We start from the raw sequence: 72,089 nt of genomic DNA on the forward strand, positions 1-72,089 counted from the left end.
TCGGCGGCTTGAATATAAAATGGTAACTTTGGCTGCCATTACAAGTTGCCAGTTTCTTCACCACGAAGCCCTCGCCGTCTTGCAGCTGGAACCCTTGGATGTCCACCGTCACGAACCGCATGTCTACCCTTGACCCTTGACTCGTATTTATTACGATAACTTTAGGAAAATTGTAGGTTCATCTAGAACAATCTATGACGAATACGGCTTGACTTTGAACGTTTCGTAGTTGAGCAGGGCGCGTCTCTCCTCATATCCCTTATAACTAGGATAGAAATCGGTGTAATTGTGATGCGTTTGCACAAAATCGTTTTTGTCAAAGTCCAAGCGCGAGCGTTCATGAGGGTAATATTCTCCGCTTAGCGTTAGTCGTATGTCCGTAATATCTGGGATGACACTAATCTTAACTAATTTTTAATTTAATAATAATGATATTTTATTTATTCTTCACATTTATGGTCCTCTGCCGCTGTCGTCGTCGTTGTCGTCGGTTCCGCATCAAAACAATTAATTTTTGCATAATACTTATTTTGAATTAATAGTAAATTGACACGTTTTTCGCGTTTTTCCTCAGTTAAACGGCCTGGTAACACCGAATAAAAACTTTAACTGTTTTGAATTAACTCTAAAACGTACACAATTACGGAAACTACGTTGGATTTTTCAAATATATGAATTTGGTTTAGATACATCGGTGTTGGACAATTTTCAGTTCTTAAGAAGTTCTCATAATAAATGTATGAAGCGGGTAAGTGTTGTTGGCGACGTTCTTCTGCAGTAAAAGAAGTATAGGCCACTGATCAATCAAAATCCAGAATCGCGTTCTTGAAATTCAGATAATTTATTTAAAATTTGACCTTGAACTTTTTCAACGAACCATTCGTTTAAATTCGTTTCGAGTCGATAACGCATTTGGTAGAAACATATTTCACTTCGGTCTCGTCTTCCCCTCAAAAACTTGGCATTTACTTTTAGCATTGGTGACGCTTGTTTTAAAATTTTTGATTTTTTTTTTGAAATATGACAAGACAGTCGCTTAAAAATTGTTGTTCGTCTTTATGTTTCAAACTGATTATTACACCCATTAAAACTTCTTACATCTCAATCTCAGGGTCGTGAAAAAGAAACGCATTAATGAATTAAATTCGTAATTTAATAGTGAGGTAAGACAATGCCTAGGCTAGCTCATTAACAATCAAGAAAAATTAATGAAGTAGAAAAAAATACTAAATCAAAGCCAATTTGGAAGGCGGTGAAGGGCACCTCGGTCAGTCCCGGAAGGTGGTAGGTAGGCGCCACGTGATTCAAAAAAGGTAAACTTATCAACCCGAGGTTCCAACCCGTAAAGGAAATAAACAAGTGAATCACGAACAATAATTTATTTCCTCCAACCTGGTGGTAGGTGTGAGTGTCAAATCTCACCTTCAAGTTTTGGCGGTGCAAAAGAATATAAGACACTATAATTTAAGACTATAAGTTCCGCAAACCGTTCTTGAAGAGAACAGGCCACTTAAACTACCCAAACTTCAAGCTGTCCCGAACGTTACACAGCTGTCTGTCACTATCCCGGGAACCAAGCCAAGATGGAATGGTGGCTCAGTGGAACAGCCGCAGGGGGACAGTCCCATATAACCCAGCAAAGTCCGTCCGGAAAGCCGGCTGCTCGATAGGGGAAACTCCACAACTAAACATGTACCCAAGAGACAGCATACACTGCAAGACACCAAGTCTGGTCTGGTATTCCGGTGAAAGAAGAAACCACGTGGAAGGTTTGCGGGAAACGGAGCAACAATACGTACAATACTCGATTCGGGGGTTTTCTGGAAATGTGGGGCAATAACAATTCTTTTCAAAATCCCTCGTTGAAGAAGATTCCCATTCCAAACTCCAAATAGATCCAAAAGTATGGGAAATCATAAATTAGTGACCAATTTACATATCCCCCTCTTATTGGGGTAGCACTACCGGCTCAAAAAGAAATCGGTCACACAAAAGAAAACCTGCCACAACCCCAAGCTTCAAAAGCTAGCGTACAAAATGCCGGACGATTCAGACAACCAGTTTTATTAAAAGGCTAAACGGGCACAAAAAAATTAGAGGGAAAACGCCACTCTTGCCAACCTAGTCGACGGTACGCCGCCCGTAGAACGAACAACCGAACTATATCTGTGGGGATGGCCGTGCCGTGCCAAAGAATCGAGGTTGCGTCAACGAGATCGAACTACCCGAACGCTATCTATGGTGGCGACCGTAGGCCAGTCGTAGAAAATCGAGGAAGAATAGGTTAAGAAACAAAACAATGTTTACTAGGCTCGCCAAGGAATACCGAAGCAATGAAAAGCAAATGTGGTCCCTAGTTTCATAGGGTGACAGATGGTAATGGTTATGACTCCTTCTAATGCGCAACTAATACTCTGTTTTTTGCATTAGTATCTCTCAGTAAACCTGTGTCATTTAAGAGAAAACCAAGCGAACAAGGGGCCACGCACACAACCATTGCAGCATAAAATATTTATGGTTCGGCAACACAATCGGCCGGGGAGTACAAGTCCAAAACTAAAGAAACCGAGTCTACAAAAGAACGTGTGTTCAAATCGCAAAATCGATATGAACCTAATAAACAAGAATTTTAATTGTTAAGAAGCACTCGCCAAACAGCAAAAGGTGAAGGAAATGGACAGTACAATTAATTCTACAAGGTACTAATAAAATAAACCCGTTACTTCGCAAATGTGCCAGCACTGGTACTTTAAAAATGCTAAATTTTACCATTGAAATATGAAACCGTCACACTCCCCCTCAGAGGTGAACACCGATCGACACATGGACTTCCACCAGAACAGCAAAATAGTGTACAACTTGCCGAAACGCCCGAAAAAAAACTTAAATATTAGTGAAAGAGCAGCAACATCACCCGAAAACTCGAAGCCCGAAGAAAAAAAAACAAGAACTTACAACTAGTGAAACAGCAGTATCGCGCGCACTCTTGTTGCGCTCGACACTACCTAGTGGAGCCTGCGCATCCACTGATACCAATTGAATAATTTTGACAGGTTAATCCCTAACCTATTACTGTCGCACATCAGACACTACCACACCTAAGGCGGGCCACTTGAATACCAGTAGCTGAGACCTCCCATAATTTGATTGGCTCGCCGAAGCTACCATTCGGGCCAATCTCGAGCCCCCCAATATTAAGCTCCACGCCAAAGACATCCATCGCACTCACCAACACATACCTGCGAGACGCAGCAGTGAAACCGCACGACACCCATTGGGCCAGAGAGCCGTATAAAAAAACCGAAAACAAAATTAAAAAAAAAGATTAGCTATACCCAAGTGATCCCCAACAACAGCGCAACGACGAATCCACCGGAAGCAGAAGGGAAAACCTCCAGACTAGAGTGGTAACACTAGGCCGTCGGTAATCTATATACCGCGATGTTAAGTCGACCTAGTAGGCCAAAATTGCATAGGTTACTACAGCGGTAAACAAGTCTCGTGTATTAGCCCTCACAACAGCCCACAGGATTGCACCTCCACCACCAAGCGAAACCGACGCACGCGGCCGCGCAAGATCAACCTGGCATAAACAAGACCAAAGACACTAATCGGGAAAGAAAAGGTGAGGGCTCGCAGGAGCCCTACCTTGTTGGTTATAACTCTCCAACACTTTCAATATGAATTAGTATATAAAAAAAGCTTACCAAATCTGTCAAAAGAATAACAGACTGGTGAGGCATCGATGTACAGCCTTCAAACAGCAACTGAAAAGTTTAGACACAGAAAATTCATAAACTTTAGTGCTTATTAATAAGTAAGTAACCCACCTCTAACCCACAAAAACAACTGTCTGAAGAATAGATTGTAAATCCAAACCAGTTGTTCACCAAAACTAAATCAATCGTCATCAGAAGCAAAATAAGTAGGTTTTAAATCTTTAATATGCCAAACACCCGACGACCTACCCTGACTATTCGTCAACTCATACGTCCAACCTCCTATTCTACGCTTAACCGTGAAGGGGCCTATAAATTTTGGACAAAGTTTGGCATTGAGGTTTTTCGAGGCGTCGGAGAGAATTTTATTTTTCCTCCAAACCTGATCTCCGACCTGATAGTGAACTGGTCTCCTACGCGTGCTTTCATCTCGGTCTGTACTTCAACTCGATCATCATTACCATTGTTAAGCATATAACGATACTCGGTACCATCTCCGACATACTCTCGTCCAAAATTGACAAAGTATGGGGTATAACCTGTGGTTTCACTTCGAGAGGTTCTTATAGCGCATCCAATTGCAGCAAGATTTTTGTCCCATTCTTTGTGATTCTCTCCCAAATAGATGGAAACCATGGTTTCCACAATCTTGTTGTACCGCTCAACAGGGTCCGCCTGCGCGTGGTAATATGCGGTATACGAGATTTTCACATGATATCTGGAACACAAGGCTTTAATTTCCTTGCTTCTCATTTGTTTGCCATTGTCGCAAATGAGGAACTGAGGCACTCCATACACCAGAAATATTTTCTCTTCCACGAAACGACAGAGGGCGCTTGAAGTAGCGCTCCGTAATGGACACAGAGCAACGAACTTGCCCAACTAATCGCATACTGAAAGGAGGTAGGAGTAACCCTTCTTGCTTTTAGGATATGGTCCCATAAAGTCAAGGCTTATCATTTGCCATGGCCGGTTTATCTCAGGTCGTGTACCCATATGACCTGCTGAGGCCTTTTGCTCCGGCTTGTGTTGGGCACAAATGCGACAACTACGAACATACTTCCTTACATCTGCTCTCATCTTCGGCCAAAAATATTTATTATGAATTTTCCAATAAGTCTAATAAGTTCCAACATGACCGGAAACGGGCTCGTCATGATACTTCCTAAGGATTTTATTTCGGTGATCCTTGGGTACTACAATCTTCCAATAGTCAGACTGCGCAGTAAGTTCTGGAATCGGACACTTTACATATTTATATACAATATTATTCTCCACACGCCATTGAGGAAATTGCTCCGGTCGACTCTCAATATTACTTATCATCTTCCTATACCACGCATCAGTACTACTGCCAAAATCAAGGACTTGCTCAGGGCTCGTACTAACAACTTCCACGTTGATCGGGACACTTCTCGAAAGAAAATCCGGAACGACATTATCTTTCCCTTTTCGGTGTACGATGTCAAAATCATAGGGTTGCAAACGAAGAGCCCATCTGGCCAATCTTCCGGTTGGGTCTTTCAGATTATTAAGCCAAGTGAGTGAAGCATGGTCCGTGACAATAGTTAAATGGCTCCCTTCAAGATAATTGCGCAGTTTTTCGACAGCCCAAATGACACCTAAACACTCACGCTCAGTAGTGGAATAATTACGCTCCTGTTTTGTCAACGAACGTGACAAGAAGCAGATTACCTTTTCTCCGTCGCCCGATTCTTGGGTCAGAACAGCGCCAAGTCCATAAGCAGAAGCGTCGGTCTGAAGGACAAAGGGTTTCGATAAATCTGGACACGTTGATATAGGAGCTGAGGCAAGTGCATTTTTAATATGATTAAAGGCAGCCTCGCAATTGCTACCCCAGACGAAAGAGGCATTCTTGTGGGTCAATTTGGTTAACGGCGCGGTCAGGGTGGAAAAATCTGGCACAAATCTTCGGTACCAACCAGCCATACCTAGAAATCTCCTAATCTCTGTAATATTCTTGGGCGGAGGAACCGTCATTATGGCTTCAACTTTTCTGACATCTACATGAAGACCTTTAGAGTCAACTACAAATCCTAAATAATTAAGGAAGGGCATACAAAACTTACACTTCCCAGGGCTTAATGTTAAACCTGCTTTCATTAGGCGATCAAATACCTTACCCAAAATGATTAAATGCGTTTCAAAGTCGGGAGAAATTATTATAATATCATCCAGATACACCAAAACATACTGTTCTAAATCTGAGCCGAGGACGGCATCGATAAGTCTCTGCCAAGTTGCCGGTGCGTTAGTAAGCCCGAACTGCATTCGCTTGAACTGAAAAAGTCCCCGTTGTGGTACTGTAAATGCGGTATACTCTCGACACTCCTTCTTCACTCCCACTTGCCAAAATGCCGACTTAATGTCCATGGAACTTAAATAGCTGGCTCCACGCAGCCTGTCCAAAATTGATGAAACGTATGGTAAAGGGTATGCGTCTTTCTTAGTAACCTTATTAAGTGCCATGTAGTCTACACAAAATCGATAGGCGTTTTCCTCTTTGGGCACAAGAAGTACTGGTGAAGACCAAGCGCTCTTAGAAGGCTCAATGACGTCCATTTCAAGCATTTTCTTAACTTCTTCATCAAGGATCTTCTGCTTGAAGGGTGAACCGGGATAATATCGCTGTTTAATGGGCTTAACGTTCTCCTCTAAGACAATCTCATGAGTCGCCACTGTAGTATACCCCAAACCTTTGCTCATTCTATCAAATTTTTCATCCACTAAAGAGTTCAATCTTCCTCGTTGGTCCTCAGTCAAAGTGCTCTCGTCCGCAAAGTCAAGCTCTGAAGCAGCCGACAGGATGTTTAACGAAACGTCAGCAAGTTCAACTCAGCAAAAACCGACGCAGGAGGAACCCAGAAGTTTTGTAAAAAGTAAATACTAATATTTAAATATTATTTTTTTAAATTTGTTTTCTATGTTCTTGACGGTTGACTTATTTGCAGATCAATAAATTATGGTACCAAATTAAGAAAAACTGTTAATTTAAAAATTATGTAATGTAATTTTCAATTATTTTCTTTTACGAGGCCAACTGAGGCAATATTACTGTGTTGTGTGTGCTTAATGTTGGTATAAAATGGGCCGATGTTAGTTATTTGAAATAATTAGAAGTTACTATTTTAGTTTAATTTAAAAAAAAAATTATAAAGAACACAGACAACTGCGATGAGAACGGCATTCGTTACTCGTCATAATTAACATTTTCTTCAGAAGGCTATTTACAAATCTTCTAGATCCCTTCTGCATCTTTTGTTTATAAATAAAGCTAGCTTACGTTTCGCCAATCATCCTGATGGCTTCCTCAGAGCTTAAGTGAACCTTGCTCACATTCTATTCTGAACCCACTGATATACTGTTTGAGAGAGGCGGAGCTAAAAGAGTGACATGAACATTGTCTCGGATTTCCATATTGTTGAAAGACAGAGTCGCGGTTAAGATTGTTTGGTTGTTTAGAGGTTTCTATTAATTTTCTGATATTTCCCTGGTAGAAGAATCGATTACATTGATTAATTTTTAATTTGATCGAATGAGATTTCGGTTTTATTATTGTTCTCGGCAACTGCTTATGACTTTATTTGTCATAGTCGTATATTCTTTGTTCTGTTTCTCTGGTTAGTTTTGACATAGCTCTTTCAGATATATTGGAATTCGGGAATCTGGAATCAAACATATTCAACCAAATTGAAAAATGCTTGTCTGGAACATATTTTTCTTGTAACGGTCAAATTTATGAACAGGACCAGCTGTGAGATCTCCAGAATGGTTGGCGAAACGCCAGAAAGTTCGATTTATCAACCACCGACACAGGTAGAATGCAGAATATTTGTAAATAGTCTTAGATTATTCTGTGAAAGTTTCCTTTAAAAAAAAAATCTTCAGAAATCTTTGCTAAACAAGTTTGATAAACGCCATATTAGTTTATTTGGCACGAATGGAGCGAGTGATTAATAAATGAGTGACTGAAGAAGTTTATAAGGTGTTGCATACTATATGCGTGTACCTTGACCATCAGAATTGACAAACCAAAGCACTGGCTAATATATCACCGGAAATATCCGCAGTGGCTCGCAGCCCTACGTAACGTCTTTAAGCCACTCTGTATAATGCGTATTTTAGAGCAGGAATTTAAAAGGGGGATTTTTTTAAATCAATTTGGGAAAAAAATTTAGATGGTATCCAAGGAACTAAAGAGACACTTTTTATCCCGAGGCAAAACTTTATAGAGAATATGTCGAAAATCACCTAAAAAGATACTTTAGTTCAGAGGTTCATTGTTAGGATTTAAGTTTAGGTACATTAAAAAAAGTAATATATGAAAATATTGTTCGGTGGCAGTGGTGATACATTATTGTACTTTACTTTTCATCCCTCTCATTCCTTGTTTAACTTCATTTTTATTTATATCTTAGGGCACAATGAAGAAAAATAACTATTAAAAAGAACACTTTTATCGAATAACTTTTATCAAAGTTCATTTCAAAATAATAATTTTTACTAAAATATGGAAATGTTACTTTTCACATTTATTTTAGTTTGATTAAAAGCAAAAGTCAAGAACTTAAATCGTTCAATAAAATAGTTCTTATATGTTGCGCACTTTAATAGGCGACCTATTAATTAATATTAATAAAATATTATTAGACGATAAAATCACAATATTTTATTAACCAATTATTTAGATAAGTATTTAGCAAATGATATTTTAATTTGCAAATTCCAACAACTTCTTTTCCTATTGCATTAAACAACCATTTATGTTCAATATTTCTATAATATAAATATTTATATTCGATATTTTTAATATTTCGAACACCGTTCTAAATAGTATTTAGCAGAAATTATCGAAAGAAAGTAATAAATCTAAAAATGTACCCAAAAATTAAAAAAGATTCAGAAGTTATTGCATAGTATTCGCATATAAAAAACCAAAACTTGTTGGTGCCACCTTGTTTAATTGAAACATTTTAATAATGTTGCTTCATGAAGCTGAAGATTATATAATGCAATAATAATTAAATAATCGAAAAATAGCAATTTGTGCAACTAAATAAAGAATATAATTTTTTTTAAGTGATCGAGGATGGCTCGGTTGGTAAGTCGTTAGACCTGAAAACTCGACTTGCAGTAGAGGTTGTTGGTTCGATTCCCACCTGGAGTCTTGGGTGTTCTTATTGCGTTTGTTGTCCGACTTTAACGACTGACTTCAATCTGGTCAGGCTTCTAAGTAAAGACAGACGCGAGTTCATTGAATTAAGGTAATAAAAAATTGCAACGGGCGGACAAGTAGTTGAAAAAAGAATAACTTTATGCAATGAGGGGATTTTCTCAGAACGAAGAGAGCAAGCGAAACAAAAGAAATTCGCGACGTGTCACAGAATATTGTTTTAAATTCTAATATCATATAAAGCGTACGGCATTGGCAACAGAATATAAATATGATTTTTGTAAATTTTGAATTCTTTACCACACATTTCGAAAATAAACTTTTATTAATTATTTAATTTTTTAATAGAAAAAAAAGTCTTGTGTATTTGTGTTACGTTTACGTTAATTCCAACTTAGCCTACTTCCGAATTTGTGGAAAAAAAAAATCTCTATTTCCACCGTCTCCACATGCTCGAACTATGGAGCGCCAATCGAGTTCATTCAATATGAAAAACAAAACAACTAGGCGATGCAGAGCCGTTACCCCACAATTTCGCGCCAGTCTGCAAAAGTTAATAGTGACAGTGTTGCCACGTAACAAAGGCGCAGAGGACGCCTGGAAATCGACAAGCTGAAAGTAGAATATATCTTGTAAAATATACAGAGACTGCGTCTCTCGCCTCTACCGGGTATACAGTTGAACTAACAATATACAAGAAAATTCAGTTTACTATGATCGTAGCGTCTTTGTGAAAATTTTAATTTAGGCTACTTAGATCTTGTATATACCGTTTCTATAGCGCTGAATCCGGGCCTCCATATATGGATATATATATGTATATATATATATATATATATATATATATATATATATATATATATATATATATATATATATACATATATATATATATATATATATATATATATATATATATATATATATATATATATATATATATATATATATATATATATATATATATATATATATATATATATATATATATACGTGATGCAGAGTGGTGTCCTCCCATGTAAAATCCTCGGTTAAAGTGGCATCCGGGACAAAGTGAACTCCGATATACGGATGCCAACTTGAATTTTTAAAATAATGTCGGCATTACACTTATTTGAGCACCACCTATTCAAAAACACTTAAAACTCGCGGACGTCAATTTTCACGTTAGCTGGATAAAATTATACGAGGTGGTTCAACGAGATTCCGCTTGTGTCTCTAGCATCGATTTCTGTGCCTGTATATTGGTTATATATTTAGCGGTGGCACTGACTTCCCCAATTTATGTGTATATAGTGATATTGGCAACGGTTACTTTGACTTCCATAATTTACCGTGTATATTGGAAATATGTCGTCGAATTATATTGGCTTCCCCATGCGATATAGTTTTATTTTTAGTGGCCACATTGCTATCCCTTAAACCTAACCTTTCTGAATATTTTCATTACCTATAAAAATTTGTGTCGGCGTAACTTAACAATGAATCGTAGAAGTAAACGTATCTTGGATCTAGCTCGAGACAAGAGCCTAGCAGGTAGGAATTTTGACAATTATTGTATTAGCTTTATATTTTCTCAGGTATGTATAATAAGCAACACAATATCGTCTATTTTATTGTAGTATAGTATAGCGGGTACCATGAAATTGAATTTTTAAACAAGTTTTAGCTTCCAAAGGATTTGTTCGGAAAATTGATGAAATTTCTTTAAAATTCGATTGCCTAAATAAATTATAGAAGGTCAGCTTTTTTATTTACACTTTTTTTTTGACAATATGTCAAAATTATTATACAATTTGTTTTACACTTAGTTACAAAGTTTCGCCGTATCAAGCATTACGAGAATTAATTCGCAGGTTAAGATTCTTTCAAGATATTTAAAATAACTGAGATTCAACAACGAAATTACGGAAACACATCACAAACAATACAAAAGTCAAATCATTCATGTTAATATATTTTCAACATATTAAGCGATTCCGTTACTTTTTTTAATGTTAACCAGTTATTTGTGTCCATTTATGTTTGAAAATTGCATTGCTAAATTTCAGAGGCAAGATCTCACCGAAAAATATGATGGAAAGTTTATATAATCAAAGGGCCGAAAATGCATGTTTTGTGAGATAAACGTAAACTTTTCAAAAACCGGTTGCAATTGCAATTTGCAGTATAACCGTGTCATCAAGTATTTTCCTAGTTTACTGAAGTTAGATGATACATCACATTCAATTTTTGGTTTAAGAAATAAAGGCTGAAAACAGTGCTCGTTTTTCTTATTTAAGTTAAGTAAGTTTTCAAATTTTGAGAAAATTGAAACTGAACTTCGAATATAAACAATATTGAATTTTTTTCGGCATGTTCATGTCCTTGTCCAGATGTGGTAAACAAGATTTTAAACGGACAAAAACTTTCGTCTTTGAAGAAAAGGACATTTTTTATTAAAATTTTTGATTGAACAAAAAATATTATTTTGCATGTAGAGTGTCCAAACCGTTAACAATTTTTTACAAGAGTAAAGCAAACTTATTCTAAAGTTTTTAGCAAAGTGCTACTCAGATTATAAGTTCTAAATGAGATATTTTTAACCAAACAAGCAAAAAAATATTATCATCCAAACTTAATGAAAACAATTAGATCCAATTTTGAATCATCATTTTGCTAAAAACTTTTAAATAAGATTACTTTACTCTTGTAAAAAAAATGAATTGTAAGAAAATGAATTAAATGAATGACATTTTCTCGAAAAAGTGCATTTTTGGTATCTGGCTTAAATCACAGACAATTTTTGTAAAGTTTTTGTTATAATGTATGGAACTATCCGCGAAAAATGAAAACTACGTAACCTCTTTACATTGTTAAATTATTGTTTTGTAGATATGACTCCTTCAAGCTCGGATAATAGCCAAATAATTTCCGATTCGGAATATAAATTACCAGAAGAATCCGAAGCAGAAAGTTCGTGGGAATGTGGATACAGAGAAAGTGATTTTTTTTTGGATAGCCCTATTGAACTGCGTCAAGAATTGCCCGACAGTACATATACTACGATGCAAACAATACAACCAGGTTTACCTCCCGAAGAAAATAATAGCGTTGACCACAATTACTGTGTCAGTCTCAGACAAAATGACAATCTGGATTCCGAAGTTAAAACACCTGGAAAAACTCGACGTGTTAGGAGAAAACATCAATGCCTATATTGTAATCAAGATGTCGGAAATTTCTTAAGGCACATGGAGCGTAATCACTGGGACGAATTACAAGTACAGGAAATTTTGTCGCTAGAGAAGAAATCTAAGAAACGGATTAAGTTGATTGACAGACTTCGTAGGGAAGGTGACTTTTCTACATCAAATATTGTACCTGTAATGGCAAACAAAAAAAAGCTAGTTGAAGACTATATTGTTTGCAAATTTTGTCAAGGCTATTATGCCAAGAATAGCCTTCGTCGCCACGCAAAAAAATGTTTCTTTAATCCCGATCCGAGTCAACGCTTTCAAGCACAGATTGCAGGCCAAACAGTAATGGTTGGGAATTTTGGACCGAATGATCCTTTAAAAATTAGCGGTCTTATAAACATGTTACGAGCAGATGAAACTTCGTTGGTTGCTAAGAATGATCAACTTATTTGTGAAGTTGGTAGGCGCTATATAAGAAGTCACAAAGAAAAACATCTCTTGGTAGTAGCGAAACGGAATATGAGACGATTAGCTCGTTTACTCATCAGCGTCAGAACACTCAAAAATAATAAAACACTTGGTTTAACTGAGATTCTCTTACCTAAAATGTTTAAAATACTGGTTTTAGCTACAAGAAACATAGCAGAGTATGACGTTGAAAATCGAAGTTTTAAGTCCCCTTCTTTGGCACTTCAGATGGGAACACTGATTAAACATGCAGTAAATACAGCGTGTTCTATTGAAATTCAAAAGGAAAATCCTCGTAAAAATTATATAGAAAATTTCAAGGAATTAATAAAACTTATTGATAATGACTGGGCAATTGAGGTTTCGAGCGAAGCAGGACAGAATTTGGCTTACAAAAAATTTAACAAACCAACATTAATACCTGTGGCGGAAGATATCAAGGTTAATTTAAGTTTATCACTTTTTGAAACTTGTGTAAATATTGGGAAAAAAGTAGCTTCTTGCATAATCGTCGAAAAAATTTGTTTTATAATACAAGTTTTATCACAAACCAAAACATAATTTTTTCTCATAGATGCGCGTTTTAGCACTCAAGTTGACATCTCCAATAAAAGATTTAGTTTTAATCTTCTCCTGAAGATGGACAAAATTGTGTTTCGGTTATATTAAGTTTATTTGTTTTACAGTTTTTATATTTATGTAAAAATAAAATTTAAAAAAAAAGTAGAGGTATCGCTGTGAAAACAATATCTCACCAAATACATACTATGAAATAATCTTTAATGACTTAAATGAAAGTTTAGATTATCAATAAAAAAAAGTGATTTTGTAATAGAGATAGTTAGATATATAATCAAAATTTCATCATTGTTTTATGTAGTTTTCTTTGTTTCAGAAACTGGACTAATATCTTAAAAATCTTATTTCACAAGCCAAACTTGTCTTGGCAGAAAATGATCACAATGAAAAAGCTTATCGAGATTTACTGGAAGGGATATTTTGCATATTTTTAACAAAAGGCGGGTAGGGGAACTCCAAAGGATGACCCTGTTAGCCTTTTTAGAAAACCAAGATTCAGTCCCATCGTCCGAATTTGAAAAAGTGCTGACAATGACTGGGCAATTGAGGTTTCGAGCGAGGCAGGACAGAATTTGGCTTACAAAAAATTTAACAAACCAACATTAATACCTGTGGCGGAAGATATCAAGGTTAATTTAAGTTTATCACTTTTTGAAACTTGTGTAAATATTGGGAAAAAAGTAGCTTCTTGCATAATCGTCGAAAAAATTTGTTTTATAATACAAGTTTTATCACAAACCAAAACATAATTTTTTCTCATAGATGCGCGTTTTAGCACTCAAGTTGACATCTCCAATAAAAGATTTAGTTTTAATCTTCTCCTGAAGATGGACAAAATTGTGTTTCGGTTATATTAAGTTTATTTGTTTTACAGTTTTTATATTTATGTAAAAATAAAATTTAAAAAAAAAGTAGAGGTATCGCTGTGAAAACAATATCTCACCAAATACATACTATGAAATAATCTTTAATGACTTAAATGAAAGTTTAGATTATCAATAAAAAAAAGTGATTTTGTAATAGAGATAGTTAGATATATAATCAAAATTTCATCATTGTTTTATGTAGTTTTCTTTGTTTCAGGAACTGGACCAATATCTTAAAAATCTTATTTCACAAGCCAAACTTGTCTTGGCAGAAAATGATCACAATGAAAAAGCTTATCGAGATTTACTGGAAGGGATATTTTGCATATTTTTAACAAAAGGCGGGTAGGGGAACTCCAAAGGATGACCCTGTTAGCCTTTTTAGAAAACCAAGATTCAGTCCCATCGTCCGAATTTGAAAAAGTGCTGACAATGACTGGGCAATTGAGGTTTCGAGCGAGGCAGGACAGAATTTGGCTTACAAAAAATTTAACAAACCAACATTAATACCTGTGGCGGAAGATATCAAGGTTAATTTAAGTTTATCACTTTTTGAAACTTGTGTAAATATTGGGAAAAAAGTAGCTTCTTGCATAATCGTCGAAAAAATTTGTTTTATAATACAAGTTTTATCACAAACCAAAACATAATTTTTTCTCATAGATGCGCGTTTTAGCACTCAAGTTGACATCTCCAATAAAAGATTTAGTTTTAATCTTCTCCTGAAGATGGACAAAATTGTGTTTCGGTTATATTAAGTTTATTTGTTTTACAGTTTTTATATTTATGTAAAAATAAAATTTAAAAAAAAAGTAGAGGTATCGCTGTGAAAACAATATCTCACCAAATACATACTATGAAATAATCTTTAATGACTTAAATGAAAGTTTAGATTATCAATAAAAAAAAGTGATTTTGTAATAGAGATAGTTAGATATATAATCAAAATTTCATCATTGTTTTATGTAGTTTTCTTTGTTTCAGGAACTGGACCAATATCTTAAAAATCTTATTTCACAAGCCAAACTTGTCTTGGCAGAAAATGATCACAATGAAAAAGCTTATCGAGATTTACTGGAAGGGATATTTTGCATATTTTTAACAAAAGGCGGGTAGGGGAACTCCAAAGGATGACCCTGCTAGCCTTTTTAGAAAACCAAGATTCAGTCCCATCGTCCGAATTTGAAAAAGTGCTGACAAATTCCGAGAAAATTTTATTTAAATCACTCAAACGCATAGTCATTAGAGGAAAAAGGGATAGAGGGGTTCCTGTACTTTTTGAAAAAATCGCGATGGATTCTACACTTTCTTTGGTAAATCTGAGAAAAAATTTTGATCTTGAAAATAATCAGTATCTTTTTGGTTTACCGGGAACATTAAATCCAATTGGAGGATATACGGTCATGAGAAAACATTCATTACTGGCGCTTGGTGGAAACAAGGCAGCAGCATCATTGTTGACTTCCACTAGGTTAAGAAAGCAGTTGGCAACTATCACTCAGATTTTTAAAATGGACAAAAATGAATTGGAGTAGCTTGCTTCATTTATGGGTCATAATGAAAAAACCCATTCAGAATTTTATCGTTTGCCAGACGACGTTTACCAAACCGCTAAAGTAAGCAAGTTATTATTACTTTCACAAAACAGTGCGTTATTTGAAAAGAACAAAGGGAAACCTCTGAGTGAAATAGAATTAAATGATGAGATCATAGACGAAAGTGATGACAATTATTTAGAAGATATTTACGAAAATGTGTTAGAAAATCAAAACCCGAATCAATTGAAAAATCAGGATCAGGTTCCTGCCTTTGGTGTAGCAGACATTCCTAGAGAAAAAAAACGGAAACGTAAGCTGGTACCATGGACAAACGACCAAAAAAAAATTACGGAGTGTTTTTTCAAAAAACACATTAAAAATAAAATTCCTCCAAAAAAGCAGGAGGTAATGAGATTAATCGAGAGTGATCCTCGGATTTTTACAAACAAAACATGGCCAGTAATAAAAGTTTACATATGCAATAAATTTAATAAAAAATAACGGGGCTGAAGATGTGTTATTTACAAATTTAGAAATGTTTTTTAGTTTGTCAATGATAACGAATGTTACATGAAAACTATTTTTGTTTCCAAATTTTTGCTACGAAAAAGGTTTATTTTTTATTTTATTAATGCAATCTATTTTATTTTAATTCATTTGATCATTGCGTATAGAATATGGTAAATAAAGACTATATATTTAATTTTGCATTTCTCTTATCCCTTCTTTGCAATCCCTTGGACAGAACGAAATTCACATCCGAAATCCAGAATCGAGTGAGGCTCGAGTAATACAATTTCTATCCAAAGTGAGAACAAAAAATGTATATTAATTAAGCCCAATCTGCAACCCCTTGGATACAGCAAGATTCTCAATTGAAATCTTAAATAAGGAGCAGAGGAATACCTTATTTTAAAGCTTTTGAAAAACGCTTCAAGTTCTTGGTTTGCTAGAAAACAGAAACACTTTTTTTGAATGTTGAAATAAATAAAAAAAATTAATGAAATGAAAATTAAATCTTTCAAAAGTTTGCATTCATTTACATCAAACCGAGAAGAATATTATAAAATCTAGATTTTCTAGTATTCCTCAAAAACATTTTTCAAAAGCTTTAAATGAGCATCACTCGAATCCCTTTGCTAGTTGAAATTTTAATGGTCAATGTTCAATGTCTAGTTAATATACTTTTATGCTTTCACTTCTCCTGATAGAAATCGTTTCCAGCGATTTTCGATTTTTTTTTCGTCCCTAAACAAAGCTGTTTTAGGTTTTTAAATTGTCATCTCTATATGCAATTATAACTCAAAAGCAAAATAAAATACTTTAAAATGGACATAAACTGTTCCGAAAAATATATAAACATTAGTAAACTAAAAATGAACCTTTTCTAAATTTGTAAATAAAATATCTTCTTCGGATCAGCATATTTTTTTAAATTTATTGCATACGTAATTTTTTATTACTGACAATGTTTGGTTTATAAAAATCCCAGGACAGTGTGGTAGCCCGAGAGAATACTTCGGTTAGTGGCGTTTATTTGTAAACTTACTTAGACCTCGTATTCCGAATTCAAACAATCCTGGGGTAATCGATCAAAGGAAATAAGCTAAGAGTTGGCTAAGGCGTTGTGGGTTAATCCGCTAGAAAATGCCCATGCTTTAATTGTAGCTTACTTAAACATACCATTTCACCAGAAATGGCCCAAGGCGTTTAACACATGGTATTTACCAGAGAAAAAGCAACCAATTTTCTCTGTATACACAATCATTCTAAGCTTCTAGAACATTTATTTAGGTAGTAAAGTGCTGACCGTTTTGAGAATTGAATTTTTGTTTAAATATGAGGTTTTGCTAGTAAATCCATCAAGGAAATGCTAGCATTTAGTAGTCTTGGACAGTCAAGGCGACATGAGCAACACCAATGTTGTCTGATTACTATTTTTCCGATTTAACCAAAAAAAAAACCTCCATGCAGGTTTTGCTTTGAAGATTTAAGCTGGACCTGGCAGCAAGTAATAAACCAGTTTGGTAAAGTCTTAATGTATGGCTTGTTTTTTTAGCTAGCATCAAAGAATTGGGTCTTGTATCTTGCAGATGAAGTCAAAGCAGCCAACTGTTCCAACGGAAATTTGAAGTAATTGAAAACAGGATGATATCTATTAGTTATTTATACCACACTTATGGAAACCGGGTAATTTTGAAGAAAAAATGAGTTTCTGGAAAAATAAAACTTTCTGGTAATTTTAGCAGCAAGAAACTGTTGTTTAAGCTCTATGAATAGAGAACTTCCAGTTGCTGTTTTTCTGAAGTTTCTAATTAGTTACAAGGATGACATATTTTGGGTGTTATGTCAAATAATGGCACCACTATTTGATGCTGCTAATAGGGAATTTTAAAGTAAAACCAAAACTAACCATGGCTTTGTGTTTAAGATCAGGACTTTGGCAAAGCATACCGCTTGTTTATCTGGCTGAGCTTTGGCTACTTGAAAATTGATAGAGCGCTTGAAAGATGAGGTGAAAGAGTATTGGTGTGTCAGCATGGAGAAGTTCTTTGTAGTTCCTACCAAGTTCGCCATGAAGAAATTGCAAGGTTATTTGAACAGATGGGTCATTTTTAAGTAAGTTTCTGTTAGTTTTTATCAGGCAAATGAAAATTTTTGTACCACCAGAAAGAGCTTCGAAATTTGTATGTCATTCTGACATTTTGGAAAAAGAAAATCAAGAGAAATTAAGATAAAATAAAATTTTGTTTTTGATATTTTAAAATATCACAAAACTGCAAAAATGAATACATTTTTTGACAAACTTTTGTAGACTAATGAATAGACGAACTAACCGACACCAAATTTTTTGTAAGAAAAATTTCAATAACATTTAAGCATAATACAAATTTTTAATTACTTTATATAAGTTTTACTTTTGGCATATTATGGTTATTTTTTACAGTTGCGTTCATACCATTCAGGTTGTCTTAAAAGTTTTATTTTTTACTTTATTACACGTTTGGATTCGGCCATTAAAATAAGTGTAAGGTTTTTCAAATAAATTGGGTTTTGTCAAAACAGAATCTAATTTAAATTTTTTAATTACATAAGGATTTAATATATGTTAGTGCAATTTATAGTAGTGTAACAATACGTCCTATTTTATATTTCAATTATAAAAAACTTGCTATCTCATAAAAGGGGGCCAAAAATATTTTTATCGCTTGATTAATTTAAATTAAACGCCATATTGTTTAACTTACTTTTCGCGTTTTCCCAGAATATGCGGAATTTTGATTTTCATTATTTAAATAAATGTTTTATAGTTGACTATGGTATTTAGAAATGAAAGATAATTTATTGAACTTTTGTATTTTTCAACAAGTATTTAATTAATTTTCAATTAACTTACAGCTACCCTATTATCCATTAATCACATTTAAATCCACAAAAAAACATAAAATATGCAATACAATACACAAGTAGATCAAGGTGTAATGGTTTAAAAATCATTATAATTTATCTTACTTTTACTTTTAATTTTGTTAATTAAGAAATTTCTATTTCTAATTTGAAAGTCTCTAAATCTATTTCTTTAATATTATTTGGAAGATTATTGAAGAATTTTAGAGTAAAATAGTTAATGCTAGACCTAGAGTTCTCAAATCTGAAAACTTCAGGGTTTATATCTTCATTAAAATGGGTAATATAATAGTGAAAGTCATTCTATTGTATAATTACCTAAGTGTTCTTTTATATTTTTTAGTAATTAAGCCATCCAATCTGCATCAGCAAGGTATTTTTTATTTTCAATTTATTAAAATGTTCTTTGCATCAACTTTACATGGTAACTCCTCTATTCTTCTTATTGCTCATCTTTGTGGTGCAAAGATTACATTTGCATCTGGAGATATCAATCAACACATTTTTTTACTCTGAGAATTGTTATGCTAAAGGTTTTCTTAACTAAATTTTTACAGCAGAATAGCGTTAAAAAGATACAACACTAAAAGAAGTATCTTAAAACCATTTATTCGCACATCATTTCTAATAAAAACCATTAAATGACATTCCATTTATTGACACATGAAAATTAAAATATATATATTAACAGAATAAAGTAACTAACTCAAACAAACTGTCTTTCTATATTTTCCAAAATTTCTGGAGTAGGCAGTACTTCAACAATGCAGTTTTTTGAATGCATGATACATTAGTTCAACTTCAAATGGTAGCATTCTTTTTTCCATAATATAATTTGCTCAAGACATAATCACCAACAGAAATGTTTTTGCTATCTCAAAGAATATTTCATTATTTGATTTCAGAGATAATATCTACATCATCCGAATTGTCATCACTGTCTGTCCAGCTTTCTTCATATTCTGAACTCTCTGAGGAAAGTTTTGTTTCTGGAGCTTGTTCCCCGAATTTTCAATTATTCTTCTACATTGTCATTCAGTATCACGTTTCAAGTTACAGACTGTACAATTTGATCATCAGTCAGTGTTTCTCTTGTTACGATATCACTATCAATGCTAACATAGTCGCTAAAACTAAACTCACTAAATCTGGTTTTAACGTGTGGGTGTATTTGTTGTTTTTTCAACCACTGGTTGAGAGGAAGGTCTTTGTCTGAGTCATGCTTCAAGCAATTGCATATGAATGTAATTTACGGCGTTCAAGAGGTCTATAATCTAACATATTACACATTGGTCCATTGACTGAAGTTTCGAATTTGTTTTAGGTGGTTTAAACACAAATTCCATTTGTTCTAATTTCACATAGAGGTAATTCTTAAGAAGCAGTAAATTGTTCTTTGCTTTCATTTCTTCATCCTATTCATGTAACTCATCTGTAAGCAAGCTTAACTGTTTGCCCACACCAACAATTTCCTTTTTTCTGATCCAGGCATGTTTGCCGCCACCAGAACTGTAATCTTTTCTTTAGCTCCAGCACAATGTTCAGTGTTCAGAACAAGTTTCAGTGTTATATTGGTATCATTTTATAAAATAGGCCTGTTTCATCCGCATTAAAAATGTTTGTCGTAAATTTCTGATACACGTTCTATCCAACTCCTAGAATAGTTGAACTATGCTTTTCCAATCTTGGTTCACAATTCACTTGTATTTTCTTGTAAAACACTAGCCCGTATAGGAATGTTTCCTTCCTTTTTTGGGAGTAAACCAACTTAAGAAGTCCTTTTTCAACTTCTCGGCGCTTAGATTTTCCTGATTTCTCACATTTAAGGCTAATAAAACCTTTTACAAGCTTTAAATCCTCACTTTCCCACTTTGAATTTTTTTAATAATGTCATATTTCTACTTAAGTGTAAAAACTTTTGAGATATTGTTTCTCCATTTTATTCCGTGATTTACCGTTTACCGAATGCCAATAAAAACTCCGATTTTACGAGCATTACTTCTTACACTACGCACCGACACAGTAAAAGTACATCGAATAAAAGTTCATTTTAACTGGAAGTTCATACTTTTGTTTAGGTCTGAAAGAAAATACATAAGCTATTTACCTAACAGTGACATTGGTTAAATATATCCTTTCTACAAAAACTAAATATTGGCAACACCGCCACAATGCAAGCAAAAATTATGATAGAATCTGGTAAATAATTAAATAAGGAATCTTTTAAGGTTTCATTCATTCATTCAGTTCATTAGTTTCTGCATCTATTATAACTAAAGCACAGTTGGAATTAAAGTTATAAATAAACTACTAATTAAATCATTTTTGTTTGATTCTTTTTAGACAACCATTTTTTCTGTCATTCACGTGTTAAGTGATAAAGTCATGGAGTCGGCCATAAACCATTCACCCAAGTCTGATAATCCCCTTCCCATTGCTGTATCCAAAGTTTAGTTTTTTTTTGTATCCGCTTCTGTGGTATCACACCCACAGTTGTTTTTGATTTTTATTTGTCAATATCAATATCATTGATATATATTTAGAACAGTAAAAGTTGGAGCACTGAACTCTATGGGTCTCCTCGATTGGTCAAATTATAATTAAGGTGGAGTTTTAATTTAATTTATTTTATGATTAACTGGTATAATGTTTTGGACTTTCTTTTGTATGAACTTTGTGTTTTGTTAGAGGAATTCCCTTTAAACTTTAGAACAATGCCGTGGCTTAAGCTAGACAGAGCTCCGCCTCATCATCGCAATTTTTAAATGCCAATTTTGAAAACAGGTGGATTGGAAGTCATGACTTTCATAATTGGCCCTCGGGATCCCTGGACACCACTGAACTTTTTATGGCTGTGGCTTCCAGCCAACCACACCGGATATATGCGTATTATAGACGCGTTTGATACTGTAACCTCGCAAATGATGTCCAGTGTCAGCACTAATCAACATTCGAGAATTTATTATGTAAGTGAACGTTTTTCTGCCTTTTTAACTTATCTTCAGTTAGTTTCCATTAGTTAATTGTTGTTAGAGCCTGGATAATGAAAATAATATTTAAAAAAACCTATCCATAAAAATATTTACTAACATAGCCACTAGATGATGTAGACCATAAATAAGTACCAAAAATTTTCATAAATTTTACATATCACTAGAGAGTCAATCATCTGTCAAAAACTTTTCAGACAATTTTTAAATTGAAACAAATGTTCACAGTTCCTTGAAATATTACTTCTGTTAAGTAGTTGTTCTTTTTTATTTTTATTCTTAGATTTTATCCAACTGTCAGCCCCTATGAACATAGATGAGTCATGTTATGCCCAAAAAATTCTTTAACGTGAAGACTTACATTCTCCCTCATTGATAGATTTATTATATTTTATTGTTATTAAAATTTGTAGGTAATTAGTTTTAATTTATATGCTTTTGGACATATTCTATTTCCATGTGAATGAAAAGATTTTTGTCTCTCGATTCCTTTAGCGTTGGTTGTTGATGGTTCGAAGTTGCTGAAGTCTCGTCCATCATATTGTTGGCTTCTTCAGCGCTTAATTGAAAAATTTGCAAGAAAATTTATAAATAGTAATACATTAATTTGTGGAATTTTCGGTGAATAATTAACAACCAAGATTCTTGATTAAGTTATTTTGCATGGCGTCAGAAGAATCTGCTGTGGTTGTTGGCAGATAAATTCGCAGGTTAAATTAGATTTCAAGTTTCAGGAAATTTAAAAAAATCTTTCTTCTTTTTGTATGTGGAGTATGTCGGGGTCACCGTCTCACTTCCTCAGTGGAATGCTCTCCGCCTGACGAAATATTGATCCAGCATTCGTCACTGCACACTAATGTCGGACGTTTCTGAGCCATGAATGTTGTTTTCTTCATGAAGGAGAAGGGTCGGGGTGGAGTAGCGAGCACCTCTCAGTATGTGGCCACGGTATGATAATGCTTTGTTTTGCACTTTTGTTTGTTTATTGCACGCGTTGGTTTTAATCATCTTTTAACTCTTCATACTAGAATTTGCACCAATAGCAGTACCAGGGAAAGTCATTAATGCAGTCATAAAATATTTAAAATTTTCATAAGATCCACTAAACAGGCATTACAGCAGAACCAGACCAAATTGAATAAATGCAATTAATTATCCGCCAAATCTGAATACTTTCCTAACACTGTTCGATAGGTAATAAATTAAATTAAAAAAACATATTTTATTTTTATCAGATTAGAATATATTTTTGGCCATCACATTGGAAGATTTTTTTCACAGCTGAATTATAAAATATGGTTATGTTTACAGTTGACTGTAGGTTTTGCTTACATACTTCTGTATTTGCGTAATTCAAATTAGGTTACATGTTGACAAAATTTAAATTTATTAAAGAAATTTTAAGGTTCAGTTATATGGCCACTTGTGATGAGTATGTAATAAGAAAATAGTAATATGAGACATATGCTTATTCTGCTGCTTTAATAATATAAATACGCGCTCTAATCGTAGGATAAGACAGTCTTAAAGTCGCTTTGCAGTAGTAATTATTGTGTTACTTGTGTTTTATTTTTAAATGCGAAATCCGTTGGAAGTAGTGTACCGGATCGCCCTTGCGAATCGATAGTGATTTGTGCGCTGGATTACCCTTTTATTGTCAGTGCCTTGGATCGACGGTACGACACGCTTCCGTTTCAATGGTTAAAGAAAGGATTACAGACCTACATGGCAGAGCACTTGGGACTCCTGGTACCATAGACTATCGGTACGCCGTTCGAGAGCCAGCAGGACGAATTGTTGTAACCCAGCGTCCACTACAACCAATACCTCACTTGGGAAGTGAATCTCACCGACGAACGTGTTGGTTGATACAGAAACGAAACTATGAACCTATTGTAAGTTTTTACTGAATTGTGTTCCTTACAGTTGTGATTCCTGTTAGTTAAGAAGCAAAAATTTTAAATTTGTTGGTGAAAATTTGATGAAAAAATTTAGAAATAGATTATCGGATATTACTTATGCTCGAAGAAATAATTCTACAAATAATCAACCGCGAGATATAGACGAACTTTACTCTAATATTTCTTTATTATATTGTATAGCCGAAAATAATTCTACTTTTGTAAATACTAGTCTAGAAACCGAAACTGTTAGTGCAATGGCCGACGCTTTGAGATCAACCGTTAGTTTGCTAAAAACCTTTGATGGTACCCCTTCTCGTTTGGATTATTTAATTAAATAAATCGACACTTTTCGTGCAAGGTATTTTAATAACGATGTATCGCAACAAGAATACGTTATTTTGGCAATTAAATCAAAAATACTAGGAACAGCAAAGATTTTTTATTAACTCGACCAGACCTTACAACTTGGGTCGAGATAAGATTAGAGTTGAGAACGTTACTTATAGTTCAAAATCCTCAAAATCTAGATAATGCTATTGACATTATTACAAATTACGAAATTCTTACAAGTCAAAGTCAGTTTAGAAATAATTATTTACAAAATAATAACCTAATGCGGCACAATATATAGAAACCAATCATTCATATTTTGTCCAACACCCAAAGAGTATTTAACAGCCCACCAATTCAACTCTATAGTCAATCGAATTTACCTTTCAATCCCCTCATCAAATGTCACATCAAAATCAATTCTTCAAGCCACAAAATCAATTTTTCAAACCGCAGAATCAATTCTTTAAGCGACAAAACCAATTTTTCAGGCAACCCTTTCAGCAACTCCACACCTCTAATCAAAACAACACCCAGAACTCAAAAAATCAATAGCCCCAACCAATGTCAGGTGTAAGTATACAACCTAAAAAGCCATTTTCTCAAATAAGACCACAATACAATAATTTCCAAAAACAGCGACATTAACCCCGAAACTAACGAAACGCAAGCCGATTTAACCGACCTTAACGAATACGATTATTACTGTTATTACGACCCAAACTACGAAAATGTTGAACAGTTCAAAAAAGAAAATAGCATCGTTGATCAATTAGAAAATTTTCAGTCAGTAGACTCGGACCAAGCAAACCCTGTTTAACCCTAAATAGTTTTCAAATAAAACAGTTACCCTACGTCGAAGTCCCTAACCATCAAATCCGTTTACTTATCGATACAGGTTCCAATGCATCTCTTCTTAGACCCTCTTTAGCAGAAACTTATTTTTCCGAATTAATTAAACCTTACGTAAATACCCTTCAAACATGTGCAGGTTCAAACAAAGCTACACATAAAGCAACTATCCCATTATTTACTTGCTTTGGTATCACCGAACCGATTGAATTTATTCTTTACCCATTTCATGAATATTTTGACGGTATTTTAGGAATTAAAGATCTTTGTAAACTAAATCTAAATATTGATTTAAAGAATACGAAGTTAAAAGCCATTATATAGAAATTCCCTTTCAATATAGAACAAATTTCGACGACTACGTAGTAGAAATTCCCCCACCCCAAAAACTATACAAAAAGCAACACTTAGGACTAATCTACCCAATAATAATAACCTAATAATACGACATGGATAATGCCCTACTATCGTGAAGATGAAATTGAAATACAAGCAACCCTTGTTACGATTACAAATAATTCCTATACTATCGATATATTTAATCATTCGAAGGTAGCGTTAATAATAACTTACTTTTAAAACCATTTGAACTTAACAACTTTGAAATATTTAATTTAGAAACACCAGTTCTGAATAGTCCAACGATAGAAAAAATGATATTGGAAATTTAATACCACACGATCATCTAAATTCGAAGGAGAAGGAACAGCCTTTTAAATTCATAAGAAAATTCGGAGTTACTTTAACTTTTGCAAATGAAGTAAAACACACAATTAAAACTAGCGACGAAATTCCCGTACATGCGAAACAAGAAGTCAATAGACAAAAAGAAGAAATGTTACAGGAAGGAATAATTCAACCCTCAAGTTCCACTTGGAATTCACCAGTGTGGATTGTACCAAAGAAAGCAGACGCATCTGGACGTAGAAAATGAAGACTCGTCATAGACTACAGAAAATTGAATCAGAAGACTATAGACGATAAATACACAATACCTAATATCAATGATATACTGGATAAACTAGGACGATGCCAATATTTCACAACGTTGCACCTCGCCAGTGGATTCCACAAAATCGAAATGGATCCTGAAAGCATCCCGAAAACAGCATTTAACATAGAGCATGGACATTACAAATATACACGTATGCCATTTGGTCTTAAAAACGCACCCTCTACATTTCAGCGCGCAATGGACAATGTATTGCGTGGATTACAAGGAAAAATATGTCTCGTGTATATGATGACATCATTATATACTCGACCAGTCTTCAGGAACACATGGACTCATTAAAATTAGTCTTTGAACGACTTGCATCCTTCAATATGAAAATACAATTGGATAAATCTGAATTCCTAAAGAAAACAGTCTAATTCTTGGAGCCATTAAATATTTTAAAATTCCCAACACTCCTTAAGAAATTAAATCCTTCCTTGGTCTTGTCGGATATTACAGGAAATTCATAAAAAAAATTGCTAAAATTACTAAACCACTGACACATTGCTTAAAGAAAAACGTTAAAATAACCCAGGATAAAGCGTTTAATCTTTGTAAAAAAATCTTAACTAATGATGCTATACTCCAATATCCGGATTTCAATAAACCCTCCATCTTAACCACAGACGCAATCGGAGCAATTCTTTCACAAGGAAACATTGAAACTGATCTACCGATAGCATACGCTAGCCGAACACTTAATTCTGCAGAGCTTAACTACTCTACAATAGAAAAAGAAGTTCTTGCCATCATGTGGACCACAAAGTACTTTCGACCTTATCAATTTGGTAGAAAATTCACTATAGTATCATAAACCTTTACAATGGCTCTTCTCCATTAAAGAACCTAATGCAAAATGAGTCAGGTGGAAACTAAAACTTCAGGAATATGAATACACTATTCAATATAAAAAAGGCAAACAGAATGTCAACGCTGACGCCCTCTCACGACCATCAAAAGAAATACACCCCGTAGACCTAGTAAAACACCCACTAACACATATGTCAGCTGTATGTGAAGAAGACGAGAAAAAAGATGACCAATATTTATGGCACGAAAAGATTAAACATTTCTTCGAATCACAGGAAAACCTGTTTGAAAAATCGCAAAAAGGTCTGAACGAGTTTGAAAAATTTGATCAAAATTGGAAACCAATCGAACACTCGGAGATAATTAAGGAAATTCAAGCAAATATTTTTGATCAACAAAATTATAAAATAGAACAAGGCATTGCTGTAGATTTTAAACAAAAATTTAACAACCTACAATATCTTACCGATAAACTCTAAACCAGGAGAAATGGCAACATTATTTGACAATAAAAAAAATCGTTTTATTTATTATCTAGTCACTAAAGAAAAATCTAACCAAAAACCAACCTCCTATATGCTTTGGAAAACCTTAATTAATACGAAAAACCATGCAAGAGAGAATCATGTTACACGAATAGCAATCCCTAAACTAGGATGTGGACTAGACCAATTGGATTGGCTAAAGGCAAAATCAATGATTAATCACCTATTCCAAAATCAAAATATTCAAATATTCGTATGTCACTGTTCGAAAAAGAAATCCAAAATTAAGATAATTTCGGATATTCAAATAAGACCTCCAAATACAGTTAAAAAGACATTACAGCCCGAAAAACTTGAAGAACAAAATAACCCATCTACAAGTAAAGAAGGTCACGAAAAGGTAGATAACTCTGAAATGGACACGGTTCGTTCATCTAGGGAAAATCCAATTATAGGAGCTCCATATGTCAATAAAGCCCTTAATACCTTTAAAAATGAAATTCTATTTAGATGGACTGATTTAACACAACCTCATGCAAGAACAGACACTTACTGTTTACATTTCCTTAATAAGGAAATGGAACTAATAATTATAAGAACTTTCTAGGAAAGGTTTAACAACAATGCATTTAAACTCGTCATTTCTAACACGTTACTCGAAGATGTTAAGGAGCAAAACGAACAGAAATAAATAATAGAAAGATATCGCACTACAAAGACATCACATCGAGGAATGACAGAAAACAAAAAATATTATGCAAAAATATTATTGGCCAAGCCTGGAAAGAGACGTAATAAATTTCGTTAATACATGCGAAATATGCCAAAAAACGAAGTATGATAGACATCCTTATAAAATCGTTTACAAACGTATACCAATCGGAACTAAACCCTTAGAACATATTTATATGGATATATACTCGATATTCAGGGCAAAAATATCTTACAATAATAGATAACTTCTCTAAATTTGCAGCAGCATACCCAGTAATGAAACTTCCCTCGAAATATGTCAAAGCTTAACTAAATTCTTCTCCAAGTAAAATTACTATGAATAACGCACAAGCTTTAAAAGTAACCTAGTACAAGACTTATGTAAAACGTATCGAATCGAGTTACATTTCACTACCCCGTATAATCCAAATTCAAACTCACCAGTCGAAAGCTTCCATTCATCCCTTACAGAAAATCTAGTCACTCTAAAAAATGAACATCGTACCAAAACGATCCAAGAGCGAATGGATATCGCAATATTAGTAAACATTCTTCCCATGAGGATACTCCTTTCCAAATTCTAAAAGGAAATCTAAACCATCAATGAAATTTTGAGAAAAACCTAAATCAATTGCAAACAGATTATGTGTATGAACTTGCGCAAATCTTTACGGAACTTAATGAAAAAATAAATTTAAAACTTAATGCAAAAAAGGCAAATGTTTTAGCAAAACTAAATCAAAAACGCGAAAATGACCTCGAAATACCCCAAGGTACTAATCAATTAATAAATACACCTCGGAAGTTTTCACAAAAATTACAACCTAAATATAAACTAATTCAATTTAAAAATCAAAGACACCTAAAGATGTTAAAAGACATTTATAATTTTAGGTAAGAATGAAGATTGCCATTCTCCTGCTGCCCCTAATCGTATATACCCCATACCAATTAATAATAAAATATCCGTTATAAACAATCCCTATCTTTTGAAATCGACAGACGATTTCTTTAACCTAAAGGAAAACTGCTACAAAATCACTCCAATAACCTGCTTAATAAAAACGAACCCTGTATTCCGCAAACAATTAATTTATCTAATTATTGTCCAATGATTCCTCAGCCTCAACTACCCAATTAAATGTATTGTAGTTATCCCAAATTCCCAAGAAAATATATATTTTTATTGCCCAAATCAAAAGTGTTGAAATAATAAATAAAGCATCTTTAATTCTGCCCGCAGAGTGTAATGTTAAAATTAAAAATTAAAAAAAATGTCTCAAAAAGGAGACATAATTAATTTAAGACTAAAACCTCCGTCAATAGTTTTTAATGAAAAATTGTTTCATAATATCGAACCACTAAAGAGAAATTAGTGTTGAAAATATAAAAGAAGATATGGAAAGTGCTCGAAACCTAGCAAATCACCGTCCTAAAACCCTTAACTTTTGTAAACTCTAGTGTTTCAATTACTGTAATACCTACTATTATAATTATACTAATAATCTATTTTATTATTACCTAAAAATAAAATAAAATTTAAAGGTGGGCATAGAACTAGAAACTATTCGAAAATGAACCCCGATTTTCTCAAACTTTAGGAGGTAGGAGTTATATGGCCACTTTTGATGAGTATGTAATAAGAAGATAGTAATATGACACATATGCTTATTCAGCTGCTTTAATAATATAAATTCGCGCGCTAATCTTTGGATAAGACAGTCTTAAAGTCGCTTTGCAGTAGCAATTATTGTGTTACTTGTGTTTTAAATAAAAAATCAAATTTTTTCTTTGTTTAAGTTAATTTTTTGTAGATGGAAACTTTATTTAAAGACAGGAAGATTGGTAGGCATATAATCAAAATCTGGAAAATAATAGGTTAGATTCTGGTAATTTCTTTCTTGCAGTTCACAATAGTTGTCTCGTCGATTTTCATTTGGCATCCGGTTTGCAAGGTTAGAAACTAACTCCCTTCTAACTTCTGATGCTCTTCTTGGTCTCCACAGTTTAACTTTGTCAACTTGCTTTTAGGCAAAATCAATAGCCATATGTTGGAATTATCCAGTCAGTTTATTATTGGTCTGCTAACAGTGACGTAGATTTCTTCGCAGGTAGTAGGTTTGGATGATTGCAGCAAGGACTCTTCGTTCTAAGTTCTTTAACATTTCCTTGCGGACATAGGTACACTGACGTCGTCATTTCTTTACAGGGACTTCTTCGATATATATGGTGTAATTGATTTATGATTAAATATTTATTACGCCATTTAGCAACCTTAAAGAGACTCTGATGTTTAAGAGGGGCAGAATACAAATGAAAATATTCAAGTTCATTTTGATTTATTGTTGAAATATGCAATAGATAAGTTATCCTATTATTTAGAATAAAGCTATCGATAGTAATCAATTTTTCAAAATGTATTATGGTTTCCAAGCTAATAGGCAAGGGCATTTTATTTTTTCTCAATTGTTTAAGTTCACTAAAAAGGTCGTTTAACTTAATAAAACTAAGATGTAATATTCTTAATTTGGCAATCGGTATGGAATTTTCAATATCTTGCAATATAAAATGAACTATTTCGTAAACGTTGATCATTCCATTAACAATATTTTTAATAAGAAACATATTTTCCCGATAAGTTGTTTTTTGAACAATATCACTAACCTGATTTAATTTTCTTTCGATCAGTTTTTCATTTTGTTTTATTTGTTTAATAGTAGAGTTAAATTTGGCTATTATGTTTGTTGAGATTGAGTTTTGATTTCTAATATTCCTTTATAACTTATATTTTGATTTAATTCAATTTCAAAATTTTTAAAATAGTCCGATGCTGCGGCATAATACTCCGGGTGTTTTAGTAATGAGTTTATGTTATTAGATCGCAACCTTAATTTATTAATTTCGATTAGTAGCGCATTAAGGTCGTACTAATACATAAGGGTGTAGGAGTTTTCAGTCAATTTTGCCTGCCTTAGTTTAAATGGTTGTTCGTATTCATTATAAAATATATCGGAATATTCTTTAATTAAATTAAAAATTTTATGTTTTCCTTCGGAATTAAGATGATCAATGAAATCATTTTTTTCCAATTCTTTACAGTTAAATTTTTCTACAGTAACAAGTTGTGAAAAATATAATGTAATTCTGTAATTTCGCAGTTATGATACTCTTGAAGTGAAACAAGAATCTCACCGTTTTTTACTGACGTTTTAATTCTCACTTATTCGACTCGCGGAGAAATTGTTATGCAATTAAATTCGGAATGCATTTTTTGAAATTGTAATTTAATATTCATGTAGGGTGTTTTTAAATATCCCTTGTTAAAGTCGAGATTTGCTTGTAAAAGTGTAAGATTGTCGAGACCTAAAAGACCGTCGAATATGTTATGAAATTTGAATAAATAAAATTTCAAAAGATGGGATCATTGCACTGTAATGATTTGCTGATTTTTGAAAGACAGGAGCTTCTATAAAAGGATCATTTATTATATAATGAAGATATAATTTTTGTGCAATATTGGGATCGATAAATGACCTAGTCGAGCCTGAATCAATTATTTTTTATATTATTTCTGATGATCGCTTGGATTTGACTTATTAAAATATATAATTTGAGGTGTTACATCTTGTGATTGCTCATAATCAGGTTGCTGTTCGTCATATGTTTGTTGTTGTTCGTCGTAATTGGGTAAATAAAGACAATTTTTAGTGTCATAATCATAGGATGCATTATTTGCATAATAATGATCATAGGTAGCTGTATCCTGGTAATTTTGATTATCGCTAAATAAAATTTGGTTTTCTTGGTCCATGTTTTTCGGTTTCGGAGTTAAACTTGTTTTATCGTAAACTTTGGTGTATTGTAATTTTGTTTTGAAGTACTAGGTAAAGGTTTATATGTTGTTGACTCTATTCACGACATCGGTGTGGGTGGTGGAAAGTTTTTTGTTGATTATTACGTTTACCGAATACTTGAGATTTAGTAAAATATTTTGTTGTGGATTTCTATTAAAATTTGGCCTTATATTGATGGATTCTGCGCATGTTAAAACTTGGTGGTCTAGGAAAGTCGTATGAAAATCATATGGGTTTTTTGCATTGACATTTTGTAGTCTGAGCATGTCGTGATTTGGCTGGAATGAATGCATTGGGAAATTTGTTTGAATCGATCTAAAACTGGGAATATCTCTATCAATCGGAATACTTTATTTGTATTGGTTTTGAAGATGATGAATGTTAAATTCATGGGTTAAAATTTGCAGACTTCGTTAGGTTATTTGGCCGCATACACCTGACTGTAGTGGCAAGAGGTTCTCTTGTGTCACAACAATTCTTTTTTTCCGGTTAATTCTATTGAAATGCAACAAATCGAGTACGTTTCATATATATATATATATATATATATATATATATATATATATATATATATATATATATATATATATATATATATATATATATATATTCCCGAAAATCGTTCCGACTGCGCCAGTTAACTAACCAGACCGTGGTTGCCGATTTTTAAAAAAATAACTTTATTTTCGAATTACAAGTTTACAAGATTACAACAAAAATATTTTCAAATGACTGCCCGTTGCGCATCTTTCCCATCGTTATGTTGCGAGTCTTGCACACTCAGCAGGTTCTCAGGGTGTATGGTAACATAACTCGTGTAACCTTCCAAGGTAGAGGACACTTTTAACAACTTATCTAGTTTCTATGTTCTATTTTTTTAAAAAAAGGTTTATTAATTAAAAAAATAAAAATTAAAAAATATTAACAGTAGGTAGTGTTTTTTTTATTAATAAGAATCGTTTATTATTTATCTTGTTGTTAGGATGTTATTTCATTAAAACTCCAAAAGTAAAAAGAACAGTCCTCTAATATTTGTTGTTTCTGAAGGACACGAGTTGGTAACTAAAATGTAGACATTTTTTAGATAGATATTTATTTTTCAAAAAAAAAATCCCAAGTAACCAGCGCAGTCGCGACCTCATCAGCCTAAATTTTTGTTCATAGACAGTCAGTAGCACGTCACTGACTTCGTTAAAAAAAACAATGAAATTTGCAATCATTTATGAGCTGATATCTCTTAATTTTTCTTAAGTCAGTCGCACGGTTTTTACTTAAAAGTAAAAACTAATTTTTCTGCATGCTGTCATATTAACGATATTGCTATTACTATGCTGAAAAGAGGTTTTTTATTTTTTAAAGCGAAAACCGTACATCGAGTTGAAAAAAACCTCAAGAAATTAAATTTAATTACGCCCGCCACTGGTGTATTTTAAAAAAAGTGGTACACTAAATAATGCCTCTTGATACATAGTACATATGTGCCACATTTCCATCTGTAGTGGTATTACAGATATTACCGCCTTGTATCTAAAAAGTTAAGGCGTTTAGGACACATGTTCATATAAAGTTTTCTTTTTAAAATGAACCCCAAAATTGCCGCCCAAATTATTGACATTCAATTATAAAACACCCTATAAATAGTACCTTGTTTGCTTATCGCCAGCAATTTAAAAAATGAACTACTCTTAAAACCAACAAGAAAACGGTTACAAAACATTGGAGATAAAGGCAAACGGCATTAACTACATAAGAACACAAGTGGACTACAGAGAAGGGGCTAATGGCTTTATCCCTTTGTGCTAGTAGCTGTTTAAGGTCATATGACAGCAGACTCTATTTTCTTTTTAAAATGTTAAAGCAATTTTTTATTTGTTTTGAAGATAATTTCGATTAATACAAATACACAGTACATTAAAAATAAGCAAAAAGAAAATACAAACAAATCAATTTCAGCCATCATTGAAATAGAGCACAAAAGTCATGGTATTTTTTTTGTTTTATCTTTTACTCCTGTATATTTTCGAAAAGGGCCCAATTTTTTATTGAAACTTACAAACTGATTGTCTAAAATCATCTGCCTATCTTTGTTCCTATGTAAAATGGACAAACGATTATGACATACATAGACTTCGTTTTATTATCACGTGAATTGTGCAAACATAATGTTATTACGCCATTACTTTTCTTATCTTATGGCCCTTAAAGTTAAGTATTAAGTAGATTGAGGGTGTTAATCATCCATATGCATCCTGTAAACAAAACAAAAGTTATTTTATAGAACATATAACCTCCGTTTTTCCATACTTTATTAGCCTATGTTTTCAATAATACGCCACAAGGATATCCATTATTGTTGGTGAACCATATTTTTGTTTCCAAACCTCATAATTTAATCGCATTCCAATTCTCAATGCTCCATGATATTTCGTTTCTCATTGGGTGTTATTGAAAGTTCCATGGGCACGGTATCCCTTTTGGTTGTCCTTTTCTTGGTACGCGTTGAAATGGTCATTGTTCAGACCAGGGAATGGTTAACAATTTGTTTTCTGTGCTCAAATTGCTTTAATGAGCTTTCTTACCCTGGTTCCGTGGTTATGGCGCAATGGTACCAGCAGAAATACCTCCTGAAATTCAAAGTTTCTTTCCGATAGTTTTCTGTGGTTTTTGCTGAGGATCTATGTCATGCTATTTCATCACTATTCCAATTGTCCTCCATTTTGGCGATTCAAGTGTCGTTAAAAGTATGGCTCGAGAATAAGAGGAGTTTTCTTTTCGTTTTACGATTCGCCGACCGTGAATTTTCTCATCGAAGTGGTTCATGTTCTTATTACATTAAATTCGTGACATGTTTGTGACTGGTAAGTTTCTTATTTTAGTTTGGATCTGTCTAATAATATATTTTTTAGAGTTTACAAACTGTCTTCGCCATTTTGTTTTTATTTATTATCAATTGCCTGTTTTTGAACGAGGCATGTTGAATGATTGAGAAAATTATTTTTTATTCTGCGGAAAGTGGCTCAATTGATTTTCATCCTTTCCACATATTGACATAAAAATTAACGCAAACGAATAAATAGAAGTCAATACTTGCAAAATTAATAGAATTTGCTATGGTTTTCTGGAAATTTGAACGTAAGGTTTTGCTAAATTTTTATGCTGGTGAGATTTTCTTGTTTTTTACATTTTCGACGAAGAATGAGCTGCGAGTTAGTTTATAACAAACGTTTTATATATTCCGTAGCTTTTATTGTTACAATTTTTTAAAAATATCATCGACACTTTGTGGCAAAAGTTGTTTAAATTCATTTGTGCTTTTAAAATATTATTATACAGTGTGTTCACATGCATGGGAATCTCAGAATCTCAGCTTAGATTAGTTTAGGAAAATTTTTTGTTCTTTGAAGCTTATTTACATGCCGTTTAGAAAAAAATTTCTTGGCCTGCTGGGATATTTGGCAAAAACGAGAATTTGACGATGTCGATTTTTTTTTCCGGACTTTATTTGAAGAGGTATAAAAAAAACTAATAACGCTTTCTCATTGCCACTTTTAAGGTACTATATGATGCTATTTTTAGATTTTATATCCTACGTTTTTGGCTTGTGAAGAAACCATAAATTTTATTTTGTATATTGTCCTAAAGAAAAGTCCACCCTGTGTTGGAATCAGACATTTATTATTACAAATTCAACGTACGTATTTTCAAGTAGGCGTCGTAAAGAAATACCATTGAATTATACAAAAAAAAATTCTTTCTAAAAAAAAATATCGCGTGTGGTACATTGTTGAATTTGTAATAAAAAAGTCAGAACGCGGTCTATTTTTTTTTTCGGAACATAAAAAAATTAGCTTGATGCTTTCTTGAAAACGAAATATCCGATATAGAATCCATAATGTGGTATTTTGAAAGTACCAATGAGAAGGTGTGATTAGTTTTTTTGGTATCTTTTGAAATAAAGTAAGAAAAACCTAAAATCGATATTGTCAAATTCCCGTTTTTGTCAAACATCTCAGCAGGCCATAAAAAAATTTCAAGTTTCTATACAGCATGTAAATAAGCTTCAACACAACTTATTCCTAATTTAATATAAGCTATATCTTCAACATGTACCAAGCTTAGGATTCTTACTTTGGACACACTCTATATACTGAGTAGAGCACTGCTGCAGGATTCGTTTATATCTTTATTAAGGGTTTATTTCCTCGAAAAATGTGGAAGTATAAAAGGTGTTTATTAAATGTAATGTTTGACGATTTTCGAGATCACATGACTATCCGAGGTCCAACAATAAGGATTATATTACCCAATATGCTAAACAAGTCTCCTTTATTTTCGGAATATCATTTTTATTAGTTATACTGTAATCATAGCCGAAATTGTCATGGAAATTTGGAAGAATCGGTCCTAGATAATGCCAATTTGGATATTCCATTTTTCTTTAGATACGTAGACGATTGCATTGCAGCCATTCCCAAAAACAAACAAAACGAATTCCTTCAACTGCTTAACAGTTATCACTCTAAAATCCAATTTACAATAGAAATAGAATCCGAAAATAAAATAGACTGGACTTGACACTGCACAACAAACAAACAGAACTCAGAACAGAATGGTACACTAAAGAAACCTGGTCTTCCAGATATGTCAATTTTTACTCCAACCACACTTTCCACCAAAAAAAATCTTTTATTGTTGGCCTGGTTGACCGTTCTATCAAGCTCTGTGATCCGGATTTCAGAAAAACAGCAATCGAAAAAGCCAAACTGGCACTTAAACTAAATAATTATCCCGAAACACTAGTCAGCAATATCCTCAAAAAACGCGTCTATCTTTTTTACAACGAAAACCAAAAGAAATCTAGAAAACAGGAAAAACAAAAAAATACCTATTTGTCTCTTCCCTATATACCGGGAATGTCTTTTTCGCAAACCACAACATTACTGTTGTTCACGAGGGTTTTAATCTAAAGAACAACAACTATAGCAAACTAAAAGACAAAATACCGGATGGGAAAAATAGTCATGTTGTTTACAAGACTTCATGTAACGACTGCGAGGGTGTGTATGTCGGTTAGACAAGCCAATACCCCAAAAGCAGAATAAATGGTCACAAATATGATTAAAAAAATACTACTGCGCTGAAGAGTCACTGTACGGAGATGAAATATTCCTTTAATTTTGATAGGGTTAAGTTCTTAAAAACAAAAATGTTGTAAACTCAAAAACCGACAAAAAAAAACTTAGGCAAAATATATTGCAATCTCCTGATACAATTATTTTAATCAGTTTATTAACGGTTGAATTAACAATGAAATTTTGTCTTTTCTAAACGAACAACCCGTATCACCGTTGCCCTTCCTTCGAGTCTCGCCAAAAAAAAAAACGATCGTACCTCGCATTATTTTTATTCCGTTGAGTTTGTATCTCGTCGGTCCCGACGGAGAATGTCGACTTTGTTTTTAATGGTGTTTTGACTTTTTCTTGTCATATTTGTGTGGGTATACTTTATAGAATTTATATCGACATGAATTTGGATTTTACAAAGTTCGCCAAATTTGGCAAAACTAAAACGTAAAGACCTTTTTAGCTAATATTATGCGACAACAACCCACCGTATTTTTTTAACGTTTTTAATGGTACGATGATGCTCTCTCCCCCCCCCCCCCCCTTTTTTTTTTTTCGTTTTGGGGAAAACTTGTTTTGTAAGTTGGAGATTGTGTATGGGTGTAAAATTGATTTTTTTATTTTAAATGCATTTGTAGACACTAATTATTCTGAGGAAGGTCATGAATGACCGATTTTGATCAAGTAAAAGCCACCTTAGTTCAATTTAACAAAATTGTTGCACAAATAACGATATTTTTTTTTGGAGAATTGTTTGTAGAATCAAAAAACACACGTAATTGGTCACATGTTAAACTTGTTGCTTTGCAGATATTAGTAGTAGGAATTTGAGTATACTTTGTTCACTTTTAGAAATACATCACCTCTATATCGAAAATCGAAATTTAGAAAATCTTTATCCGAGTCTCTCTTCTGCTGCAATCAGTTATCATTCCGGTTAATATTGTGAGTAAAAGTGTCTCCGAGTTGTGGCCTTGACGACCAGTAATACCTATAACTTGATATAATTAGTATCAAGTTTGTAGCAATAAAGCTTTTTGTGGGGCATAGCGATTTATCGGAATTCTTTAGTATTCAAAAGATTTTCCAGAAAATATATTAAAATATATCAGTGGGTGTTTCAAAGGCAATTTCAGGTGCTGATATCATCATATCATCAAATAATTTCAGATTTGGTCCGCACAGTTGGATTTGCCATTTCTTGGGCTCGAATAGTAGAAAAGCGTATTTCATTGTCTATCATTATTTATATCATTGCGGCCAGCATCATGGGCAAAAACAATGGGCATGTTTTCAATATCACAAGTCCGAGCAACAAATGGTGCGTAAAAATCATTGGGCGCTTTCAATGCGATCATCGCTGAAATCGCCCAGTCAGTGTCGTCAGGGAACTCTGCAATCAAATCATTAGTTTGCATTTAAACTTAACAAAACTATTTTCATTTACACAAACTCTTGTAAAACATATCAAATAATCGTTATTTACAAAACACAGGTATGTAACGGTGGGGCATACCTACAGTATAGTCACTATAAGTGTCCCCATGCGGTTTAAACTAAATTGATTGTGGCTCCACTACGAGTACGCTAAGCCGTAAAGGGTTAAGCGAATTGAATTAGATTGCTTGTATAACTGCTAGATAGCGTTTCCCACAAATAAAATGAATTTTCTCGAGATAATTATATATTGCAAGAAAAGACAAGACGGACTAATAAGAGTCTAATACGCCAGTAAAAACCGAATTTCGATATGTCTTTCCGACCTTATAATACCAGTTAAAAAATAAAACTTGAAATAATTTTGCATTTTTGATATTTTGGGAATTATAATTATTATTTCGTCCTTTTAGCGATATATAAATTTACTTGATTTGGTATCAATGATTTGTTTACAAAAACATGTTTTTTTAGTCGAAGACAATCATGCAATTTCCACCACCCGTTCAGATACTTTTCATGACTACCAATAGTCTTTCGTCCGTTTGAAGAGCGCAGAGAAGTTGTTTAGGTAAGTCTTTTTGCATCGTTGTCGATCTTTGCTATTGTTATTCTCCGTAATTTTAATAGATTGGTCATCCAAGAATGAAGAAAAAAAAAGATTGTCTTTATAAACCTAGGTCCGCAAATGCTTAGTTTCCAAAATACGGGGTGTTAAATGTTAAAAAAATCATCTCTTTTACAATTTTTAAAATATTTTTGACCGGTTTTAGCAACATTATTTATAATGGTAAAAAGCCAAGTTTGCTTCGATTAGATTGAATTTGTGGAGTCCAGTGCCGTCCGTTAGGTGTGCTAATTGTATTGTCAACTGTACTCTATCTACATTTTTACAATTTTTCTTATATACTTCGAATAAACCGCTAAACGTGTCAACTTTTCTGACTCGAGTTGTTTGCGTATCATGCGTCGTTTTCAATCGAAAAAATAATAATCACGAAAATTGACAAAACATTTCAGTAAGTGTCCTAAAAAATTAATACTGAAGAAAATGATGAAAAATGAGAACCATCAGTTTAATGGCTGGCATGTAGGCAAACATAAAAATCTTAGGTATTAACGGAGCTTAAGTCGTTAAAATAGCTTTAAATAGGTTTGCTTGATTGTGGTAGACAATGATTTAGTAGCAATCCTGAGATTGTCGAATTTATTCTTTTGTTTCGGTCAGATGCCTCACCACCCCTTACCAAGTGCAAACGTGTTAAGCGTTAGGTAAGTTAATTATTTTTTTTAACGTTTGTTGATGTACTCTTAACCTATGTGTTTATAAAACGCTTTGTACCTATTATTGTAAAGTATATTAAGTGAATAATCAGCTTAAATATCTCGAGGTGTTAGACAGAAATATTTATTTTATTTTATTATTTATTTATTTTTTATATTTTCTACTGTACAGCCACTGCTCAGAATGTTCTGACTCACTAATGTTTTCTATGCTCTGTTTGGTTCTTCTTAGCACTCAAATTTCTGCGATAAAGCAATGGATATTTTTTTTTAATTTCAATCTTTAATTAATCCTATTGTCACATTCAAAAATATAATCCCTTGTTTCTTTTTTAATTGTTGTTACAGTATAAAATGATATATTTTGCATGAGTTCTGTCATTTATTAATTCCTAAAAACAATAAAATGACTTCTGTGTGAAAGAAGGATTTTCGTACGTTTTTGTTTATTTAATTTCGAAGATCGTAGTAATCTTGGAAGCTAAGCTTTTGTGATCTAGATTTATATGAACTTTTGAATATTCAGCCGAAAATGGGGGCATGTTTTTTAAAACACTCTGTATAGAATACCAGGTTTACCTATTTCTTATTTACCTAAGTTACCTACTAAGTTATTCAATTCAATTTAATACGGTCAAATTACTAAAGAGCTGACCTAAATTGTAGATCATAAGTAATTCATGTAAGTCATTGGAAAGAAGCCCGCAGGAACAATACTTTTTGCTTGTATACAGATCAAAAAAAAAAATTGATTAGTCGCTAGATTGCCAAAAACCTTTTGTTAATTTTGACACTGTTTTGTTAATTAACTTTACAGTTGGTATGCAGCTTTAACCAAAATATGCTGACCGATTTTGTTAAAGTGATTTTATTAAGAAACAAACCAAGAAATTAAATGACTATACAACAGTTATTACCCGGCACTCTTTTCTGTTTTCTTTATTTTTTGTTTATTTGATTTTTAAAAATGTGTTTGTCCTTTTTGCTGCTGTTTTTCAGTTATATATTTTAAAATATGAAATTATAAGCGAACAATTGGTGACAATATGTAAACTCTTTTAGAAAATTTACTTTGTTATCCTAGCACAAGACCGTGTCCCACGTTTTATTTGGTTGAAATCTTCGAGTTTACCTATATAAATTTTTGAGGTCCTCGTTCGTATGCATTTCAAATTATTTATAATTCTCAAGGGTAAAAGAACTACATACTAATGTGTCTTCAACTCCAGTTGCGTTAGTATTAGTTTGAGAAATTAATTTTTTTTCTGATTTATTTTACATATACATAGAAAAAAAAATGTTCATATTATGAAGTTCTGATAAATGTTGTTTCTGGAACATACGGTAAAGGTTTTCAACTCCGGTCAAGTTTTTTTGCATTTATTTTTGAATGATTGATATGAATAAATGCGAAGATTTCGCTTATTTATGCTAGTGTGATATAGTGTGATATTTCTCAGATTTTTATATCGCTCAGGTCAGATTGTAATTTAGGTATTTTTCTTTAGGCATAGTAATACAACGTTAGTTATAATAATAAAATTGCTTTATTTGCAGCATTAATTTTATTTAATGCCTTACTAAAAATGAAAATTGCTTAGATATAATAAAAAAAGCGAAAAATTTAATTAACCTCGTACAGTGATTCACAGTTAATATCACACTAGTGAGCAATACGACCAAAGTTTAACATTTGACCTGACCATCATATCTTTTTGGATATCTGTGTATACAACATCGACCTGTCGGTTTTTGTCCAAAACTTCTGAGACATACTGAGTAATATGGACAAGCTTAGTAGTGTTAGATCTTTGCATCCTGAGGTAAAAAGATCTATCAAGAAATTATTTATATTGAAATGTTTAATTTATCGATGTTTCAAATACTTATCGTGTATATTTACCAAATTAACTGTCTGCAGTCAGCCAAAAGCGGACCATTCTTTCACCTGCTCCGAATCTATATCAGCAGATTTGATTCCAAACATATCCACAGGTGAGTATAAATATTGTTAAATAATTCAATAAAAATCAATATCCAACAAACTGTTTTGTATTTACTACTCCTTTGGTTACCACCATATCTTCAATAAAAATCGATATTATTTCGCTTCAGTTATTTGGCTATTTACTCATTACTTCCCCCTTACGGTATCCCTTTACAGCTTTTGTCCTGCGTTGTGCAAATTAGGTTTGAATGCAATGCGAAATTTGGAGGTCTATTGCTTAAATTTGAGAATTGAAAGGCTCTTATTTGGAATTTTTGGCAAAATCCTGTGAATATTTCTTTCCCTTTAGCAACCACTTTTTGCACCGTTTTCTCTTTGCCACTCTATTTGTTTTCTTATCTTCATCTGATAGCTTTTTCTTTTTGAAATTGTACAAGATTCGCACACGATTATTTAACTGCGGAATATGATGCGTACCGCAGTTAAAATGGCAGCAATGACCAGTCCGTCAGTGATCCAAAGGCCCGTAAAACAGTCGAATCCTGCAGAAGACTGCTCCGACTACGAGTGCAGGGTGCCGTTGCCTGAACTGAGTAGGGTAACATCAAGAGGGCATCCTCAGAAGTATTCGAGCTTTCTTCATGAACGACGAAAACAGTCAAAATTTTAATAATATATAATATGAGATTGGCAAAGGAACTGACATCGGTGTATAGCATCATACGCACAATAAATTGCTATGAGTTAAAAATGCTGAACGATAATAACCAAATTCAAAGAGTATGAATTCAATAATACCAGAACACTTTACTTTTTGAATGCCAGATGTTCCAGGGCACTAGATGATCACTGGAATCGTAACTTGATGGGGCATTTGCAAAGAAGATTTCGTTGACACATGACAACATCGAATGTGCATCTCTTTAGAGTTAAATTGAATTTCATTTTTTAATTCTGCTTTTATCCGATTCTCTTTTTATATGCATTTAATGCTTGCTTTACGTACGTAGTATTCAAAACAATATTTTAAAGAGTATTTTGCCGATGAATATGTTTCAGAATGGTCTTACAACAAATGTTTAAAAGCAAAGATTGCTTGATTGAGGTTTAATGTCAATAAACCGCCTGAGGTATTTGAACATTTCATAACAAAAATAAGTCTTTAAGTTTGGGTGGTTATGATTCTTCAGCTCGGATTGAAAGAGCTCCTCCTACTGGATTGCTTCGACACGACTGCGGCTGTGGATGTTCAGGATTGGTGTCATCGGAGTGGCAGTCTGCGTCCCAAAAGGAGGTTAAAAAAAAGATATAAAAATTTATATTTTGGGTCGGCCGATTAAGTGAGTGCTAACAATCATATATTTTTTTTATTTGACTGGTTATCAACATCTTGTTCCCTCACTTGTCGCCATTTTTAAGGAAATTTTATTATGCCTCTCTTCGTTTAAAAAAAATGTATTCGGGTTTCACATCCCCAAATTGAATCATGTCAGCAGTAAAACTATTGGCTATAGGAAAGAACAGCTGGTCACTCTAAGGAAAATGTGGATGTACAAGAACTTCCCATCCAAACTGCTGAAGCACTATTGGTGTGTGCGGATTGGCATTATCCTTATTGTCCTTGTCGAAGAAAAATTGTAAAATATAGCAACCTTTCTTTTTGCTGGTGTTTAATTCTTCGTAAAAGTGGAACTACATTTTTTAACCATATATTGCAGAAATAATGGATAACTTTTTAATATCGTGTTAGATTTAGGCTATTAATAAATTAATGCATCATTCGGGTTTTGGGAAACGAACTAGACCAGTCAATACGGTTCTTGATTTTTATTTTAACACGATGGCGTTGCGACGTGCGTTTCGGTTATTATACCAATTGTCTTGCATTTGCCAGGGATTTTGACCTGCAGCTCCAATTGGTAATTCTCTCCACTCGATTTCGTCCTCAACCATCTTCCTTGAAGAGTTGGAAACCAAATCCGTTTGCTGCACCGAGCACAGCTGTCGAACTTGATGACGGTGAGGTTCCTTGCACTGACCTTTGACGCCAGTTTTCAATTTATTATTCCTCGGAGGGCGTTGTTGTTACTATTTGAATTTCGCCTCCTGCCATACCCAAGTTACGCATCACGACTTTTTCAACTTTAAAAGTTTCGAATTTGCCAATAACATCTGAGATTGACCGTAGGTACCGCAGATTGAATCGCGTGTTTGTTTACGTACTCGTCGAACTGGTTCGCGGTAATACCAAAGCCTGCTAAACGCTGCCTAATTTCTGGCCTTCGTTCTCCTTTTAATGACGTTTTTCCGATAAAGTTGGTTGTCACAATGCTGTGCACATGGAAGTTTGGCACAGGTTCCGCTTCTTGAGAAGCGAGCGCCATTACCATGTCCCTAGCTACTCCCAGGGATGGAACGTCTTCGAACAGATTATGAGTGTCAGCGTTCACCGCGTGGGCATAGTATCCTTCAAAATTTTGCACGACGGTAGTTGGCAATGCGGGAATTTCCAACAATGTCTCTTTGCCCATTCGGTCGGTATACGTTTCAATTTCCTTAATGTAAGTGTAGGTCGGTTGCGGAACGTTAAAATTTTCGTCTACAACTGCCTTTCGAATATCTTTTTCCGGGCTTGACAGTACTTGCTGTCCTTGCTTTGACTTGACCTGGATCAAGCGTAGATGAAGTAATACTGTGGAATAGTATAGTAACTCTTCCGTACATAGCTTACGATCCAGCTGATTCACATCAGTCTGGTTCGCGTCGAACGTGTCGAGTGTTAGATCCACCAATTTTGAATAATTGGCGTTAAAGGATTGCTTTCGTGCAATCTCTGTCACCGTAATGTCTATGCCGAAAATTGCCTCTGTCAACAGAGGCTCATTGTTCTGGCTGGTGGGCTGCGAGTTTTCTGCAGCATGTGTCGGTTTTGGCACGGTTGGATCTCTCTTACCAACGGGTACGTTCCTAACTTTAGGTTTAAAGTCAGGTTTGAAGTTCTCTGGTTTACCACGGTAATGTGGTGCGATCTTCTTGATCTCTTCCGCTGTGTAAATCTTTTCCTGCGCGTTTGCCATTGTTGACACTTTTAGTTTTTCTTCCTCTCAAGGACCAGACCTAAAAACTGGTCCGGCGTAAGGGAACAGCGAGTATCTGCTAACTCTGGGTTATTATCAAGTTCACCGTTTAAATCCACAAGGAGTTCCTGATAATTATCTGCGTCAACGGTCTCCTCAAGGAAATTATTCCAGGAAGATTCAACTCTGCGCAGTGGTCTCATGGGGGTTCTCAGATGTTCAATAGACGCTAGTTAATCCATTCATTTAATTTTAATTATGCTTCATCCCTCCAAAGAATTTGTTGATTAGCTGTTAGCGCATATATCAAATGAGGACGACAACTGAAAAGCTGCGCAAACTGCAGACTGAATGGGTGTCTCGACAAACGTTTGGGCAACGAGGTGCAGGTTCTCTTCAGTCGCTACCGTTACACTACGCGGTGAATCTAACATTGACCCATTTTTTGAAACTTCTTGTTTAACTGTATATCATCTGTCTACTGGGAACTGGCCTGTTAGGCATCTGCACCTGGAACTCATCGAAGATTGTCTCGTAATCAGCCTGGTGTCGCCAGAAAGATCCGTTCTTCTGTATTGAAGTAGGGGCTGCCATGGCGAAATAAACACAGCAACAGACAATTGTAAACTGGCTATACTAGCACTGCTTATGAGCACTTTGGTCGGCTCCGCAGTAAGCGCAAGCCTAGTTTCCGGACAGCGTTGCAGAGATCGCACAATTTTCTGATAGCGTTAACTGACTTCTACAGGGTGCGGCAGCATAACTTCCTTTTTTCAAAACTCAATAAAAACTATTGTGTGCATCGGAAAATCTTTATTTATTTTTTATAATGTAGGTACATGTCTAAAGTTTTTATTTACATTGTTTTGAAGATCAAATCTATTAGGTGACGTCCCTCATTCTCCATACATTGCGTAAACCGATATCTGGCGTTTGTCATGACTCTTGTTAGCATAGCTGGTGTTATGTTGGCAATTTCTTCTTCGATGTTGGTCTTCAAATCTTGTAGGGTTCTTGGACGGTTCACATAAACCAGGGATTTCAAAAAACCCCATAGAAAAAAATCACAAGGGGACAGATCGGGAGAGCGTGCCGGCCATTCCAAATCGCCTCTAATTGAGATAAGGCGCTCTGGAAAGTGTTCCCTCAAAACAGCCATCGATGCTCTTGAAGTGTGTGCTGTTGCACCGTCTTGTTGGAACCAAGTGTCCCCCAAATCCAACTCTTCTAGCCGTGGGAAAAAAAAATTCTGTAGCATGTTTACATACCGGTCCGAATTCACTGTCACTGTAACCTCATTTTCCTCAAAAAACCAGGGACCAATAATTCCAGCTGAGGAAATTGCACACCACACTGTGACTTTGGGTGAATGCAAAGGCCTTTGATGCAATTGTCGAGGGTTGGTGTCAGCCCAGTAGCGCATGTTTTGTTTGTTAACCGACCCACATAAATGAAAATGGGCTTCATCGCTAAAAAAAACAATAGCACCCTCGGGAACGACATCAAGAAGAAGCTCACACGCGTTCATCCGAGAATTGAAGTCACGTTCTGTAAGTTCCTGCACTATCGCCATCTTATAGGGATGAAAATGAAGATCATCACGAAGAATTCTTCTCACAGAACGATCGGATAGTCCAAGGGCAGATGCGTGTTTGCGCGCAGAACGCCGTGGTGATCGCAACATTGAAGCTCTCACTGCTTCAATGTTCTCAGGTGATCTAACGGGCCGAGGGACTCCAGTTCTTCGTTTTGTCGCACTTGCAGTTTGTCTGAATGTAGTGACCCATGTAACAATTGATTTGCGGTCTGGGACGGGAGCCAACGGGGCTAAATTAAAGCGATTCCGAAATGCACGCTGTGTTGCAACAACCGAACAACCGCTTGAAAAGTAGGCCTCAACGGCAAAGGCACGCTCCTCACTATTCCAACGCATGATGGCGACTGAACCGTGTCGGGACAAAACTTTACAGTACCCCCTCTTGAACGAGACCACTAGCGCCCCACTATGACATCAACTAACTCAATGGCGCGCATTTAAAAAAAGGAAGTTATGCTGCCGCACCCTGTACTAGACCCTGCATATAAATACATACTTATGATGTCCAAGGTCCAAGTTGGGGTGTTAATGGTCTGTTCACAATCTGAATCGGTTTTACCCCGATAAATTTCAAAGTTGAGTACCATCCGAAATTGTTAATTCAAAAAAGAAAAAACATGGGTTAAATTATATTGGCCATTTTAGAAAATTCTGTTTTGTTAGTTCGCGAAAATGTATTTCATCTGATTTTTTTTAAAAGGCGAAACAAGAATTTGCGTCGACGTTTATAACCCAAATTTGTGTTATCGAAGTTAAAAATGCGCATGAGTGTTACAAGTTCGAACAACCCGTGCTGCATCAGGAACTTCATCTTCAATTTTTGTATTTCTTTCTCTTCCATTTCTTTTTCGCTGCTACTATCTTCTTTAGGAATAGAGTGTGGTGTTATCGTGAACACCGTTGCCAGCCGTAGCATAGTGGTCTCGGGCAACAATCTGGTCCGGTATCAAACAAGTTTTCCCGCTCGGGTATAAATTTTGTTTCAATATTTTTAGTGTACCTTAACCCGTTATTGACCGAGTTTTAAGAATTGAAAATACCTGTTATGCCCGAGTTTTGCAAATCTTTTGAAAAATAAAATATTTGGAAAAATATAGCAAGAGTGATTATATTATCTGAGGAAAAAATTGTTTTTCGCCTTTTCAAGTGTTTTTTCTATAAAAAAATGATGTTCCAATTTTGGAACATCGGGAATGAATGGGTACAGTAAAATCAAAACAAATTTTAAATAAATAATTTTAATTAAATTAAAAAAAAAACAGGTAACTAAGCATCAGGAACATGATAAGTTTTAAAGCAAGCTTCATGTAAGTTGATATCACACTTCTCATACATTTTAGTTGAGTTTTTATGACAAAGGGAGCAACTGTTCTGTTTTTTAGCTGGAATAATCCAATGATTCAAGCCATCATATCTAATGTGGTTGAAATTTCTCGAATCTAATGGCGTTGATGTCTTTGGACGTGCTCCAGCTAAAATTGGTCGTCCATATCTTTTTAAATAGACCTGAACTGTTTCTCGTCGATTGTAGAATATCAACTCTTTCGCAATTTGATTGGAGTCTATAATATTGCCAAACGTTATGCATGCACGAGTCCAAACAAAATGTAAAGAGACTCCACCACCACTTTTTAGAACGAACGCTTATTCGATAATTGTGGATGCTTTGGTCCATCCGGTCCACTCCACCCATATATTTATTATATTGGTCTATTACAAATGGCTGAGGAATAGGACTTTTTTTTTCTCAGTAGAAATTCAGCGACCAACTTGAGAAATGGGATTTACTTGATCACAACTACTGACAGTTAAAACTGGACGATTGTCATTCTATAGGGTTACCGTTATTTAGGTATTTATATCTGCAAAAATTAAAGCTACCCCGTTGGCGTTTTTTCAGTTGCAGCAAGTTATCACGCAAAGGACAATTCTCCAACCTGTTTGCGTTAATTGTTCCCGTATATCCTATTTCCTTTCTTTTTAAGAAATCTACCAAGTTTAGAGATGAAAAATATCTGTCGCCATATATTTTGAAAGGAAATGTTATATTGTAGGAGAGCTAGCCTTTTTTTTTACGTGTTTGAGGCACTATGAATATTTGAATAATATTTATTTAATGATATTTTAAATACAAAACCGCAAACCTGGCTGGACGAATGCCAGGATAAATCAACCCTTATATTTTTAAACCCCAGAATTTTTTAGTTAAAAAAATATTTTTGAGGCACTTTAAAATTTTTATGCTTTTTGAATTAATATTTGAAAAGTGAAAAAATCAATAAGCAAAGTTATTTTGGTGAGTTTTTACCTGTGCCAGGTGTTTACAAAGTCATATCTGAATAATCGAAAATATGTGTTTGAGGCAAATCGAAATTTCAACTGCATATTCTTTATTATCTAAAATAAATATTTTCAAAATGACAGGTAATTTGGGTGGAATATTCCACCTGCCAGGTGATCGCGAATATTACACGTAAGCGCGAGTGAGAAGCGCTATACGGAGGTTCAAGCGTGAGAGAGACCGTATATCGGCCACTCTCTCTCTGCGTTTTAAGTTGCTGAGTAGTGATTAAGTACACTATAGCCACCCCCCACTCCTCTCCCTTTTTTGTGGGGTGTCCTCCTTACCCACGACTCTCTAGCTCCTACCCCTTTACCCATAATCCCTTGAAATTGGTCCCCATTGGATAAGCAAGCACCAATGGAGTTTAATCAATCTCCCCACCTCTAGTTTGCGATGGCGGCGAAGCCAATCAGAGCCCAGATATTTTCCCACCCCTAAGATAAGCAATGGCGTCAATGAGACTTGATCATATTGTTCGCGTGACCATCTGCACCCTCTAGCGGTTCGAATGTAAACTAGTGTCCCCTCTTGGAATAAGATTTTCTTTAATAAGGTAACCCCACCTAGTGGATATTGACCAAAACATTTATTTTAAAAACATATAGTTCTGCGAATGTGTACCCTCGCGGGTACAAACTGTACTTTTATTGCGCACAAAGGACAGGGGGAAATAAAACACGAGAGGTAAGGAGTGAATATTTATATTCCGGAATCTGCAAAAAGAAAATTAGAAATTTAACGGTGTCAGCGTTATCGTGGAAATACCCGCTCGTACTTTTTTTTTTAAATATGTTCGTGTCCATATCCCGAATCGAGCGACTCCTCAGGATCCAAGGGAGGCGGCAACTCGAAAATGTAGCTTACGGTGTTACTCCCCGAGCTTGGTCTACCCGGTCTAACTTCCCCGCCATGGTGTGGGAATTCCGCTGTATCCTCGCTGGATCCGATGGAGATTACGTCTTGGAAGCTATTTTTTGGTTGAAAAAAGTGTTAGTATTTTTATTTTAAAAAAAGGGTGAAATTAGTTACTTCGGGATGTCCTGAATTGGGATTAAGGGTGGAGGGCCAGGCATCCTCTTCATTTCTTGGCGTCTTCTATGATGAACAAGAATATAGCGAGTTATTTTAATTTATTTATTTTGCTTCCTTTTTTTTTTTTAAACAAAAACATTTACCTTTCTCCCAAAAAAGCCATTCGCTCCAGCACCCTGGAGCGAAAAACAATCATCCCGCAAAAGGGGCAAAGTAGCGGGGGTTCATTTTGCAACCAGCCAATCACTTCGGGACACGAGGCGCAGAACGTATGCGCCTCGACGCCATCGCAAGCGAATATCGCTTCAGGGCAGACAGTGTCGGCCCTGAGCATGCAGCGCTGGCAGCGTATTACTTCAATAGCGACGCACCTGTAAAATGCAGATAAAAAACTGAATCAGGTAAATGTCTTCTCTAGGCTACACGCGAAGAAAAAAAGAAAAACTAACCCCGGCATTTCAAAAATTATCGGTAAAAAAGGCCTTTGCTTTATTGCTCTTTCGAAGAGGCATCCCCTTTTTATTTTTATTTTATATTTTGCCAAACTTATCCGTCAATAAACAGCGGCTGATTAGTTAATTAAAGGCTTTAGGATAATTCACTCGCAGATTTACAAATAATTATCTAATTAATCACTTACCCGTTCATTGTCTATGGAAAAAATCTCTCGAAAAAAAAGTAAAGGCACTGACAAACAAAACTGTGTCTCTATAACCGTAACCAAAAATCACAACCCGAAAATCACAAGCAGCACAAAACTGACCGTTTCGAAAATAAAACGATATTTGGATATACCACACACTTTCCACTTTAATATAGGACTACAAGCGCATTTGAACATCCACGACTAAATGAGGCTAAAAGGTTCGGCGGCAAAACTAACCATCACCCCACCCTCAACCCTCATTTCGATGCAGCTGTCTTTTTACGACTTTGTGTGAGAAAACAGAATTTGCAGTGTTTATGGTCTCAGGGTTAGGTATATCGAGAGCCACCCACGAAGCGGCGGTGTGTTTGAACATCCACGACTAAATGTGGGGTAAAAGGTTCGGTGCCAAAACCGACCATCACCCACCCTTAAGCCTCATTTCGATGCCGCTGTCTTTTTATGACTTTGTGTGAGAAAACAGAACTTGCAGTGTTTATGGTCTTGGGGGTAGGTATATCGAGAGCCACACACGAAGCGGCGGTGTGTTTGGACATCGACGACTAAATGAGGCTAAAAGGTTCGGCGGCAAAACTGACCATCACCCACCCTCAAGCCTCATTTCGATGCCGCTGTCTTTTTATGACTTTCTGTGAGAAAACAGAACTTGCAGTGTTTATGGTCTCGGGGGTAGGTATATCGAGAGCCACCCACGAAGCGGCGGTGTGTTTTAGTATACAAAGAAAATAAAACAAACCTTGCAAGTTTTATGAGTTTATTTTATTCAATGGGGTGGTCTTGGGGGTAGGTATATCGAGAGCCACCCACGAAAGAATACGAAAAGTGAGAAAATTTATCATGCAGGGACGTATTTTATGAATTTGATCCTCCTCGAAAAAAATAAAAACACATTTTAGTGTAATTTAGGTTACTAATTACGCACTCATTAGGCTGATTTTTATTACAATTATTATTATTCTTTTGCTTGTTACCAAGTGAACTGGTTTGTGGTGACGTTGTCATCGATTTTGTGCTTCCTCGAAATAAAGGTAGGTGAATTTGTTTTTATTTTTTTTTTAAATTCGGGTACTTACATTTAAATCCGCAGACGTTCAAGGAGTTTTACCAATTTTTTCTTTTCTTCGTACACCTTAATTTGATCCTTCAATTTTTTAATTTTCCTCAAGTGAATATTTATTGAATTTTTTTTTGAATGAGATACGAATTAAGTTTCGCACTTAATAAATCTTGTTTTTTTAAAAAAAACAGGGGTAACTTTTGATTTGAACTTAACTTTTAATATACTTTTAGCAATTACCGCGATGGTATTACAAAAAATATGCTGCAACAAGCAGCGTTCTATTCTAGTCTAACGTGTACGATACACTGAACTAAAAAGTAATAATTATCTAAGGGTTCTAAGGTTTATATATACGAAAAATGTTTACATTATTACTAATGTTTGGAAAGCGGTTGTCCTTTGTATTCCGGTTACGTAATTCCTCCCGTCTTAGTCGAGGCTAGAGGGTGGAATAACTCGAGCATCGTCTATGAATGATTGCATTTCTTTAGGTTCTTCGAGGTTCCTGCTTTTTATGGTGCTGAATCTTCTTCTAAGTATGTAGAGAGTTACAATTATACTTATTATAATTGTCATCACACTAAAGGGAATTGACCAGGCTGCATGGTTGGAGGTTTGTAATTGCGGAATTGGCTTGAGATTCCTCTGCTGGAACTGAATGGTATGTAGTTTATTAAGGGATACGTGGGATAGGGTTATTTCTTTTTGTTCTATTTTCGGGTGTTGTCTAGATCGAATTTCTGGAAGCACGAACGGTTCTTCCGAAGTTCTACTATATTTATTATAGTAGATTAGGGAATCAATCTTCATGTAGCATCCCATAGGAATTTGTATTAGATGGACTCCTTGCAGTATAACGAAGTCCGTAGTTTTGCACGTTGTTTGTACCCTTGTTTCCGTGGGAAGGATAGTGATGTAATATTCGCTACTAATTTCTTCTATAAATTCTTCAGTTATGGCGACGTGGGCGATCTTACAATTTCCGTTTCCGTTGGAATTTTGTTGTAGGAGGGAGAATATACAATCTGGTTTCTCGAAGTTTGGTAAAATCATCTCCTTTTCACAGAAGTAGATCTCAGGAAACTTCTTGCATTGATTATCCATATATTGGTATTCCTTGTCACTCATAAGGAAGTAGGAGTTGGGTGGTATAATAGTTAAATTATCTTTTGTTGGGATTGAGAATAGTTTATAAAGGGTAAATGGGTCTGGATGAACTAGTGGGACATTTAGTACAAATACTAGTTTGTTATTATTAAAGTATGCTGATACTTCAATTATTTCGTAATATTGATTGAAATCTTGTTCTTTTAAGAATAAGATTTGAGAATTATGATATAAGAGTTTTAATTTATTAAGTATTTGTCTTAGATTGTTTTTAGGTACTATACTCGGGTGCAACGTTTGCAGTTTAGCGAATGTGATTGCATTTTCGATGTTTGAGAGCAGATTTAAGATTGAGTCTAGGTTCAATTTTAATTGGTCGAGGATATCTCTTGTTTCCATATAGTAGTTGAAATTGAATGTTAGTTGGTTCATGTCTGAACGAACTCTATTAATCCTTTCATTAATAATCTGCTGGTTGTGAACCATTAAGGAAAGTGTTAAGTTAACTTCCCGCACTAATTCGGTATTCAAAGAAATTTGTTTATTTACCTCAGAAATTACGTTTTCTTGGGAGGTTCGTAATTCATTAAGTGCCCTATCGTATTTCTCAGCGTCTGTATTATCTAGGTTGCCTGAAATGAATTTAATAACGCTACCTAGAGGATTAATTAGTCCTCTCTTATTTCTAAAATTAGGATAAATCGTATTAAATTTTTCTCTAACTATTTTAAGTTCGTATTCCAGGTGAGTATGAAAGTTACTTAATGCGTAATTGTAGACGGAGCTAAGACCTGCTTTAATAGCGTCCTTTAACGAGTTATGGTGATCGTTAATTATTTCGATTTGATTACGGATAGCGGTTAATTCAATAAAATGTAGGAATGTGTGTGAGGAAGTTTTAATTTTTGCTTGGCCCAATTTGAACAGCAAGATCCCCGGACTGTTTTTTAGGTTTTTCATTTTTACTTCCTGTGCATACGGAGTTGTTATTAGACTGGTTAGCAGTAGTCTGTAACAAGGAAGACTTCGTTAGTTTTCTAGGTCTTTTGAATATATTTTTATGGTATGTTCCCTTTTTTGTTGTGACTCTAATTTTGTCATCCGAAATTACTTTTGTTGCTATAAATTTAGGATTAGTTTTTTGTCTTTTCTTAGGATTACTGATATAAGCGTTAGATTCAGGGTTAAATGGTGGGGCTTCCTGTCTTGAGGTGTTAATTTTGGATATAAGTTCTTCTTTTTTGTGTTGTGAATTATTTTGAATAGTTTTGTAAATTTCCTTCAATATTTCCTTGTGTCTTTCTATTAGGTGAGAATCATAGGGTTGGTTTTTATCTGTGTCGAGAGGGCTTAAAACGTTTAGGTGGCCATTAAGTAATTCCATGGGTTTGTAACCTGTGGTCGAGTGGATAGAATTATTGTATCCTATGATGGCGTATAATAGTTTATCATTGAGATTTAAATCGGGTTTTGTTTGGTTTAATATTCGCATGTGTTCGATAAGGGTTGAGTTGAATCGTTCTATAATAGAATTACTATTTGGGTTTCGTGTTTTGGTATAATGCCAGTTGATTTTTGAAATTTGTGCAAATTCATTTATAAGGTGGTTATTAAATTCGGGACCTTTATCAGATATTATGTTTTGGGGGATTCCATGGTGTGACACAAATTGGAGAAGTTTTTCAAAAATTGATATGTTGTTTGCAGAAACTATGGGATATGCTTGTGCATACTTTGAGAAGGCGTCGCACAATGTTAAGCAATTTTTTTCCTTCAATTTGGAATGTGTCCACATGTAGGAGTTCTAATGGTTTTGACGGTGTTTGTGTTAGTTGAAGTGGTGTTTTGATTGGGATCCTTTCGTATTTTGATTCTAAACATATTTGACAATTATTTATAAATTTTTGAACGTCACTTGTTATTTTCGGCCAATAGATTTTTTGTTTAAGTTGATTTATCGTTTCGTGGATGCCACGGTGGTTAGTTAAACCTTCGTGTTGTTTCTTTATTTCGTCTTGTTGCTTTTCGGGTTCTCGTATGTCAATAAATTTTTTGTTGGTTTTTAGCAGTTTGAAAGCCGAATTTTTAAAAACTGTAGGAATGGTTCTGCATAGTTCCTTATAAAGAAGATCATTAGGATCGTTGAAGAAATAGAAGGCGAATATAGATTTGGGCTTTCCATATTCCTTTAATAGATTTATAATTTGATTTGAGATTGTTTCTTGATTCGCATAGACTTGCCAACGTTTTCGTATATTGGGTGATCCGAAGATAATTTCGGGTTTTTTATAGTGTGGTTTGTCTGAAAGATTGATGACTATTTGATTTTGAAAATGGTTTAGGGGTTTTTCAGATATGCTTAAAGAACAGATGGGTTCTTCTTGACTAGTGTGGACAGTGTCGTTGTCATTCTCTTCTGGGTCTACTTCTACTATGACTGATTGTCGGCTTGTAGATGCGACGGGATCAGTGTCTAACTGGGGATTTTCATTAAACTCTCGCATGATTCGAAGGATGGGGAGTTCCTGGGATTCATTGGGGTAGATTTCGATTCGTGATAAGGCATCGGCGTTTGTATTTTTTGTGCCTCTTTTGTATTGAATTTCGAAGTCGAACTCTTGTAATTTTAGTCGCCAACGGACTAACTTAGAATTTGGTTCTTTTAGTGACATTAGCCACTCGAGAGGTTTGTGATCTGTAATTATTAGGAATTTGCGATCGAATAGATATGGCCTAAAATATTTTGTAGCCCATACGATGGCTAAAAGTTCCTTTTCTGTTGTTGAATAGTTCTTCTCGGGGTTGTTTAGCTCGAAAGTTTTAATGAATGTTTCGGTATGTACAACCTTTGCGTCCTTTTTTAAACAGTTAGTGAGAGGTTTAGTGAGTTTTGCGAAGTCTTTTATGAATTTTCTGTAATAGCCTAAGAGGCCTAGGAATCCTCTGATTTCTTTTTGGGTGTTTGGAATTGGATATCTCAAAATAGCATTTATTTTATCAGGATTGGGTTTAACTCCTTCTGAAGTAACTATGTGGCCCAAAAAGGCGACCTCTTTTCACAAGAATTCGGATTTATCGATCTGTACTTTGAGATTAGCGTCCCTTAATCTGTCGAAAACCTTTTTTAGATTTAGAATATGTTCTTGCAAAGATGTCGAAAAAATTATTATGTCATCCATATAGACAAGACATATAGTATTTTGTAAACCTTTAAGAACGTTATCCATGATTCTTTGGAATGTAGCAGGGGCGTTTTTTAATCCAAATGGCATACGGACGTATTCATAATGGCCATTTTCAACCGTAAAGGCAGTTTTTTTATGTCGTCAGGGTGCATTTCAATTTGGTGAAAGCCCTGAGCTAGGTCGAGAGTGGTAAAGTATTGGCAGCGGCCTAATTTGTCCAAAATGTCAGTAATGTTAGGGAGGGGGTAACGGTCGTCTATAGTTTTTTCGTTTACTTTTCTATAATCTACCACGATTCTCCATTTCCTCTGGCCGGATGCATCGATTTTTTTTGGTACGATCCAAATCGGGGAAGACCATGGAGATTCGCTGGGTCGGATTATATTTTGTTTTAACATAGAGTCAATTTGTTTTTCAACTTCGGGTTTATGTATAAATGGGTACCTATAAGATTTGGTGTAGACAGGGGTTTCGTCTTTTGTTTTAATTGAGTGCTTGATTTGGTTTGTAAACGTTAAAGGGTTTCTGTCTTTATGAAAGATGTCAGAGTATTCGCGGCACAATTTATTTATGCGGTTTTTTTCTTCTTCATTCATGTGGTTAGTACGGAGTAGTTCTGTAATGTCATTGTCGGATGCGTAACTGGTATTCGAGCTTACTTTCACGTGGAATATTTCGAGGTCGTTAGGGTTAACTGGTTCGACTGGTATCGGGTCATATAGGACAATCTCTTGAGGGAAATTTGCGCGATTGTGGATTTCCGTTAATGCATAATTATTAACAGATTTAGTTAAACTAGGTTTAATAAAACAATTACCGTGTTTGGTTTCGGGAATAATTATATATCCGTTATTAGTGGTGACAGGAATTTTTACTTTCTCGATAGTTAATGGTTCTAATTTAAGATAAAAAAGAAGTTTCCTATCGGAATCATAATAGGTTATGGGAATTTCAGTTTGTGGTGTGATTACCTTTGAGTGTCGAAAGTTCAGTTGGATTTCTAAATTCTTCATTACGTCAAATCCTATAAGTCCATCGAAAAATTTATGAAATTTAAATAAATACATTTTAATTTGTTTGTTAGTTTTAAATTCCTTGAACGCTGGAATTTCAATACATTCGTCTCGAGAAGTTGTTTGAAAAATTGAACTATCGGTAAAAGGTTCCTTTTTTATAAATTGTTGATAAAATTCTTGGGCTTTTTCAGGGTCGATAAAGGATCTTGTTGCGCCTGTATCTATTAATAGTTTAAGAGGGGGGTCTTGGATATCGATGTAGGGTAGGTGTTTTTTATCATAAATAGAGTTTAATTCTATATTATTTCGTTTGGGGGCGGAACGTCCTGAAAATTTTCTTCATAATGTTCCGGGGGAGTTTGATCGCAGGATTGAGATGATTCCCTATACTCGCATTCCTCGTAGCTGGGGTTATAATTGTTTTCGAAAAGGTGCATTTCTGGGGAGGTTTCGTATTGATAGCCGGTGGGTTGTTGGTTGTCAATGTTATAGAGTTCCTCAAATGTAAAATTCGGGGGTTTCTGTTGATTTGTCTGTTGGTGGTTTCTATTCGGGGGTGAATTAAATTGTGTATTTGATGACGAGGGCCTTGCTATTGCAGTAGATATTCCACTCATGGGTGTTGGTTTTGGGAAATTTTGATTATTTCGGGGTCGAAAAACATTTGGTTGGGGACCAAATACTTGGCGATTTGTGGGAAACCTTTGGGGGTTTATTGGTCTTGGTTGAATATTAATAGGGCCTGAGGGAAATTGCGAATTGTTAGGTTGATTTATGTGTTGAAGTGTATATGGGATAAATTTGGGCGTGTAAAATTGACTATGATTATGCGTCTTGATATTTTTAAAGTGATTATTTATGTTATTATTATTATTATTATTGCCTTTCTGTTGATAGCGAATGTTGTTATCGGTTATTATAAATTGTTGGGTTTCATCGAGCGAATTATTGGACCTTGGGGATCTTTTAATCCGGATAACAAGATATTTAAACTATGTTCTTGGTAAAACCTTTTTTTTACCGCTTTAATTTCTACGACGTTTTCATGAATATCTATGTAATTATATAGGGCATTTAATATATTCATAACGCGATTTAGAAAATGTAAAGAGGCTTCGTTTTGGCCTTGTTTTAAATTACCTAAATCCATGAGAAGACCGCTCTCATTTCGTTGATCACCGAAATGTGCAATTAAAGATTTCTTAACGTTTTCCCAGTCTTTAGTGATACAATTGCAATACACACCCCTAGCTCTACCGATTAGTTTAGCGTATATGCCATTAATTAAAAGAATATTTTGGATACTATTTTGATTTGTTATATCCCAGTAAGTTTTTATTAATGTTTGACTTATTTCTAGAAATGATGCTAATTCGCTAGTTTCACCTTCAAATTTTGGGATAATATCGAGAATTTTCATATCAAACTGAGGTGGTGCCATTTCTTGGTTATTAGAATTTGTGGAATTTTCCAAAATATTATCAATAGTAAGACTTGACAGGTAATCACTTAAATCTCTAATATTTGTACTACTCATAAAAATGGGACAAAATTAAAGGAATGAGCAACTTACAAGAAGATCTTCATTCTTCTCTTTCTTTACTCGGCCTTTGGAGTTGGTTCTTCTGGATAAACAGTTGAAACTGAAGGACTGTTCGCAATGAATTTCCTTGCAGAATCCTACCGACTGCGCCAATTAAGTTTCGCACTTAATAAATCTTGTTTTTTTAAAAAAAACAGGGGTAACTTTTGATTTGAACTTAACTTTTAATATACTTTTAGCAATTACCGCGATGGTATTACAAAAAATATGCTGCAACAAGTGTCTTAACAAACAATCCGCTAACCGAATTTTAAAAGAATAATTAGTATCATTTTTTTTTTCTTTTAACATAAGTGGGAATAGAGGGAAGTAGACGTATTCAACCTCTGTTTTTCTTTGTTTTAAATAAAAATAATTGAAAATAATTAATAAATAATGGCCAAATACACTATCGTAAGGGAGTCTGTGCGGAGTGTGTGTAGGTTCGGGGTTGTTGGTCATTCTACAGAATTTCATTTGAACCCGGTACCTTTAAATGAAAATCCTCTTGTTTGGGTAAAAGCTGCGATATCAGAAATAATACAGAATCAGTGCCCTAATTTAGACCAGGGCGATAAAGTGGGAATAACATTTAATTCCACGCGATACTCAAACGGACAGGGTTGGGTTCCATTTCAAGATGCTAATAACGTCACAGTCGATGACGTATTTAATATACTTAGTAAGGTGTTTCAGTCAAATAACGCGGGTTTAGAAACTGATAATTTTATTCTAAACGTTACGACGGTCTCTTTACCCCGTGGGTCCGGTAGAAAGAAATTATACTTCAATTCCTTTGATGATGAATGCGCTCGCCGAAAAGGGATAATTTCTTTTCGAAATAGAGACAATCTTTGCCTACCTCGTGCTTTGGTAGTGGGTATAGCGGTAATCGAAAACGATTCAGAGTTAGTAAGAATACGAATACGAAAAGATCGGCATAGGTTTCAAACGCAAAGGGCAATAGATCTCACGCAATCGGCTGGAGTAGTTATAGGTGAAGGGGGAGCGGGGCTAGAAGAAATACAGAAATTTCAAACTCACCTAAGCCCGAAATACAAAATTGTAGTATATAACTATGCCGGAAATAAGGCTATTACCAAACGCACTGTTTCGATCTTTGTAACAAATTTAATCTTTGCGGTCTCTGTTTTAAAAGAAAAAATCCAAAGAATCCACATGTCTGCGGCGAATTGTTTTGCCGAATATGTAATAAAATTCAACAGACGGGCCATTTCTGCTTTATTCCTGTTGATTTACCAAAGAAAACCTTAATTGTAAATGAAAAAATAGCTTGTTTTTTTTTATTTAGAAACTCAACAAGATGAAGTTTACAATACGGGTTCTTTTAAGCACATAGTTAACTTATGTGTTTTTAAACAAGTTTGTAGAGCTTTGTTTAGACTCCGCGTCCCCAAGATGTTTACAATGTGGAATTAAATTACAAAAAGTTAAAGGTTCAAAGTGTATACATGGATTTTTTTATCATTTACTTACAATCAGACAAAAATTTAAACAAATTTTGGTTATCTCACACAATGGAGGCGCATTTGATTTAATATTTCTCTTGAAATATATACTAAATGAGACATCCTTTAAACCCGAAATTATAATGAGAAGAAGAAAATTATTCTTATGACGCTAGAAAATTTAAAAATTTTGGATAGTATTAATTACTTTCCTAATGCTTCAGGCGTATGAAATACATCCAAATCGCGAGCCAAATCATACTCCGCATCACTAAACTGCACTTTAGGACCAAATGACTTTTCCATACTGACCTCGAAGTAGGTTAGACCGTAAGTGACGCAAACGTCACCGGGAGGGAGGCGTACGTGCCGAAGGCGCGGGCTGACAGGAAACAGGAAACAGGAAATAGATATCAACATCCGACGATAAGTACTATTATTAATACGTCCAACACACACAAACAACAATTCAATTTAATATGAACACGCCAGTAAATAGCTTCGTTTATACAAAAAAAATAGTGTGCAGCAGGTGTAACTTTATACAAAAATACAAACATCAACAGGATCCATTCTGCATATCGCGAAATAAAATGCTAAAACAGTGTACAAAGTGCTGCCAACCTACTGTGCATCTTATTAAATACGCAAGCCACAATACATTCCACCATGAACACCACCTGTAAAAAAAGAGTCGTCACGTGCTTCATCAGTGGAGAAGACCGAAACGAGCGACTTGAAGCAATGCAACAGCACGTAGCGTGGTACATAGGACAGCAGGAAACAGGACGCATGGGCATGGAGCATATACAACTGACTTTTGGATTCAAAAATGCGAGAACGCTGGGAGCAATACAAAAACTTTTCAACAACGCCAATATACAATACGCTAACGATCCGGAGGCTTGCATCAAATACCGTACAGATGAGAACAAACGCGAAGGAGAACTGTACGTGTACGGTGAAAGTCCAAAATTCAGACGAAAGGTAGACAAGACAATCATAGACGAAGCCCTGCAGTGCGACACGTACCAAGGCGCGATGGACTTAATTGAGAAGCATGACAAATCATTTTATTTACAAAACCAGAAAACTGTGCTTATTTTTCACCCAAAATTATGACTGCCTCGATCGAGGCCTATATCCCCCGGAAACATTCAACCGACCCCTAACGGACTCCAAAAAAAAAGTAATCGTGCTTGTAGGAAGCACAGGTTTAGGTAAAACGCAATACGCGCTGGCACACTTCCAACATCCTCTCCATGTGAAGGATAAAGAAGACTGGAGGCGCTACAACAACAGCGTTGACGGGATCATCCTGGACGACCTAGACTTCCACAATTGGAGTCGCCCATCACCCAGAACATCAAATACGGGGCAACAAGAATCCAAGCAGGTACACCGAGAATAATATGAGTGAATCACCTGGACCTATTCTGGCCCAAAGGGATACACATGGAAACAATCAAAGCCTGCGAGAGACGAATAACAATTGTACACATAGAAGCACCACTGCTCAACAACCGCCCCACAACACCAGACAAGCCGATTCCGCAACACCAACCACCAACCCCAGACAAACGAACAGCAAAAAAACAATCAAAACCATGCAACCTGTGCAGCAACCCCACAACCGAAGAATTCTACTGGAAGTGCAAATACGACCTAACCCTAGAACTACAACAAATTGACATCGAGGAAAATGAAAAAGAAAGCGAAGCCCGCGCATCCACCAAAAACCCGGAACACGAAGCCTCCGAGTAAAACTATATAGCATGTGTGTGCCTTGTATTACGTCATCAATAAATATATTATATTACACCCACTGTGGTTCCTTTAGTTCCTATGGTAAAGCACACGCACCATACCTAGTTTCAATATTTTATTATGTGTGTCTACCCCCACCCCACATTCGTATTTCCCGCTAAATTTATTCTTTTTACTTTGGTTTATTTTGGTTTGTCTCATTTTCTGTATATTTCATTGGTCTACCCCGTCGCGGTGGGCAGCCACCCCTTCAAGGGTGGCGCATAAGGGGTGGTGCGCATGCACCCACGTGGGCCCTCAATAGAACGGGTGAGACCCCCTACGAATTGTTAAATATATGGCACAAATTACCTGGAAAACATAAATGTAATTTTAAACTACAAACTCATCTGCCGTGTTTTTTGCATTACAACCGGCCTGACAGCAGAACCCATATCGACGGACCGGCTCCCTCGCAAAATCGGTGGTGATCAGTGTCATTCGAGAACGCGATGGCTACGCTAAACGTCAAGTTTATTTTTTGTCCACATTAGTGCAAAATATGTTTTATATTCACAAACCCAGCGGGGTAATTGAAGCATATGTGCTTCAAAAACGCCGATAATCGTAAGTCTTCCTGTTCATGGCCGGACACCTGGACGCAGATGCATCTGGCGGCGACGGACGGCAACCTGAGACTAAACTGCCAATGAGTGCGGTGCACCAAAATTATAAAGTTCGTTTGGTTTTCTCCGATCCCAGTTACGGAGATCAGGCAGAATGGCAAAGCATCGTAAGCAGTAGCAGCAGCAGCAGCAATGACTCTTTAAACAAAAACAACTCCAGAAGCCTCCAAGGCAGTGGTGACGACGACGACGACAAGCACTTTTCACCGAATCAAAAACAAACTATTTTCATTTTGTTATACCTGATCGCGTCCAGTTCGCTACTTTTGCTATCAAAGTGTTTGGTCAAGATAACTAAAACTCAATGTGCCGTCCAATTTCGAGAATAGGAGGGGATGAAATGTATAAATACTGTGTATGAGTTAGAAAACAATGTTAGTTTTGTGTGTGTGTTAGTTGACTGAACAACAACAACAACGATGGGTGGTGATTGGGATGCAACATTTAATAATCACAGAAGAATTACGCCTGCGCTTATTCCGGATACTACAGTAACGATCGATGAAAATATATATGTCGAGATGGATTGCGTCCAAGTACGCCTGTATGTTAATGGACAGCAGCGACTAGACTTTACCCACGAGGCATTTTTGGAGTTTTTATATTTTAGTGACGAGGAAATTGGAAATCTAAAATGGAACGACGTCCTCCTCCCCCTAGGAGATTGCATGCAAGCGACTTATTGGCACGAAGAAGAACGGTGTGACTATAGAAAAACTCGTGTCTCATAAAATGAAGTTGTTCATTTTATGTCTTTCCACTATATACGTCTCGGTCAATAAGATATACATATTCTACTTATTGTTTTTTTTATTTTCTAATCAGTTTCTGACGGAAACACGCGCGCGGGGTACTCATCCGGCCACGTAATTGTATGTGTGGAAAATTAAAAAAAAAATGCAATTTCCGGCGGCGAAGGAAACGCATGCGGTAATAATATCAACGTTTCGTATTTCCTGTGTCGAAAGATGTGTGGATTACTAATCGGACCGAGTGGCTAATTAATTTGTTTTAAGCATTTTTTGCGGCGAAGGCAGGCGACGCGATGATCTCAGCGAATAAGCAATGTCGTGGGCCTTACACGCCGCGTCCAAAGGATTCACGAAATATGTTGTATATATAAGGGGGTGGTCGAATAAGGGTTGTAGTCATGCGGGTGGTGCAACAGAAACTCGCACTCCCCATCGAAAATTTAGATTTTGTTTGCGGCGAGGGCGGGGGCAAGAAAAGCAAACACGGAAAACTGTTACCCAACACGTTCAGGGCGGTGTTTTGTGGACCCAGCGGGTGCGGTAAAACTAACGCCATATTGACGCTACTCTTCAGCCCCAATGGAGCGCGTTTCGAGAACGTTTAAGTCTACTCAAGGTCGCTGTATCAACCCAAATACCAACTACTGTCTCGCGTAAGCAAACCAAAGGACTTGGATACTTTCCTTACAATGATAGCGACGAGATAATAGACCCCAGCGAAGCGAAAGATAATTCCGTGTTTATTTTCGACGACGTGTCGTGTGACAAACAAAATAAAATTCGCGAATATTTCTCAATGTGTCGACACAAGTCCATCGACGCGGCCTATCTCTGCCAGACGTACTCCAAAATACCCAAGCAACTGATACGAGACAATTGCAACGTTATAGTACTGTTTAAACAGGATGACGTGAATTTACACCACTTTTTCGACGAGCACGTCCCGCCCGACGTTTCGTACGACGCGTTCAAAAAAATCTGTTCCGCCTGTTGGCGTACTTAATTGTCAAAGAATTTGAATTGAAAAACGGCCGTTACCGCAAGGATTTTGACAAGTATATAAAAGTTGGTGACAAGTGATCGTCGGAAACACAGTGTCATGAAGGCGGCGCCCGTTGACATCGCCGACGCAGCGCAAGTACATTCAGGTCATTCGACCGTTAGTAAAACCGCGTCCTAATTCGTACAGTGGACAAGGTTATAGTATGCGCTATAATAATGCGCCTATGGAATACGTGTACTGGGATGAAGTCAACGAACTCGTTGAGCGCTTAAAATTATTGGTCGCGTCGAAACACGCAGGGAACACGTCCGCGGACAACGAAATTCTCTCTATCGTCGAAGAGTTAAAAGAAGCCGGTATAATACGTTAGTTTAATAATGAGTCTGGACAAGTTTGGACGTTCCAGCGGTGTCCCCTCCAAGCGAACTACCGTGATAAAGAGCTCCGCCTTCGACTATCCCGCGGAGGGAAACGTCGATATTTAAGAATTTGCAATGTCCAAACGCCTAGCGAAAACCAAGACGCGGCCACCAAAAAGTACGTGGACGATGAAGTGCTCGAGGCGTTTACGAAAAGGCGCCTTTTTAAAAAATAATAATAATTTTTCAAAAGCTAAGCTAAATACCTGGCGCAAACAAAATATTGAAGGATCTTCAGGATCCCTACCTGTGAGCGAGTAGAAAATTATTTGCAAAGAGGATAAAGGTATATCTTAATATAAATTGTTTATAAATTATTCCACTATTGATAATATGTGGCCTTTTAAAATAGCGCATTATTTGATACGTACTTTTTTCTTTTCAGAGCTTGTCTAAAAACCGAGGTGGAAGTTCTCCGTCAGGTTTTTTCCTGTCGAAGAATTTTTTCGAAGTAATGTAAGCAGCTTGTTGTATACCATAAACCCCTTGATTCGTGAGTGGTTATCGACGTACCCATGAGACAATTACGCGATTCCTATTTGTCACACTTTTTCTGCAGATGTCGGCATACCTTACGCCTATTAAAAAAATGCCTCAAAATGCATGTGGGGTCTGTATGCCGGACATTCGCCCTCGTTTATCCTTATTTCTTTGCGGATGTTCGAAATAAGGAAATATTTTAAAAAGTGGGGAGGGTAGTAGATGCAAGTATAAGTTTATTTTCAAACGCTCAGTGTTATGCTGCTTGTGATTTTCGGATTGTGATTTTGGGGTGCCGGTTACAGAGAGACATAGTTTTGTTTTGCTAGTGCCTTCACTTTCTTGTTCGGGAGATTTTTACCATAAACAAAGAACGGGTAAGTAACTAATTAGACATTTATTTGGAAAACTCCGAGTGATTTGTCTTTAGCTTTTTAATTTGTATTGGGTTTCGTATAATTGACGGTTAAGTTTTGAAATATTTACAATGAAAAGAAAAGGGAATGCCTCTTCGAAAGATCAATAAACCATGGATATTTACTGTTACATATTGAAATGCCGGGTATTAGATTTTTTTTATTGTTGTTGCATGTAGGTTAAAGGGGGTCGGGGATAATTTACCTGCTTCAATGTTGGAAATTGGACTTTTTTTTTCGTGATTTTCAGTTGCCGTTTTAGCGATATTTCCTTGTTTCCAGTGCCGGAGTTTATTTCTTTTCTTTTGTGCATATTCTTGTTTAATTAAATCTTAATTATCTTTTTATGCCAATTTTGACGTTCATCTAATTTTTTGTAACTAAAATTAATTCAATAGAAACATTTAAGGGGAGATGATGCCCGGGAGCTGTTGTATTAGGTATGAAAAAGTCCATTTGAATGAAGGAGATGCTTCTTATATATATAATATAATAATAATAAGAATAAGAATAAACCTGTCTAACCATAGCAAAATGGGGCCCAAAACTGTGACACTAGGCGAGAGTATGCGTTATTTGGAAGTTAAATTTTAGAATTCCTTTGCAAAATATTCACGAGCAGGGTCAAAGGCGTCAATTTTTATAAAAATCGGAGGTTAGCGTCGGAGAAATAAGGGTTCTTCCTTTTTCTCCTCGTCTGTTTTTAACTCCGTTTTGAGTAATTTGTATTAATTTGAGAAAAAAAAAATCAGTACCCGAAAATGGACACACATTTGCAAGCAAAAAAAAAGGATACAAAAAAACTATAAAATATAGGCGCCATTTGCAGGCAATAGTTTAAATAAGGGAAGTTACATTTTTAAACATAAATTCAGATTTTCGGTGGCAATATAGCTCTATTTTTGTGTTTGTTAAGATTTATATACATAATATCAAACCAGCCTTTGGACTTCCTTCGCCAACAAAAAGCTGTTAACGCGCCATCCTTATTTATGACGAGCTAATTCTGATTAATAATTATTTAATAATTTTTAAAAAATCGGCAAAGGAGAACATAAAAATTTCGGTGAAGTTTATCATTTAGGATTTTTGAATTAATTTTGTAGTAATACGAGAAAAACCAGTTACATATTATTTTGAAACTAATGAATAATACATACCCAAACGAAAATTTGCAGCGAACAGGCTACAAGAATTTTATGTTGAAACTGCAATTAGGTCCAACAATACCTGATAGCATACAGAAACGTCTGGTTAATGGCCACAGGCCCTTAGCTTCTAAATAAACGCGAGATATTATGAAAACCGAAAAAGTTTGAATGGAATCTAACATTTTCTTTTGTTTCTGAAAGTAGTAATTAAGGGGAAAAGTACTGGTAGTATATTGCTTAATTGTAGAAATGTCACATTTTCTACATAACAACCTAAGTTAAATAAAATGCAAATTAAATTATTAAAAATTACCGCTTTGTTGTATTCGTCATTTACTATCCCCGAACCTACGACGACACTGGAGGGTAGCTTAAATTTGACATGATTGGTATACCTGCCTTTCCTAGGAATGCGGGTTGTTTCACGTGTCAGTCGAAGTTTAAAGAAGCGTTTGTGTGGAGGGTTTGTTTCTGTTATCCACGTTTGTTGCTTAATGCAATATCGCCATGTGCTCGACAGCCGAAGACGACCGACCAGGAACTCTCTGATTATTTACAAAAATATGGCTTTCTGCAGGTGAATAGCGGGGGCGACGACGACGACGTGTCTCTCACTCAGATCGATCCGGTCAGTTTAGAGCAAGCGTTAATGGATTTTCAGGAATTGTACAATCTACCATCTAACAATGAGACCATAGCGCTAATAAAAAGCCCCCGCTGCGGAATAGAAGAAAATGCTTTCACAACCGCCAATGCGGTATGGAATAAAACGACTTTAAATTGGTATGTTCAAGCCTCGCCACCCTGGCAAAGGGTTCGATTACGGACGATCGCCAACCAAGTTTTCAAAATTTGGAGTTCCGTTTCCAATTTAGAATTCGCTTACAATTACATGAAGCCCGATATTCTGATTCTAATCACCGATAAATCGTACGAACATAAACAAAGCGTAAGATGTCAAGGCAACGGATCATGTAGTTATAAATTTGACGGAAAAGGTCAAGTTTTGGGTCACGCATTTTTTCCCAATACAAATCAAAAGTGTGTGGAAATTCATTTTGATAAAGACGAAAAGTGGTATTTTGGGAACGATGTGCCTGCGCCCGCACCACAAACGTGTTTGTATACCGTGCTATCACACGAAATCGGGCATAGTAATGATCCCACGTCCATTATGTATCCATTTTATGGGAGCGTAAATACATTGGGACTCGATGACATTGCGGCAATTCACCGTTTGTATGGAGACAAAATGACCATATCAGTGTCGCCATCGACGACAACTACATCGAAAAGCGGCACAAAAACAACAACAAAAGTTATTTTGTCACCACCACCACCAGACTTGTGTAATATACTTCCGGATAATTTTCTAATCATATGTACGTGTTTTACGATAAATGGTGTTGGATATTACGCCTAGATGATAGAACCTACACCGAACCAAAACGAACGTTCCCGAGTACGTTCCCATGGACAAAATTTCCCACATATATCAAAGACCCAACGGACAACTCGTGGCCATTGCGGGTGGTGGACCTCTCCCTTTTTGTGTGCGTGTCCTCCTTCCTCACGACCCTCTTAGCTCCTCCCCCTTTACCCACATTCCCTTGAAACTGGCCCCCATTGGATAAGCAACCACCAATGTGGGGTTTATTCAATCCCCCTCCTCTAGTTTGCGATGGCGGCGAAGCCAATCAGAGCCCAGATATTTTACCACCCGTAAGAAAAGCAATGGCGTCAATGAGACTTGATCATATTGTTCGCGTGACCATCTGCACCCTCTAGCGGTTCGAATGTAAACTAGTGTCCCCTCTTGGAATAAGATTTTCTTTAATAAGGTAACCCACCTAGTGAATATTGACCAAAACAATTATTTTAAAAACAAAGTTCTGCGAATGTTACCCTCGCGGGTACAAACTGTACTTTTACTATTGCACACAAAGGACAGGGGAAATAAAACACGAGAGGTAAGGAGTAAATATTTATATTCCGGAATCTGCAAAAAGAAAATTAGAAATTTAACGGTGTCAGCGTTATCGTGGAAATAACCGCTCGTACTTTTTTAAATATGTTCGTGTGGAAGTTGTCCATATCCCGAATCGAGCGAATCCTCAGGAAGCAAGGGAAGCGGCAACTCAAAAATGTAGCTTACGGTGCTACTTCCCGAGCTTGGCGAACCCGCTCTAACTTCCCCGCCATGGTGGGGGAATTCCACTGTCTCCTCGCTGGATGCGTCGGAGTCCGCGTCTTGGAAACTATTTTTTGGTTGAAAAAAAGTGTTAGTATTTTTATTTTAAAATAAGGGTGAAATTAGTTACTTCGGGATGTTCTGAATAGGGAATAAGGGTGGAGGGGTGGGTATCCTCACCATTTCTTGGCGTTTTCTATGATGAACAAGAATATAGCGAGTTATTTTAATTTATTTATTTTGCTTCCTTTTTTTGAAATAAAAACATTTACCTTTCTTCCAAAAAAGTCATGCGCTCCAGCACCCTGGAGCGAAAAACAATAATTCCGCAAAAGGGGCATACTAGCGGGGGTTCACGTTGCAACCAACCTAGTACATCGGCACATGACGCGCAGATCGTATGTGCCTCAACGCCATCGCAAGCGAATATCGCTTCACGGCAGACAGTGTCGGACCTGAGTAGGCACCGGTGGCAACGTAATACCTGACTAGTAATGCACCTGTATAATGCAGATAAAAAACTGAATCAGGTAAATGTCTTCTCTAGGCTACACGCGAAGAAAAAAAGAAAAACTAACCCCGGTATTTCAAAAATTATCGGTAAAAAAAGGCCCTTGCTTTATTGCTCTTTCGAAGAGGCATTCCCTTTTTCTTTTCATTTTAAATTTTGCGAAACTTAACCGTCAATAAACCGGGGCTGATTAGCTAATTAAAGGCTTTAGGATAATTCACTCGCAGATTTACAAATAATTATCTAATTAGTCACTTACCCGTTCATTGTTTATGGTAAAAATCTCTCGAAAAAAAAAAGTAAAGGCACTGACAAACAAAACTGTGTCTCTCTGGAACCGTAACCAAAAATCACACTCACAAAGCAGCACAAAACTGACCGTTTCGAAAATAAAATGATATTTGCATCTACCACACTTTCCACTTTAATATAGGACTACAAGCGCATTTGAACATCCACGACTAAATGAGGCTAAAAGGTTCGGCGGCAAAACTGACCATCACCCACCCTCAACCCTCATTTCGATGCCGCTGTCTTTCTATGACTTTTAAGAAAATGTGTGAGAAAATTCATCATGCAGGGACGTATTTTTTGAATTTGATCCTCCTCGAAAAAAAAACACATTGTAGTGTAATTTAGGTTACTAATTACGCACTCATTAGGCTGGTTTTTTTTTCTTCTACCCCATTTTTTCTCTTGATCAGTGCAATCTTACAAAAGCTGAAATAGGAATCTTTTTTATAAATAACTAGATAATATCACTTAATATGGAAATTGCAGTACTAAGCCAATTCAAGTTCGGTCCTGTATTTTTAGGAGTCTTTTTGGTATTTAAAGGAAACCAAACGTGATCAACGGTTCAATATCAACTTTGTTTTCATACGTGATACATACTGATATTTTACGTATTATTACCATTATTATTCTTTTGCTTGTTACCAAGTGAACTAGTTTGTGGTGACTTTGTCATCGATTTTTGTGCTTCCTCGAAATAAAGGTAGGTGACTTTGTTTTTAATTTTTTTTTTTAAATTCGGGTACTTAAATTTAAATTCGCAGACGTTCAAGGTGTTTTACCAATTTTTTCTTTTCTTCGTACACCTTAATTTGGTCCTTCAATTTTTTAATTTTCCTCAAGTGAAAATTTTTTTGAATGAGATACGTGTTTAACCATATTAGATTTCAAGAAAACTAAAGTAGAAAGAGAAACAGTGAGGCTTTTTATATTCCAGGGATAAAAAGGGTCAAGGCAAGTCGGTCACAAGTCCTAACAAGTCTGTATGTCTTAACAAACAATCCGCCAACCGAATTTTATAAGAATAATTGGTGTCATTTTTTTTTCTTTTAACATAAGTGGGAATAGAGGGAAGTAGACGTATTCAACCTCTGTTTTTCTTTGTTTTAAATAAAAATAATTGAAAATAATTAATAAATAATGGCCAAATACACTACCGTAAGGGAGTCTGTGCGGAGTGTGTGTAGGTTCGGGGTTGTTGGTCATTCTACAGAATTTCATTTGAACCCGGTACCTTTAAATGAAAATCCTCTTGTTTGGGTAAAAGCTGCGATATCAGAAATAATACAGAATCAGTGCCCTAATTTAGACCAGGGCGATAAAGTGGGAATAACATTTAATTCCACGCGATACTCAAACGGACAGGGTTGGATTCCATTTCAAGATGCTAATAACGTCACAGTCGATGACGTATTTAATATACTTAGTAAGGTGTTTCAGTCAAATAACGCGGGTTTAGAAACTGATAATTTTATTCAAAACGTTACGACGGTCTCTTTACCCCGTGGGTCCGGTAGAAAGAAATTATACTTCAATTCCTTTGATGATGAATGCGCTCGCCGAAAAGAGATAATTTCTTTTCGAAATAGAGACAATCTTTGCCTACCTCGTGCTTTGGTAGTGGGTATAGCGGTAATCGAAAACCATTGCGAAAACCTCATTCACGACCACAATCACTTTAACGTTATTACATCACTGACTGCTGCTTTTGGAGTTTCATATTTTTGTGAATTTTGTCACGAATCATTTAATATTAAATTTTCGCATCGATGCTCTGTTTCATGTTACCAATGTAAAAACGCTCCCATTTGTCAACTAGTACAGAAGATAAATTGTTACGCATGCAATAGGACTTTCAAAAGTCAGACTTGTTTTGGCAACGATCTTTGTAACAAATTTAATCTTTGCGGTCTCTGTTTTAAAAGAAAAAATCCAAAGAATCCACATGTCTGCGGCGAATTGTTTTGCCGAATATGTAATAAAATTCAACAGACGGGCCATTTCTGCTTTATTCCTGTTGATTTACCAAAGAAAACCTTAATTGTAAATGAAAAAATAGCTTGTTTTTTTTTATTTAGAAACTCAACAACACCGAACCAAAACGAACAGCCAAAATTTCCCACATATATCAAAGACCCAACGGACAACTCGTGGCCATTGCGGACAATTTATTTTATGTGGTGGACTTTCCTAGTTTTAGGATAGAACGTAAAGCAGACATCGAGAACCTGCGCGTTCCGCAAGATAAACAAATTAATGCAATTTTCAGCACATACTCCGGCAGAACTTTCATCCTTTACGATGATAATTATTTCAACGAATTGGACGAGTGCAGTTTGCGTCCGAAAGGTCACGACTTTGTAAACGAATTGTTTGGTCAGATTCTGCAGGGCGTGAACAGCGTTTCACTACACCAACGGACATTTATTTTTTCAAAAACAAAACCTATTACGAGTACAACGAATTTTTAAATAAATTGATCAACGCAGGACCCGTGGATTTCAATCTATTCGGCATCAATTGTCAACGCGAGAACGTGTTTCAACAGATTAAAAATTTGCTAATGAAACTGACGACTAGGGGGTGACCACGATGGATAAAATACTGTTGAATCATCTGACGAAC

General features: G+C 35.4%; 1 protein-coding gene and 2 long non-coding RNA genes across 7 annotated transcripts; 2 read left to right on the forward strand and 1 right to left on the reverse strand.

Moving 5' to 3' along the window:
- Positions 1–15,552: 15,552 nt before the first annotated feature.
- Positions 15,553–16,044, forward strand: LOC132695756 (uncharacterized). Its single transcript, XM_060660213.1, has one exon. It carries the CDS (start codon positions 15,553–15,555, stop codon positions 16,042–16,044), a length of 492 nt encoding a protein of 163 aa, XP_060516196.1.
- A 1,150-nt stretch (positions 16,045–17,194) lies between these two features.
- LOC132708792 (uncharacterized) lies at positions 17,195–41,866 on the forward strand. Of its 5 annotated transcripts, none has more exons than XR_009620023.1 (8): positions 17,195–17,554; positions 17,603–17,733; positions 17,790–18,162; positions 21,736–21,917; positions 22,714–23,836; positions 38,922–39,018; positions 39,078–39,719; positions 41,653–41,866. It is a non-coding gene; the product is annotated as an uncharacterized LOC132708792 (long non-coding RNA). The 5 variants fall into 5 exon arrangements; XR_009620020.1 differs by lacking the exon at positions 39,078–39,719 and having other exon boundaries at positions 17,203–17,554; positions 22,714–22,934; positions 23,263–23,836; XR_009620021.1 differs by lacking the exon at positions 39,078–39,719 and having other exon boundaries at positions 17,209–17,554; positions 22,714–22,889; positions 23,603–23,836.
- Positions 32,515–34,362, reverse strand: LOC132708791 (uncharacterized). The gene is made up of 3 exons (XR_009620018.1): positions 34,192–34,362; positions 33,941–34,136; positions 32,515–33,414 (listed from the first exon to the last, which is right to left on the reverse strand). It is a non-coding gene; the product is annotated as an uncharacterized LOC132708791 (long non-coding RNA).
- Positions 41,867–72,089: the final 30,223 nt, after the last annotated feature.

Source organism: Cylas formicarius, unplaced genomic scaffold (assembly GCF_029955315.1).
Source record: "Cylas formicarius isolate icCylForm1 unplaced genomic scaffold, icCylForm1.1 PGA_scaffold_12__32_contigs__length_19106922, whole genome shotgun sequence".
Lineage (NCBI taxonomy): Eukaryota > Metazoa > Arthropoda > Insecta > Coleoptera > Brentidae > Cylas > Cylas formicarius.

Bases quoted from the DNA above. Each gene is read 5' to 3' on its own strand.
- LOC132695756 (XM_060660213.1), top strand. From the start codon at position 15,553: ATGGGTCATAATGAAAAAACCCATTCAGAATTTTATCGTTTGCCAGAC.